The sequence below is a fragment of the Pelmatolapia mariae genome, linkage group LG8 (assembly GCF_036321145.2).
Source record: "Pelmatolapia mariae isolate MD_Pm_ZW linkage group LG8, Pm_UMD_F_2, whole genome shotgun sequence".
NCBI lineage: Eukaryota > Metazoa > Chordata > Actinopteri > Cichliformes > Cichlidae > Pelmatolapia > Pelmatolapia mariae.
The window spans coordinates 18,639,660-18,696,788 of NC_086234.1; the positions used below are offsets into that span (position 1 = coordinate 18,639,660).

General features: G+C 42.6%; 1 protein-coding gene across 2 annotated transcripts; it reads left to right on the forward strand.

The window, feature by feature from the left end:
* The first annotated feature begins 2,698 nt into the window (after nucleotides 1-2,698).
* ntn2 (netrin 2) lies at nucleotides 2,699-44,124 on the forward strand. 2 transcript variants are annotated; one of them, XM_063482054.1, is made up of 7 exons: nucleotides 2,699-2,794; nucleotides 15,825-17,080; nucleotides 29,400-29,588; nucleotides 33,951-34,100; nucleotides 36,481-36,534; nucleotides 41,374-41,448; nucleotides 41,544-44,124. In XM_063482054.1, the coding sequence occupies exons 2-7, from the start codon at nucleotides 16,030-16,032 to the stop codon at nucleotides 41,927-41,929; spliced, it is 1,905 nt and encodes a 634-aa protein (XP_063338124.1). In that variant the 5' UTR covers nucleotides 2,699-2,794; nucleotides 15,825-16,029; the 3' UTR covers nucleotides 41,930-44,124. The 2 variants fall into 2 exon arrangements, with proteins under 2 accessions (XP_063338124.1, XP_063338123.1); XM_063482053.1 differs by lacking the exon at nucleotides 2,699-2,794 and adding an exon at nucleotides 5,288-5,365.
* The last annotated feature ends 13,005 nt before the right edge of the window (nucleotides 44,125-57,129 follow it).

Here is a 57,129-nt window from a genome sequence, read left to right on the forward strand (position 1 = left end):
CTTTGAGTGAAAATTGGGTGCTATGTTATCTTGTTCAGCACTACGTTTTGGATAAGTTATTTCAGAGTGAAAACAGGACATCAACATCCTTGCAACTAGGAAAATTTGGTGGTTTTACTGTGTTTGCATTGGATATTCTCACATTTGGCAACCATTTACAAATAGATGCGATATTTTTGATTGCAGTTGTTTGAGTTGATGCATATTTTAGCAATAAGGGACTCATCTCAACTGGTTTTCAGCTGGTTGCATTGTGTATTCTAGTTATATTTCTATATTGCTATTTCATTTTGCATTTAAATTGACATCCTGTAGCATCTATGTCACTATTTATATAACTGAATCAAGTGTACAAGGTTATTGAGTATGTAGATGGCAACAGATTTGCAGTTTTTGCTTATTTATTGCAGATTCACTCCATTAACAAAAACAGATTGCGTCTAATTTGCAACCTGAGCTCATTCAATCAAGACTGACTGTGCGTTATCCCCATTTTATTTCCATCTTGATGCATGAAAGTCCATTTGAAGACAGCAACTGACTGCGAGTGGTTGCAGACCTGGATTCTACGGTGGCCCTGAGAGGTCAAATGCACTGCCTAATAGCACACATGTATCTATAGTATTATATGACTGATGTGATTAAAACACACGTTATCTTATGTCTGTTCCTGCTCATAGTTCAGATGAATCCTCAGCTTCTTTTAAGTGCGCCTGAGTGCAATTATTCACATGCTTTGGTTTCTGTTACATCACTTCGTCTCCCCAAAACACTTTTTTGTGTTTCATTTTTTTCCATTTCCATTGTGTTTCATTCAACTTTTGCTGTGCTTCGTGTGCTTTTGTGGCATTTTTTCTATTTGCTGGTGTTTTCTTAAGTTGCTGTGCATTAAACCTCTCAGAATCCCGTCTTAGAAACAACCATTTCAAAGGCAACTCGATCCGAAGTTCATGTGCACACGGTTGAGCTAATTTAGTCGTGCTGCACTCTCCAACCAATTTGTGTCTGTAGCCTTAAAGGTACTGACACAGTTTAAACATTCACATCCTGTTTTTGCTCAGAAAATTAGCATCCCATTTATTGTCACAGTAAAATACACATCCCAGTTATTAACCACTCCGGATAGCTAGAACTAATGTTAGCTGATAGCATCCTTCTTGTCCAAATATGATAATTTCTTTAAACATTCTTGTTTAAAAAACAAACAAAAAAAAAAAACAATTGTAGAAACCAAAATGCCAAACTGAGGGTTTCAAAATATCAGCAAAAAATTGAGTGGGTGACGTCACAGTGCCTTTGTGCATCTTTAAAACACAGTCTGTGGGTTCTACAGATATTGAAAGGTCAGTGACAGCTCATAAGTTCTGCATGTTAAAAAGTTTCTTACACCCACATTTTCTTCTATAGGCCAGCAGGGGTGAACTCCTCAGGTCCTTAGTAAACAGTTTCCTATGTCCTATATTTAAATTTAAAGTATTAATAAATACAACATTATGTTCATTTTTTAATATAAATTATCGTCTTCTTGTGTATCCAACAGAATGATAAAGCTTTGTGGGGCCTAACTTGCGACTGATAACTTATAGTATGAGCAAAGAGTTCCCCTTTGTGCTCATGACGTCTGCTTTTAAAAACTAACAGTGAAAACGCTCACCTCAAGGATTAAAAAATAAGACTTTGCAAATCAGTCAGTGTTAACAGAGTGACTTTATCTGTGATTAAGTGCCAACAGAAGATTTCATTACATTCTGGTGAGTTTCCTTGTGTAGCTATAGTGAAAAAAAGATGGGAAAATCAGTAAATGAAAGATAAATAATCCAAACAATTAAATAATATGGCAATGTGATCTCTTTAATTCAACACCTTATCTGAACCTATAACACAGCACAAAGAAATCCTGACATGAAATGATAGTATTTTTTCTTTGTGTATTTTACTTTATTTCAGCTGTGAGCTACAGACGGTTAAAAATGTGTCGTCACGCTGAAACCTGTTTGATTAGTCAAAAACGTTAATAATGATGTTCGGTACTGGGTTAGTTCATATATAATGCTGCTTACTTGGGTAACTGAAAGAAACAGCCCTAATCTTAACGGTAACACTTGTTTTCATGCTAAGGCATACATGTCTCCACGGTGGCCGCGCCAGCTGATCCAGTTATGTTACATCGTGGAAATGCTTTCTTGCTTACTGCCATACAAACAACCGCATCTTTTTTGTCTCAGAAAATCACGAGGCTGATAAAACGTCAATAAAGATGTACCTGGTGGAAATCCACTCAACTCACCAGCTTAATTAGTGACATGACTGGGTATCATGTTCACGATATCTTGCTCTGAGGTAATGCAGAGCCGCCACTAGAACCCCGTGATAAGGAAAATGTTCAGTACTATAGCGCCACCTAAGTGCGAGTTGCGTTTATGTACTTTGAGGCATGTGGCAGATTTTTTTTTTTAAAAAAAGGCACAGGTTATTAGTCTGACTGAGTATTACACGGTATTCGCCACAAGAGGGAGGCCCGTCTCCACTGAAAGCCAATTGGGGGTTTCCCCTCTGTATAAGGTAAGCATCTCTCCTTGCGCCCGACAGCAGGGGTGCCAAAAAATGAAGCGAGGAAACAGTCGGAGGCTGACATTTTCTCCAGGGTGTCCGCCACAGGGAACCTAGTGCCGAGAGCCCCCGGGCTTGGAACAGACAGACGGGGTTGTTTTGCAGACACAATCAGCAGACTGATCCAAGTGCAACAACTAAAGGACCGAGGAGAGCTCCCCGCTTGAATCCCATCTGACAGCAAGTGAGTGTGTTGCCTGTGGTTAGTCTTGCTTTCTTTCATTCTGTCTTTAACGCAGTCCAGCCTCTCCCACTTGTAACTGCAGAGATAATCTGCCTAGATCACTGGCTGGATGGTGGAGCTTCTTTATTTCACAGGAATGCGTCAAAATTGTCCCCTCTCTCAAATAAAACGCGTGAACATGGACTGTACTGTCCCCGTGTAAACAGAAACGCTAGCAGCAAAATGCCCCTGCTTGTTTTTTTCCCCCTTTTAACAAACCAAAGAGTTTGAGTATTTTGTGTTTCAGACAGTTTGTTGGATCAATTGATGAAGGCCTGCTGTGTTTGTGTCAGCTTCTCTCCATTTGCTGCCCTACTTTCTCAAACGTTTAGCACTAAACTCAAGTATTTTAATTCAAAACATTGGAAATATTTGAAGTGCCTGTATCGATGTTCAATCTGCAAATCTGAGAGATTTTAATAAGACTGGGATAGAAATACATCCGAAATATTAAGATTTACTACAAGATCCCATTTAGAAGCTTAACTCTTGGGGAGTTATTTGGAAAGGGAGTGGAGACAAACGACCTGAGATTAAGAACTAAATTGCTCTTATATAAATACATAATTAAAGTACTAACCGCTGAACAGAAGCAGTCAGATAAACCTTTGTATTTTAGGTTTTCTGAGTGGAAACAAATCGAAAAATCCCGATATTCTGTCTCCACTGCACGGCTCCCCTGTATGCTTGCCCTTGCTCGTCACTTACTTTCATCAGACTTCATTAATTTTAGCCCACTTTCTGAGCCGTTTTCCCCTTTGTGTTTAAATTCATTAACTGATTTGAGTAATTTCCTTTCCCCCCCCTCTCCGTGTCCCATTGTGTTCACTGATACTGTTAATTAGTATTGGCTGCAGGTGTGCTCCGTGGGCGTAACGCGCTCGCACGCGCACGCGCACAGGGTTGGGGGTTAATGCCTATTAATTTTAATTATCCGCGGCTTTGAATTCGTGTTTGAACGGTCTTTGTTTGAGATGAATTACTGGATGAAGGCAGCGCGGTTCCGGGCCCGGGTCGGGCCAAGCTGGGCCATGCCGTGCTGTGCTGTTCCCCCCAGAGGATGGTACAGTAAATAGCCTACAGGAGGAATGTTGATCAGCTTACAGCGGGCCAGGAGGTTCTCGGGATTTGATCGACCGCGATGCTAATGATCGGCCTATCCACCGGTAGGCAGGCTGCACCTGCAATAACACGGAGAGCAACACGCGAGCTGTCGCCTATAAATTACCTGGAATTATGAAGTGAACTGCGGCCCGTCCTCGCGGTTCTGCCGGGCTGGTTTTACACGTGTAACACGTTATCCTCTGTGCTTACACTAAATGAACTCTGCCCAGAAGTCCCCACACGGCCTATTTTATTTGGCCGTTTTGTGTTAAACGTCAGCGGCTCTAATTGCCGTTACCTACGTCTGAGATACCTGCTTTAATTCTCAAATCCCCGAAAATCCATTTGCTCCCCCAGTGCGCCTTTAGGCACGCGCTCCCCAGACGGGCTGTATAAAATTGCCAGCACTCATCACGACAGACCGCATGCTCTTTAAAGTCACATGAAGGCAGTTAATGAGTTAATGCGATGCTGTCATAGCCGAGGGCGCAGGTCCACATTTTCTCTGCCAGAACGAGCCTCTTTTTACACAAGCGCACAACAGGCAGTCCTGGTGTGTTTGATTCCATGTTACTATTATTAATAAAGGGGGAAAAAGTCGGTGCCTCGACGCAAATAAATCCCGCGTGTGCTGGACTGTTATTGGGATTAATAAGTCACAACATTCTGCATCTGCCTCTTGTTTGTTTGGCCCCCGCTAACCCCTGACTCTGTTTCAACAGGTTCAGCGTTGTGCGCTCATTACGACCTCCATATGGCTGCCTGTGAACACAGCCCAGCACGGAGCGTTTAGAGCAGGCAGCAGAGTAACTGTCGGTCCGTAAAGTGGCGGAGATGTATTTGTTGTAAAAGTGAGGCCGTGGAATGAAATCAAATGATATAAGTGGTAGTTTAGTCACACGTGTTTTTCTTCGCGCATATTTATTTCTTTTATTAATTGGGTGCCTCTTCAAATTACAGGAAAAATGAAACTTCAGTTATCCAAATACTGTGCGCTATTGGATATGCAGATCTCTCTCTCACGCTCTCTCTCGCTCGCTCTCTCTCTCCCTCGCCCTCTCTCTCTCTCTCTCTCGGGTGCGCTCTTGCTCTCTTGGTTTTGGGGGAAATCTGGGTTTGATTTTAACGGGGAGTAGCCTAACCCGGGCTCTCTTTACATATGGATGTACTGGACGCTCTTCAGTCGCTCTGAGCTTCGGACGCGGATGGGTTCGGTGGTCCGTCTCTCCTCCCGCCGATATCTTCTCACTTGTGCTTAACTATTTTTAAAAGGAGACGAACGTGAGAAAGTACGCGTCACTTTTCCCCCTCGTTTGGAGAGGACGGTTTTTGACGGAGCACGAAGCTTAATGCTAAGGTGGATCTCTCGCTTGTAGGACGTCTTTTAAAAGTACAAAGTCAGCGGCTCTGACGTCTTGTGACACTGGGGTAAGTTTATAATTTGCGGCTCACCGTGCCTGTTTGTTCCACACACCCGGCGTGTGCGCGTCTTTGCGGAGAGCAGATCTCAATTTTACGCACCGCTTATTTTCCTAGTAAGTGACTCACGGCGCTTGCTGTGACGGGCTGTCCAGACCTGCTATTTGTTTTAAACGCAGGCAATGACTGTTATTACCGCATTACAGACTGAGGTCGTGTAAGTTTCGGGTTGCTGAATCACCGGGACGCGCTGGATCAGAGCGGCGGACATCACGAACAGGTGTCAGCCTCCACGGTTTACACCTGGCCCACGTGTCGCCGCAAAGCAAAAACTACAATGTCAGCCCGTGCCGAGGTGCAAGAGGTGAGCTATATGAAAGCTAGCTTGCATGCAACAGCTTCCAGGTTCGGGCACTGGCGCGTAATCGGTGCATTGGCCGCTTCTAATATTACCCCCTTTTCCGTTCGACGCCACCACGTGCAACTTGGGGTTAAAAAAAGGGACATTTATGCATTAAAAATGTTTAAATTAAGACACAGTAGCTCGTTTGGAGAAATAACTTGTCTTTATTATTAAAGGTCAGGAAAATCTCTCTAAATCAGGGGTGGCAAACATAAGCCCCAGGGGCAAGAATCGGCCGCCCAAGACTCCAATCCGGCCCACTTGATGGTTTTGGAAAATGTGTAGGAAGACTTGAATATATGACTTTTAACCGTCTTTTTACAAGTTTTGTAGCCATTTTTTTTTTTTTTTTTTTTTTTTTTACTGATCCAGACCTTCCACATTACCATTCATACTACACCAAAGTAAATAAATAATAGATTTCTATCATTTTAAACATTACTGCTACACAGAATTTAAGCCCAAAGAGTCGTGCTGACAGATTTCATTCATTTACTACAGCAGCATTTCTTTATCATGTAGAAATGCTGTTGAAATTTGACTTTTTATATATATATTAAAATCTCTCTGGGTTTAAATGTGTAGTTAAGCTTCTGCACACTGACAGAAAGGGGAGTTTTACTGGTCCAGCCCACATAAGATCAAAGTAACGTGTATGTGGTCCGTGATGTAAAATTAATTTCATACCCGTGCTTCTAACTCTAAATAGCAACTGATGATAATACATTTTTGCACTTAAGTCCACTTCCTGTCAGGGTGTGATGGGAAACAATAGCCTTGACAATACTGATGAGGTTCACCCTCCCCGAGCTCATCCACTCCTCTGCTCTCAAGCAGCTACAAGCCTGGAAGCGAAAGCGAGAATCCCATACCGATGGCTTATCTTAACTGCTTCAATAGACTTAAAGTATGCCCCTATTGCGCTCTGAAACAGTGTCAGCCACTTGACCTACTTCTCACTCTCGCTGCAAACGCCTGGAATCGATGCACGATGAGGGCCTCTGAAACCTCGCCGCTCGCCAAGGTCAGAAAGAATGTGAAATGTCAAGTCGAAGCCAGAGGAAAGCAGGGGGAGTTGAATGCATCTGAAGCGAAGGGCTGTTCATCTGGAGTGCAGCCACCGCTTCCCTGTTTTCGCAAATTAATCATCATTATTTAATTGCATCACACCCTGCTTCCATCAGTGACAGAGCGAGGGAGGTAGAGCCAGGAGCAGCTGAAGGCACATGATGTGGAGGCTAATCCAGAGCAACATAGTGCAGATTTTTATTAACTCCTTAAAGTGCGGCTGGATGGAGATGGTTAAAGCTGCAGCAACATAAGCAGACTGTTTTCTTCTGCCTTGAAGAGCAGGATTCCTCTGGATCTTGGCTCCGTCCACCTGAGCGAGTAAAGTCAACACTTCCACTATATTTTTCCTTCTGTGGCTTCAGCAGTTTGACGAGAGCGGGAAAGTAATGCTATATCTGTTTCTCCTAGTCGCATACACTGCTCTGTTTTTGCTGTGTGTAACTTCATCCCCCTTGCTTGAGTCAAGCATTCGAATAAACGGTGCAGGCTGATTAATTAATAAGGTCTGCTCAACCACGAGCCTGTGGGAGAGGCTATCATTGAACTCACGATGCAGCTGTTTGTCAGGAGCTAAAATATCAAACTCTGGTAGCTACAGGGATAAAACACAAGATCCAAGAATTAGAGTTTGATTTCAATCCATGAAGAATTGATATATTCTGTTTCCAACCTTGCATTTATATGCAGCCCATGAGCTGAATATGGTGTGACAGAGTACCCACATTACATGCACTCACTCAGGCAGCATCTGTCTCCACTTCAGAGGTGAGAATGAAGTTGAAATACTATCTTGACTGCTGACTTAATTGCCTGTGTGATATCTCTCTGAGTGACAAATTAGGTGTTTGTACTTGCTTACCTTCTCTGTTAAAATACCCATCATTCATCAGCGTGATACCCAAGATGGCTCTCGCTGTGGGAAGAGGACCCAGAGGCAGAGATTCACATTTTATCCCACCACTTCCTGCACCATGCTAGGCCTGCGTTTGCTAGCTGCAGATTTCATCCAGATGCAGAGTGATGTGTATACATGCGTGTGTGTGTGTGTGTGTGTGTGTGTGTGAGGTCCACATGCGTATATCTGGCCCCACTTATTTCCTATCAGTATACTTATCTGACTTGGATACACACAGACACATCCGTAGTGATGGAAAAGTGTTAGTGCCTTTACACTCTGACCTCTGACCTGTGGGCAACCCCCCCACAGAAATCCCCCTGGGGTGTAGTAACATCGCCCTCAAGGGAGAATGAATAAAGATGGAGATGGAGAGGAAAGAACAGGAAGAGGTGAAGCAGGCTTGTCTGAGTCACAAGCTTTGGCATCCGATAAAGTGTCTTGTAAATACGACTTGTTTGTCAAGGAGTGTGTTTAATGAACGCAACCTTCGGAGTATTTCAAGGACTTAATAAAACGATTTGCACCCCCCTTGAAGTTCAAAGTAGGTCCGTGCTTTTGGCTGTGGTGGGGTAGAGGTTGCTCTTATGCAATGGAAAAAAAAAAGAGAGAAAAAGAGACCGTTTTTCCTGTTAGGGGGGCTTTTTGGGAAAACCGCGGCTCTGCCTACCGCAGCCAACCTTCAAAGGGTTTTAAAGGAGCGTTCACCTCTCTTCTCCTTAAATCCTTCCATGCCTCTGAACGAGTTACTTCCTCTCATACCCAGAAACGGCTCACCTGCCTCTCAAGCTGCGGTCTGGGTTGTGCTTATGTCCATGGGAAATGTTCCATAGGGCAGCCCTCCGGTCCAACCGCTTCCTGAAAACACCACACTTTGGGAAGTTCAGCATTTCTCACATGTCTGTATTATCGCTGTAATCCTGCTACTTGATAGCTTTCATCCACTGTTAAAGGAATTTGTTAGTCTGCCCGCCATCGCAGGTCCAAGGATATCATCCATCTTTCTCGCTCTCTTTCTCTCAAGTGCATCTTGACAGCACATGTAGGGGAAATATTTCTTGTATTTGAAAACAGATCACAGCGTGACATAGGTGGCTATAAATTTTTGGACGTCGGTCCTTGTACTCCAAACTCTTTTACCCTTCAGCTAAAATTCCAGAAGAAGAGTTTTTCCTCGTGGGAGCTTCATGGAGATTTTTTTTTTTTTTTCAAGAAAAATGGTTCCACATCCTGTAACACAACATACTTATGTTCAGAATTATCCATGATCCATTTGGCTGTGACTCAAATAGATTCAGAGTTTGTCACTGCTAACTCAGATACTTTATTTTGTAGTGTCATTTAAGGTTAACCTTTCTGTATGATTTAGTCTTAAAATCAGTTATTTTATCACAGATGTTTGGTTTGTGTCACTCACTAAATGTTTTTAAAAAAGAAGGTCAAAAATAAAAAAAAAGTATTTAAATGCATCATATTTTATTAGATTTTTTTAACTGTAGAGCTCATACTCGTCTTCACCCTACTTACTGTGTTTTCTTCTCGCTTTTTATGAGTGCAGTCACATTTAAAAGTGCAGCAGAAAACACATGAGTTGGATGTGTAGAGGCTCTAAGTTGGAAAAACAACTAAAACCAAAGGTCTTGTGTATTCATTTGATGTGTATTTTTGCCTGTTTCTGTTCTCACAGTTTAACCCTCTTTAATCCCGTGTAAATTGATGAGTAATGCCTAAAACTTTCTGCCTGCTCATGTCCTCTCCACTCCCTTACACTTCTCGTTTTCTCACTGAGAGCAGGCTCACCTCACTGAACCCTCTTTTTAACAGACAAAAATATACAACAAGGTGTCCTATCAGCATTTTTCTTGACTTTTTGCACTAAATACAAGGATCAGCAGCTCAGTACAGCTTCCCGTCCAGAGTCTGTGAGAGCCGTCTTAACTTGTCCGTCTGTCGTCTCTCCTCCTGTTTGGTTCTGGATCAGGTTCTGTTGATTTAAAGAACTGCTGTCAGACTCGGGGCCGGCGGTGTGGGCTGGGCCAAAGAAGCTGCTGCATTCCTCTGCTGGGCGTTCAGGGTTTCTCCCTGCGGTGTCTCTTTCTGTCAGATAGAAAGGTAGAGAATATTTTTTTTTCACTTGGATGTTTTATGATCCTCTGTGGATCTGCCTGCTGCGTCTCGAGCCACACAGACACTTTGAAACCACTTTGTGTTATCGTAGAAACAGCCGGTACTATCTCATGAACTCGAGTTTACAGGAGTTTGATATAGCAGTAAGGTGATTGTGAGTTGTTTTGAAGGTTGGAATTGGAGGATTTGTCACATTATACACACACACACACACACACACACACCCTCTGAGGAGACACTTTGAAAATTTGTTAGTGATCCCCGTGCTAATGATGCCCTCAGCTGTGAGAGTTTACCCCCATCCTTTCTTCAGCCCTCCCCCCTGCCTCTTCAGTGCCTAATGAATGCTAGTGAGGTACTCAGACTTTCCTTCACCCTCACGTACGTACACACAAACACACACACACACACACAAATGGTAGGATCTTCATGACCGTGGAGACGGACATCATTAAGTGGGATTCAGGCTGCTAATATCTGACCTCTGTTACCTGAAACCTGTCAGTCATGTTGATTGGTCTGGACAGGTTTGTTTACCTTTCAGGTGTGTGTGTGTGTGTGTGTGTGTGTGTGTGTGTGTTTGTCTGTGGGTGCAAAGTGGACAGGGATGTGATTCATGATTAATCTGAACTCTCATTTATGGCTGGTTCCATTTTCTCAAATATATAAATTTATGTTATTCTTTCATAAATGACCTCAATTAATAGTTTATAGGTGTGGCACAAAAGCTAAAATAAACCTTGTGAAACGTGACTACTTCCTGAAATCTGAAAGAGAACACTAGTAATTGATAAATGGATAAGATTCAGGGGATGGAGTAGATGTAGGGGATTCCTGACCTTGTTGCTTTCCTATCCGGAGGTGTAATATTCATACAGTGTATCTTTCCATGCTGATAATGAGAATGGAGGTGGCCCTGTTGTTAGCCTATTAAAAATCCCATCATGATTCCGGGCAGCCGGTAATAACCCCATTAGGGATTACTATACAGCAGGCTGGAGGGTTAGCAGGGTACCAATTTGGACCCCAGCTTGCTGTCATCTGAGACGGTCGTCGCAGAAGGCCTCCATTCAGTCCCACTTTGAGTGCAGCCAGCACACCGTCCCTGCAGAACAGCAGGAACGGCTCCCAGTTGGGATACAAAGTGGCTCAGCTGGTCCCTCTCCTATCCTCACCTCCCCTGGCGCCCTCCTTTTCACCCAAGCCAAATAAAGCCTCTCAGCCACTTCTGTTTTCCTAATCTGTGAACTCTGACAGAGGCACCCACGCTTGAAAGAGAGACAACTCAACATGGGATGATCTCCCGGTGACAGCGAGAAGCTGAAAAAACGTTCCCTGGAATGTCTCCGCTGAAACCACCAGACCACCCTGTCATCTTCCTGTTCTTCTCTTCCTCCCTTTCTCTCTCGTCTGTCTTCCTGGATTTCTGCTCCCTCTATTCGTCACCCACATCTCTTTAATCTAATTTCCTTTCCCATTGCCCCTCATCATCAGCCTTCCTTAATTGGGCTCTCACTGGTTTGATTTTTAAACCGCTGGATCTGTTCCGACTGCCAAATGGCCTGAGTAATTTTTATGGCGAGGAAAAACATGCTATGCAGGGGGAGAGCGAGGGCTTTCACTCTAAAAGCCCCATATTATTTTCATTCTTTTGTTTCCAAAGGAGGCCATATTACTAATAAGCAAATAATTTAACACTGCCACAGCCCAGGATTTGGGATCATAGCATGTTTGCACATTCAGGATTTTCCTTGCCATTAAGCCACAGAGGAATGTTGTTGTGGCAATTTGCCTAATATGCAGTTTGTATTTATCACCGCACTTCGACCAGCTAATCAATTTAAAATTACTTTTTTTTTTTTCTCTTCTCACTGAAATGATGCCGGTAGGTTTGCAAGCAGGCCAACTTTAATGTGAAATGCAAAAGCGTAGCTATTATTGGAGATCAACATGGGAAGCAATACATTACCCTCAGGTTAAATGTAACATCTTTACGCTCAAATGTAATTAATTAGTGAGCTTGGGCAACGTGGCAGCCAGATTTTCTAACACTTAAACAGAGCCAGGATAACTGCTACACTCACTGAGTGGTTTTAATCTTCTCATTTAACTCTTGGCAAGAATCATAATGTAAAAATATTGCATGCATGATTTTATTTTCTCCTACAACAATAAGAATATCTCTTTACTAGAACAATGTAAGCAAATCTGCAGGTTTTTTGTTTTTTTTTCTTTCTTTAAAAGCTGCAGCCTCTGCTCGCTAACCCAACATTTCTGTGTGGGATTCGTCGTCTTAATCAGAAAGACTGAGACACTGGACTGCAGCTGTTGCTACTTTAACCACATTTAATGAGAGGCTAAATCTTTCCCACTGAGGGGAAGTCGTAGCTTGTTAAACACACGGCCAAAGCTAAAGGCAGATAACTTTTTGCTGAAACAGATTCTTAGTATTTAAAAGGTCAACCTGCTACACCTCAGTGCTGATGTCATAGCAGAGATTAAAGATACCAAAAGGCTGATTTTAGTGGAAGTGAGATAAGTCTCTCGTGTTTAATAAATACTGATTTTTACCACAGTACTTCTGTTTCTGATTGTCTCCCAATTGTGCGCGCTGGCATCTGTTTCGGAGGACGGACTGAGTGGAATTAAACAGCCGTGTCACTGTACCGTCTCTGTTTAACCTACACGCTCGTCTGCCAGACGCGCCTGACAGCACCAGACCCTGGAAGAGTCTCCCGGCAGGCACATGGGCCGCACCATATTTAGTCATCCAAAGTCCAGACACAGACCCGTGCAGTCCTCTACCTTAATCTGTCTCCCCTCCATTGCGCCCTCTCTCAATTTTTATGTCCTTCCCTCAACTCCCTCCCTCCATCTCTGTCACTTTCCCTCTTTCTCCTACTGCTCCCATTCATCTCTGTCCTTGCTTGCCCTCCCTCCAGTCATTTCTGCTTTATCACTGTCGTGCCCCTCACTGCTTCTCTCCTTCCCGTGTCCCTTTTCTTTCTTACCTACCAGAACTCTTATGTATGATTATGCCATCTATTTTTCTCTCGTCTGCTGTCCACCCACCAACTCTTTCTAAACATGCCCATAAAATCTTCAATCCTGTGATAATTTCTAGACCTTTTTCCTATTTTGTTTCCACTCCTATTTCCTCTCTCCTTCAGCGGCTCCCCACAGTTTATTTTCCCAGATGAGCATGCTGCTGATGGAAGCCCGGCCTGGATGCTAATGAGTTGCTAATTCTATCGGCCGCCTCTCTGCGCCCTCCCCACTGGGTGTCAAGCCCACCAGCCTTACCATGACCGGTCTTTTGATTGAGTACTTTTGGTTGATGAACTCCCGTCTGCATAACCACTTTAACCTCCCTGACCACAGACACATGCAACCTATCTGTGTCCTTATCTATCCTGCCAAGACCAGTCATTAATGAGCAGACCCATCCTCTCAATCCACTGTGCATAGTGTAAGAGGAAATGTGTTGTTTTTATTCTTATGCTGAGGTCTTTAAGTTGCCTAGAAGATTGTTTCTGAATGTCTGCTTCAGAGCTCAGATGTGTTAGGATGTATTTCCCTATACTCATATATAGGGAAATTCCCACTATAGCACTTTATACTAAATCCTACAACTTATGCTGTCGTGTCCCAAAAGTTCTCTGTAATTTTTCTGAACTTTTTATTTGAAGTAGTGATGCATACATACAATAGGTACAGAAGGACAACAGAGTACGATTTGGTATGTTTAAAGAAAGAGACAAATACACTGTGTTTTGTAGTATAAGATCATAGTATATTTTAATTAAAAGTACCTTTAAGGTATTTTTGAAAGTGCATCTTTTTACATTGTAATTACGCATTAATGTGCTTAAGTTACTGTATTTAAAGGTGGTGATACTTTGTGTCATTCAAAAAGGGCATGTGTTTCAGACCTGAAAAGGTTTTTTTGTTTTGTTTTGTTTTTTGGTCTAGTAAACAAAAGTAAATAACATAAATTTACTTCATTTTTAACAACATAGATTAATTAACAGCAATGTAAACTTTTACGCATATGGTTAAATTCAATGCTAAACAAATATTAAAGACAAGTCTTCTTAAATCTTTAGTTATATTCTGAAAAGCAGAAAATAATGGACTGAATAACTAATGTTAAAACCAAATAGAACAAAAAGACGAGTTGGGGATTTTATTTGATTTAAATCAGGTCTTTAAAATGAAAGACTGATTTAGTTCCTGAAATGCCAATTAGTAAAAAAGTAAACACAACATGCATCTACTACAGTTTCCACCTCAAACTATGTAATTTCACTTTAAGATAGGGGCATTAGGATACTCTATAATACAGCCCACAACCCTTTATAATACTGTGTAGATACTGCATTTCCCTTCTGACATTGTATGTTTAAATAGAAAAACACCTGTATGATATTTTATCTCCTTTTTAAATACTCTAAATGTACCTGTTACTTTAAAATTATTAACAGCATACTTTTCTTTAAGAGTGAAAACTGTATCCAGTGTTCTCCTGCATGTATCCATAACACACACATACTGAAAATAAAAAACCTAAATCTAAAGAAATTACCTGCTTAATGTTGCTAAAATTAACACCACACAGGTTACACTCTGTAATGCATGACAGAGGTTGCTATCGATATTCATCACATTAATTTTTCTAATGCTCTGAACCTTGCTTGAGAATCAGCTGAATGGACATGTTTAAGCACAGAATAGGCGTCCTATTTATTAGGACACTCGAGTGTTTTTTTTTTTTTTTGGTTGTTTGTTTTGTTTTTTTGAGGATTTCTATGGACCACATACACAAAAAATTACTTTTTTTTTTTTGATTGGCCACAGATGCAGCTTTTTGTTCTACGAAGATGAAGAACGATTCTGTAGTATAAGAAAGAGTGTGCGGGTAGAAGGAGGTGGATGTGATGCATTGTAATTGAATTTAAACGGTTGGGGTACCTTCCCAACCCCTCCACTGTCACTTTTAAAGTGAGGCTCTTCTAGACTTGACATCCAGGGAAGTAAAAAAGGGATTAAGGAAAAAGAAACCTCAGGCCATATACATCTCTTTCTATTGTCTGCTTTCTTTGCTCTGGGGCTTTTTCTTCTTGTGCCCCTCGATCTTTCTCGGGGACCAAGAGGCCTCTCGTCTAGCTCTGAGCTTATGAAAGATGCCAACCAGGTACCTGTCTTGACCCATAGATTTAGAAAGGCCTGAAAAGTGTCTCACAGACTCAGTTCTTTTAAAGTGGAGATTATTTCTCAAATACCCATCACTTTTGGTGAATTTTCTGGTTCAGTGAATAAACACAACGTTGCCTTCTTTGCGGTCAGCACTGTGTCACAATAGTGTTGCAACAGTTGATTCCTGTAAAATTCCTCAAAAATTAGCAAGTAACTACAGCCTGGTCTTCGTATGTAGAATCCACCCCCCGTCTTTTTTTTTTTTTTTTTTTTTCCTTCTAGCACCAGCGCTTGCAGCAGTGCTTTGACCAGGGTCACACACGGTTCACTGCTCTGCCGCACCACCAGGGATTATGGGGTGACTTCTGCCATGCTGCTCAAGCATGACCAGAAAGCTTGGCCAGTTTTGACCTGAATAGCGTAGGACTCGAGTAGTGAATGAGAGGCCGGCATTGAAATTCAGGATGCAGCTACTTGCAGCCACTTATGTCTCTCTTTAAATGGTCACATTCTTTCTCTTGGGCCCCTCATCTGTCTGATCCTTTGACAGGCTTTCAGTCAATGAAAACATTCACTTGTGGCCGTACAACGTAAAAGATTTTATTTAATTTCCTTTATAAGGAGAAGTATAATTTGGTTTTAAAGATACACAACATTGGGGTTTTTTGTTTGCTTGTTTTTTATGCAGTACATCAATGCCACTTTCCATTTTCTATCCTGTTATGGTAAAATATGTCGATGACATTGACCCTTGTGTTTATTTCTCTCTCTTACAGGAAAGGCTCTGGTCAGCCTGAAGTGAAGGGTCACTGAGCTCAGACACTCTTCTTCCACTGACTCACAAATTACACACTCACGGGGGGGGGAGTCACACACTGACACATCAGTGCAACGACGCAGACACTCAGTTTACACACTTGGGCAAACACACATACCCTCATCCTTGCACATAGACATCCAAACACAGGCCCCTTGAGCAGGATGAGGGAACCTTGGAGGTACCTGCTGGGCCTGTGCCTCCTGGCATGCTCAACCTTCACCCACAGTGCCGCTAATCCCTTCGCAGGACAGCAGACTCCTCCAGACCCCTGCTATGATGACACCGGTGCAGCACGCCGGTGTATCCCTGAGTTTATCAATGCTGCCTTCGGCAAGGAGGTGATGGTTTCCAGCGTGTGTGGCCGACCTCCCTCCCGTTCCTGTAGCGTGGTGGAGCGGGGCGACGAGCGGCCTTCTGTACGCACGTGCCAAATCTGTGATGCAGCCGACCCTCGCCGTGCCCACCCGGCTTCCTACCTCACTGACCTCAACTCGGCCCACAACCTCACCTGCTGGCAGTCGGAGAATCTGAACACCTCGCCGTACAATGTGACTCTCACCCTTTCGCTGGGTAAAAAATTTGAGATTACCTACGTCAGCCTGCAGTTTTGTTCACCACGACCCGAGTCCCTGGCCATATACAAAAGCATGGACTATGGCAAAAGCTGGATGCCCTACCAGTTCTACTCCTCGCAGTGCCGCCGCATGTACAACCGACCCAACAAAGCAACCATCACCAAGCAGAATGAGCAGGAAGCTCTTTGCACAGATGGTCACACTGACCTTTATCCGCTGTCTGGAGGGCTTATAGCTTTCAGCACTCTGGATGGACGGCCTTCTGGTAAAGATTTTGACAATAGCCCAGTTCTTCAGGACTGGGTCACCGTCACTGATATCCGTGTGGTCTTTAGCCGGCCGCAGATGCCCCGGGAGTTGGTACTAGGGGCCGGAGGCAACACTGGAGGGAGGGATGATGACCCCATGGCAGTGACGTCAACACTCCCAACTTATTTCTATGCAGTGGGAGACTTCCAGGTGGGCGGGAGGTGTAAGTGCAACGGCCATGCCTCACGCTGTCTGAAAGACAAGGAAGGTAAACTGGTGTGTGACTGCAAACACAACACGGAGGGACCTGAATGTGACCGCTGCAAGCCCTTTCACTATGACCGACCTTGGCAGAGGGCCAATGCTCGCGAGGCCAATGAATGTCTGCGTAAGTCTCTCTTCTTATCTGTCATCCATTATGTGCTTTTAACCATGTTTTAGTTTGTCTGCTCTAGATATCTCGCGGATATAATCTGGATATTGCATGGTATCATTACTTCAGGTTGCAGACAATCATAAAAAAGTCTGAATTTGAACAACACTGTGGCGCAAAAATCAATGCAACAGTGGCTGCATCTAAAGTTTTGATTGCGTGTCTTAGCTGAGCAGATGAAAATTAGGAAATGCCTGAAAATGTCAATGTTTGTTTATTTTGTTGCGTCTTTTCACGGCATAGTTATTTTCAGGACGCGAGCTGAATTGAGAGGGCACCAAAAATGATTTTATACAGAAGCAACACAGAGAAAGAGCGAGCTGTAGAAAAGGATAAATATGACTCGGAAGACCCGTGTTTGACTGTCATATGAGTAATTAATAATGTTGCCAGAACATTATGTTGTTTATACAGGTGAAGAGTTGTGCACTGACAACTTTGGCAATGTCTCTCAAAACACAAGCCCATACGTTCCTTTCATTTCTCATCAGCCTCTTGCATTTACTGTTCCAGTAGAGAAAAACAGGGCTACTGCACTCAACTACATCCTGAACTTGTCTATTTAAAAAAAGAAAAAAATGTTTTGCACAAGCACGTCTAAACAGTGGATGACAACAGCTCGACTCATTGGCACACGGCTACGGCTAAGACATCCAAGAATGTTATTTGGCAGCGTTTGCCGTCACCTCACGACACACTCAGTAAAAGTCATCCAGACATGCTCTGAAAGCATGCCAAGAAAAATCATGGCAATTTCTGTGGCAATTTTTGTAATGTAAGTGGATTACCTTTGTATAGGATTAGGCCTTTCTATGACACCAATTTTATGGCTGTACAAAGGTCTTGCTTACATGTCACATTAGTGATGTTTTTATCAGGATTCATCCTCTAATGTGTGGCTGTTTCTGTGGTGGTTACACATATATTTTTTTACAGCATTCTTCTGTTGGTGTGAATAGACTTATATTGAACTCAATTCAGGTCAATTTTGCTTGTCATAAAAATGTGTTAGCATAGGAAAATAAAACCATATTAGAAACCACTGTCCCTGCTTTAACCTTTATGAAACAGGAGCAGAACATTGAAAAACACAGTATATTTTTCTAACATGTTGTAATTGCCCTGTGAGCTGGCCTGAGTTCATATTTAGCATTGAACAGAGCCAGATCTGTTTAAAGGGGACAGAGAGTGACAGAGCCAGAGAAGCGAGGCCGTTCTAGCCTTAGACTGGACTTAGAACTGACACGGGAGATTTCAACCTTTTGGCTTTTCCTCCTCGACGCCCTCGCTTTCTCAGCTCACAGATGCAGGCACACATACACCTAACCCCTTTCTGTAACAATATCCTGTCAATCCCTGAGTGATTTCACCCTCGTACTTTTGCGCACGCCCTCTTTCAAATGTCCCGTAGCCGTTTGTGAAGTGTTACGCCCGCTTTCCGTAGATCTCATCTCTGTGGGATTGATATGTCACTTTTACCCAGAAGTTCTGGCCTAAACAGCCCAGCTCCACCGGCCAACTACGATGACCTAATCCCGGTGTTGATACAGGGCAGTTAAAGGTCTTTGCTAGTCGCACGCTATACCTGATCACACATCCTGATCTGCCAACAAACCAGTCCCAGTTGTCCCTAATTTCACGTTCCACAAGCTTTTTTTTTTTTTTTTTTTTTTTTTTCACATCCTATTCCACTGGAACCACTTCCAAAATATTCTTAAAGTAGCAGGAGAGCCCTTTAAAGAGGCTCCTCAGTCAGTGTATAAATAAAGCCCCTTAAGAAAAAAAAATGCTGCCGTGCCTTGTCGATTTCTCTGCTTGCTTTTCTTTTTGAGACGTTATACAAACTGATGGGGGGGGGGGCTACAGGGTGAGCCCTGAGGCATGCTGCTGTGGCAGTGAGGTGTAGGTATTTAGACTGAGAAACTGTAAGAGTGGTAAGTTACATAGCGGAGGAGTCCCTTAGGTGTCATAAGAGGTCCTGGGGTTGTTTGGGTTTGGAGGGAGAGTCTGAAAGGTCACGATCCTCTGTGCAGGGGTGACGGAGTTAAGCTGATTGGGAGGTGGTTTGTGGGTAATGAGGAATTCAGAGTGGGCAGATTTAGAGCCACATCAAAAGTTGTTTTGCACCCTGCCACTGAAGCCAAGTCGGCTCTTGAGAAATTATGTGCCTCTCGGCTGATTTTTACCCTTTCAAGTTCCTTTAAAACGTTGTGCAAGGTTTTGGTCTTATCAGTCTTGACTTAAATCTTAACATGCACAACATGAACATCGCCTCTAACAGAAGTTGGGTTTTGCTAAATGTTCGACATGCCCCGCACCAGGATTTCTGTCTGTGCTCTTGGCAAACTCTCATAGCGTCTCCAGACACAAGCCATGCGCACACACGCCCATCTGCCGCCTCCCTCTCTATGAATCCTGCCTCGAGACATTGGTTTACAAATCCCTGCTGTAGTAGTCGGAGAGGGCAGCCTCGTAAAGGATTGTGTCTGTTTGTATTGAGGGAGACATGATGGAAAAATCTGTGATTTATCTGCTCGGTGTCCGAGCCACAGGAGAGAATAAGGAAACAGATGGATAAGAGCTATTTGGTTAGTGGTTGTGATGGAGTGTGGGCTTTTCTGCTGGCGTGGCCAGTCTCATAATGTAAATACTTTATGTTAACTTAAAAATATGAGACACTAGATCATGCCATAAATTGAATCTGCCAAAGTCGCACCGTAAGATGAAGAGCCCTCTTGTGGAGTCAACGACAATGTGGCATCCTGAGTAGATGATAATTTATGGTCTCGTAGCTCTCTGCTCTTGGCTGTGTCCACAGCCGTCTCGGCCCTGTTTGGCTGCAACAACAAGCTGCTCTATTCTCCAGCCCTTCCTCTCCCTCATTTGTACTCAACCTGCAGGAAGTCCAGAGCACTGCTGGGACGCTACGAGCTCGGGGCCAGACACCATCCATTCCCCAGTGGCCCACCGAGCCAGATCTGCTTCCAGTGTTGAGCCAGGCGCGCTGGTATGCATTAAACAGGGAAGTCATTTAAAGACTGATTGAACTGCTGTTTCGACTGATTTGCCAGAAATGCAGGTGAGCTGCGGTTAGCAGCGAAAGCTGAGTGTTTCTGCTCTGCTGACGTCTTTGGGCGTGGTGTTGAATGTTTTGAGTAGGAAATTTGACACACTGGGTCCACAGAGGGAATGAATGATATGGTATTCTTCTTTTTTTCTGCACAAGAGGGTTTAATTTTGAAATTAAACAACCAATCAGTCAAAGACCTTTTCACTGTAGACTCTCGTTATACCTCAGGCCATGTCATCACCTGAAGGAAATCCCACAAATTAGTTATTACCTCTGAAAAAAGTTATTAGCTGTTATATAATACGTAGATGCTATTAGATCATGTCTGCTTCACTAATGAAACAGTGGTCTTATTAAATTGTGACTTTTACAGCGGAAGAGGAAGGAGAAGCAGAACGGACAGATTTTTGCGAGTCTTGTCGCAAACCCTCTCAAGCTTTTCGGGGGGCTTGTGGCTTTTTGTGGGCTCAGCTTATGTTTTTTGGAAACTATTAGCTGGAATTAGGGGGACATTGACAGATGGGTTTCTTAGGGAGAGCAGTGTGATCCAGCAGCGGTGTCAAAGCAAGAGGCCGGCCAGCAACACATGCTCAGAACCATTACTCTGATGAAGCTTTCAGAGCTGGAAACTCTGAAAGACCACAGAAGCGCAAATTCGCTGCTTTTTTTTCCTCTTTTTTTATATCTCTTTTTCCACCTCTTCATTTCTCTCACTGACAAGGGGCAGATGGTTATTCAATCCTTATTAGAATTTCAAAATAGGCCTCCATCCTTTCACAGCACCCCTCCTCCTCCTCGTCCGCCTTCACCTCCGCCAAGGCCAAGCAGAGGTCAGGCCCGCGTTCCAGTCATGGAGCAGATTCACTTTTTAGAAACTTACTTGTTAGAAATGACCTCATTCTTAAACATCCCACACATGAAAGCATGGCACAGTATGTGTGAAGATGCATCAACGCATGATTTCACAGATGAGCAACGTTTGTGTGCTTTTATTTTGAAATGAAAAGCTAACATCACCAGAGCACTTGGTACCCTAAAATGGTACAACATGGTCAGCTGAACTTTTTTAAAAAAAATTATTATTCTTTAAATCTGACTATAGAGGCCATTATGAAATGAATCTTAGTAAGATGCTAAATATAGATGGCTAAGGATGTATGTTCGTTCCATTTTCCTAATTTCACTAAGTGACCTCCGCTGCCTTTGCCATGGAGGCAAACGGGGAAACGACACTTCAGTTACTTTTGTTTGTATGTGTGCTTGTTGATGGGGCGTGGGGGTTGGTGAGCAAAGGAAAGTGATTTTTTATTTTTATTTTTTTAAAGAAACCTCCTGTGCTTTCAAATAATTACACAGCCGCAGAATGTTGTTTTTAAAATCATGCCTCTGGGGTAGTTAGCGTGAGACACGAGAGTTATGGTATGGCGAGGCCAACAAACATAACATTAGGCCTCTGAATTTTGTTTTGGTGGGGTGCGCGCGCTTTAAGAATTTGAAGCAGGCGCGGCAGGACAGCAGGATTTGGTCACTTTGACTGTAAGCTTTGCTCTTTGCTTTTATTCCCTCTGTCAGTATTGCAGCTTTGGTTCGTGGCCAACCCGCAAGGGACTGATGCATTTCTCATTCGGCAAAGCCACCCATAAAGGCTTCCTGGCAAGAATGAAGCGTGGTTAAACAAACGTTCAGGACAGCAAAGTGTCAAATAACAGCGCTTAATGTCAGCCGGGTTAAAATGCTGGATGCTCTGCGGCTGCCCGAGGCCAAGGGAGTGCACGTTAGTGTGCGTACGAATCTCCTCGCGTCTGTGCATGTGTGAGAGCCACATGTAATCTGGAAGTGTGATGTAGCATTTCATCCCGGTGCCAAAGCAAACTGGTGGAGCTGCAGTGTGTGTGCCCACCCTGCTTTCCCAGGCCCACATCAACTCTCTCCCACAGATGGTAGCAATCACCTCCTGAGGTGCCCTTCACCTCCAGCGCTGTCTTTGCTCTCTGTCCTCGTTGTAGCACGCTCTTCAGTATTCCCTCTTCTGCCTGGATAAACTCACGCCTGCTGTTTTGTATTTCATCTATTTCACCTCACTGATATCAGCCTCCTCCTTCTTCTATCGCTGAATTCGTCATTTCGTAATGTTTTTCCTCTTCATATGTTGTTGCAAGTGTTTGTGTTCTCTTGCCTGGAAAAAGAAGAAGAAAGAAGTAGTATTTTGGCTGCCAGCCGGTATTGCTGGTGGCAACAAGTTTCAGAGGGTATTAAAAGAAAATATGTTTTAGTTTGAGCTCCCTTTTAACAGGTTTTCATTCATGTCTATACCTGACTCAGACGGTGGGGAAAAAGACTGATCTAAGCAATCAGTCGCTGGCATCGTTTGCATTTTGTGTACTGCATTTGAAGTGAAGTCAAAAGAAGACTGCATCCATCTCCACTGAGGAAGTTCAGCCCATGAATATATCTTACAGACCGGATCTGTAAGTCAGCCTACCTCTGCTTCTCACTGCTGATTTAAACATCACTTTTACGACTCCAAAGCCGCTTCAAATGTTCAGCTATTATTGGGGTTTGAGCCACGGTTCTCCACCATTTCTGCTGTCATCTCTGGCCAAGGTGGTGAATTTTCACAGTATGTTCCATCTGTCACTTTCTATTTCTAACCCAAACAGGGCATCTCGTGCAATGCCCAGAGGCTACATCATGCATGTGTGTGCCAAGAGTCAAGGCAAAAAGTAAAAACTGCTGCACTTTACCTTGGTTCTTACTGATTCTCCATGATGATTTGATTGCACAACATCCTCTGCTGCTTCTCCTGATTGCATCTTATTGACTGTGACAAGGAAAAAAACAGCAAGTAAGAGACGGAAAGCAAAGGCAGCGGCAGGACAGAGATAACGATGTAGGGATGTGAAGTGGACCAGTGAGGGGGAACAGAGCTAAGGACTCAACTCTCCACTGACACCAGGCCCCCAACCTGGCAACCCTCCAGACTAATCTTGTTAAAATCTCTCCCTGCCTGATGCCATCAAGAGAGAGAAAGTGGAGATGCAGGAAAAAGGTGGACGAGAGCGAGGGCCAAGGCAGGAAACGAGCAAAGGAGAGACGAGCGACCAGCATTTGAGATGGGGTCTTATGAAAGTAAAAAGAGAGGAGGAGGGGTGGCAGAGGTATTAAGGGGACTCTTAAGTTCAAAAGGGCTCCTGAGAGCTTGCTCTTAAGCCGGCAGCGTGAGGCTAACCACAGAACCCATCAGAGGGAGGGGAAGTGTGAGACGTGGTATCATATCTGAAATTGAAAGATGTCTGTGTGTGTGTGTGGGGGGGGGGGGAAACAAATAGAGTTAATGTGGCTTTGTTACAGAGGCAGAAGCTCTTGCATACTGTACCGAGTGTGTAATGCACTCAGCCGGGTTTCCTGTTAGTCCTCAGCTCTGACTCTTTAAGTCATTGTCTCAGCTTGATGTCCACAGCTCATTAGAGTCTACAGATCCAGCAGAGCTTACATCTGCTTATGACTTTTATTTTTTTTACCCTCAGTCCATATTATTTTTTGGGCAGTTATTACCTCTTGAGGCACTTATCACTGGTGTGTGTGTGTGTGTGTGTGTGTGTGTGTGTGTGTGTGTGTGTGTGTGTGTCCACACTGTACACTGGCTTGGCTATAATAAGGAGCTAATTAACCGGGTGTTCCCCTTGGTGCCCTGAGCAGGTGGCTGGAGCAGCCAGGTGGAACTCGGCCCAAACACATACGCATTGGCATACACACATACACACATGATGGCAGCAGCCCATATAGCAGAGCCTGTTTGGCCAGGCGAAGAGAGCACCCAAGGGGGGCTGCTGCAAGCAAGTCTGGACTGTGGCATGGGCCAAGAGGGGAAAGGTGGTTGGTGTGAGCGCACTCCAATTTTCAAGGACCAATTTTAGCCATGGGATTTGTGTTTCGCACAGGCATCCAAAATCAATTGGCTGTGCTCACTGTATATGTACAGTTTGGCTTTTGTTCGGCCTCAAGGAAAATTGAGGTTAGATTTATCCCGGACATATGGAGTGGATGCAAGAGGGGTGGTGCACTCAAACACGCTCGCATTTTTTTTTGTTGTTGTTGTTGTTGAGCAGAGTCTTTAATGGCCAATTTGTCATTTGTACTTGACGAGTCAACACGCGAACCTCTTCGGAGCACATTTCCTTGTAGAGGCATCTCAACACAATAACCGAAATCAAGTGGTGTGGTGTGTGTTTAATTTTTTTCCTCTCGATCTCGAAATATTTCCTCTTGTTTTGAAAAACACAGATCACCTAAGATGACGAACTGTGTAGGGGGAAGGTACCGGGTCGAAACAAGAACCGCAGATGAAAATTTTGCACTTGGCACCGTTCGGTTTGATGACAGTGTGGTGAAACAATTCATTGCTCTAAAATTTTCCAAAGGGTTCTCCTCCTCCCTCCCTCCCTTTATTTTGGTCTCCGCATCCCTCCGTTTGCCAAGCCTGTAGCCTGTGTTTGTTATTTGATTTCCACGACAACACGAGAAACCAGCTTTACGCATCCTCGAATTGGACACTGACCCACGGAGGAAAATCGTTCACTTTGGGGGGCGATCACAGACTCTTTGCTGACTTTGCCGCCACCCACAGAAGTCCTCCCCCATACTGAAATTACTGCCCCCCCCCTCTTCCTCCTTTAGATAAAAATTAGTCTTTATGCACAGCACTACGGAAGCTTTGATGTGTTAATGAATTGAAAAATGGTCTTCAACAGAGTTCAGTTATCCCCGCTGAGCCTAATTTGGTTGAGAGGGTGTGCAGTGGTGGTGATGGTAGGGGGTGGCATTTTGGTGGGAGGTGTGTGTGTGTATGTGTGTGTGTGTGTGTGTGTGTGTGTGTGTGTGTGTGTGTGTGTGTGTGTGTGTGTGTGTGTGTGTGTGTGTGCATAGGCACTTCAAAACAAACCCATAAACATTCCAGGATCTTTGGGGCAGCTGTAGCTCTGAGTTAACAGCACGCAGGGTGTGAAGTGCAGGAAAAAACCACATGCAGGTAGCATAGAAACAACTACTTGATTTTATTTTTTTTAGAGCTGATTTTCTGGGATTTGTTCATTTTTCTCCTGCACTTTTTTTTTCTGCATCCATCCCCATTTGCGTCGTTCTTTTACTGTCAGATACTAAACTTTTTCCAATTCTTTCTTCCTGTGACAAAATGTCTGGATGTCGTTAAATCCTTTGCAGCTACACGTGCTAAATCATTTAAAGGTTAAATTCTGGAGCTTTCTTTTACATTCTCCACACTTAAGCGTGTCCGAGCTCAGTCCGGTCTTTGTTGGCCGATCTTATTGCACAGCTGTAAATCTAGAGGATGCCATAAGAGGTCCGCCGGTACTTCAGCTGGGCAGAAAACGTGATCCATCGCTTTCATGTTCTGCTACAAGGTGTTAATGGTCACAAGTGCTCGCAGCTGTGTGTGTGTCTGAGATGCTTGATCACAATCACAGACCCCTACCTCCATGCCCCCACCCGCTTTCCACCCCTGCAGCCCCAGCCACTCAATGTGACGTGTGTGTTCTTTGTCACATTTCCCTTAGAAGAAGTTGGACAGGCTGTTTAGATCTTCACATGCGCACACACACGCGCACACACACACACACACATGCAGGGAGTCTCTCACCAGTCGATGTATATTGTTTTTCCCACTCAAACCTGGGACCAACCATCTCTCCATCTAAGAGCAGACTAAGGGTTAAAGGCTTTGAACTCATTTTTCAAACTTTGTTCAGGATTAAATTGCCCCGCTCCCCTAACACTGCCTTCATATTCCATTTTGGATAATTCTCCAGGGTCAAGAATTAATTCTGATCTTGGACTCTCCAGAGTATGAAAGCACAACAAATAAATCCAGCAGGGTCTCTACACAAACAGCGCTGCCTTGATATGAATTTAAACATAAAACAGTATTTTCATTAACTCGAGGATTCCATACAAATTGGGCAACATAATAACCAGATGGAATTGGGAAACAGTCTGGGAATGTGCTCCCCTTTTTCTTCCAGGGCCGGCAAGTGGGTGGGTGGGGGGGAACTGGGCCTCTTTCCCAACCAGGTGCCAGGCTTTCCTTTGAGTGTGGACAGTGATATGTATTGCTCACTGCATGCGGGGTACTTATTGCTTAACATTTGCACTTGAGGGATTCTCCTCCAGTGAAATTGTCCTTTAAGTGATCGCAAAAAACTCAGATCATTGAACTTAATAGAACTGGAGAACTGACCTTGGCTAGAGCAGAGAAATGAAAATCATCTGTAAATTATTGGGAAATATGTCTTAAAGGTCACACATTATACCATTATCAGTATAAGTTCATCTAAGTCTCATATCTCCCAAGAATGTGCATGTCAAGTGTCAGCTTAATATACAAAATAAATTTCTCATCCTGCAATGGTTGTACAAACACGGTCTTTGCTGTGTTTTATAAAGTTTCCCTTAAATAAAATAAGCTGCCACTGCCAAGGCCCCTATCTGGAACAGCGCTGTGCCTTCTCCTGCCATTGCAATAGATATCTCAGAACAGGAAAAGTAAAGCAAAAGAACTTTGGTTACCCGCCATAAGCCCAGATCCTGTAAGTATAGACTTACCCACTGTCTTGTAACAAAACTCCAGAATTCAGCTACACGTCTGAACCAGAACTGGACCCAGAGCAAGGAAAGAGTCTTACAGAATGAAATACTGCACTAAATTTTCACATAATAGAGTTACCATTTCTGAAATCGCTTGCATTATGGCTATTTATTTTCCACTTATGTACAATTGGGCTAACTGACTGTAACAAGCTAACTGAGTTTAGCCCGCACTACAGGACATGAAGAGACATGAAAATACCCACTTGTTGTGTAGCAGTCTCAGTATTAAAGGCATTTTTTGCTGGCCTTTTGTATTCTAACACAACGCTGGTAAGTAGGCGTATATACTCAGGTCGTGCAAACAGTAGCCAGATTAGCTGTGCAACATGCTAACACTGAGTGTTTTCCGATCAGGCAAGAGCGGGTAAAATGTACTGCATTCATTCAACACTAAACATTAGTTTGATTGTAGTATTTTTCAGATGTATAGCTAAGAGCTTTACAGAGCCACAGGCTCAAACCAAAAAATAAAGCAGTAAAGGGTCATGGAGTGGAGTGGGGGGGCTTGGTTGAAGATGAGGACTGTGTAGTTGTGACATAACGTTATGGAAGGCCCTTATACGTCGTTTTTAAGGTAGTTTCTGAACACAGTTTGCGTAAATCTCTATTTTTCTAAATCATTTATAGCCCACCTTTACATATTTGTAATGAAATGGGTACTGAGATCTCATTTTCTACGAAATTAGAACTTTTAAACTTATTTTGTTACATGTTCTACAACTGGTTTCTTATTTTGTCAGTAGTAAACTTAATTACTGAAAAGATTTATATAATTGATAAGAAAAAAATTGATATTTCCCAAATCTTTGGAACAGCATTGCTGTTTTAAAGGAGTGACAGAGTCATTTAAAAGATGATCAATTATTAATTGGTCTTTATATAAACACTAAAAACGTATAAAAGCGCGGGTTTAATACATAGAACATAAAAGTGACGTTGGACAAAATTTTATTCAGTAGTAGTGATGATGATGATTTGTACACACTGTCTGTGAAAAGCTCTTACAAACTTTTATTTACTTACTCAACATATGTAACACAAAGGTGTAAAGGTACCATGTTGTGGTTACAGGTGTTACAGGTGTGTTATGTACCATTTTTATGCTCTTTAATTCATACACAGCCGTAGTACCTCAGTAGCTCGGCTTTTTGCCTAGCAACTTCAGAGTGGTGACGTGTCCTCATGAAGTCACTGCACCTGGGCAAGAAATAGCTCTACAAACAAACAAGATATAATGTGTTAATTAGTGAGGGCTGGCAGATTTAGTTACCTCTGGTCAGAGCCAGGCTAGGTGTTTGGCGCTCGTAAGAGGCTGTTTTCGCTAGCTTCATGTTTATCCATCTGGCATGAGGATGGTGTCAAACTTGTAGCCCTGCAAATATGATCATGTATACACGGAGTGAGTGGGTAAGACAGAAAATATACATTTCACATGTTTCTGTAACTGGCCCCTCTGCGCCTTACCCTCACCCAGTGTGTTTTAACTTAGTCTCTGCTGCTACATCCTTTTTGTTTTATTCTAAACATTTATTGTGTAGTGAAATCTATTTCCTTGAAGCCTCTCCAGTTTGACTAAAGTTAATGAATATCACTTTCTGTTGTGATCCTCTAATACTTCTGCTTTGCCACAACTGTTGACATTTTCACTCAAACAGCTCTGCTGTTGTTTACCGCTTTTCAAATGTATCTGCAGATAACTTTGAGCTAAAGCTAAGCTCAGCGACAGTTGACTTTGAAGCCATGGCCAAGTCTTCAGGTTCCAGGTCTGACTTTGATTTAACCAGCAGAAGTTCTGGATCAAAGTCTTACACAAGCAAGAAGTGTGGGTTTCTCATTAGGCCTCTCAAATGCAAAACCCCCACGTTTAGATAATGAAAAGAGTTTATCAATAATGTCAGAGTTGGTGAACGCAGTTTTATGCTGAGGAATCAATGGAAAAGACTTGTGAGAAAAAGAGACATTAAGGAACCAGTTGGATTTCAAGGGTAACTGGGAGAGCTATAACCACCCATCACATGTCCCATATATCCTGCTCGCCTCATTTAGAAGACAGCTAGCTCGAGCCCATTCCTATATCTGAATCGGTCTCGCTTTTAATAGATCTAAGAAAGTCTTTACTCATCAGTGATTCATGAAATTAATGTCTCTCTTTCCAGTGATTAATAACTAATGGGCTGAGAGAAGCCGAATTCATTAATTATGAAATGGAGAAAATGAGCTCTGCAAATATCACTTTTGATTGATGAGTTCTGGAATAGCAGCCAAGCCCACAGACGCAGCGTAGATTATAAACCACTCATTATTATTATTATTATTATTATTACACTGCCTTACTGGAAAATCTTTCCCAGCTCTCTTGTGATATACATACCCCACCAGTAAGGATGTATTTTACTGCTGAGCCTGCTCCATGTGAACATTTCAGCCTGCTAAATTTATGTTTGAACCCTAAGATAAATACTGACAAGTTATTGTAAACTTTTGCATCTATCCTCCTCACCCTTGCTGATACCATAACGGCTTTGCTCTTTCCCTCCGCAGCGTGCAACTGCAACCTCCATGCCCGCCGGTGTCGATTCAACATGGAGTTGTACAAGTTGTCAGGGAGGAAAAGTGGCGGGGTGTGCATGAATTGCCGCCATAATACCGCAGGACGCCACTGCCACTACTGCAAGGAGGGCTTCTACAGGGACATGGCCAGACCAATCACCCACAGGCGAGCCTGCAAAGGTGAGAATCTTACAAGAAGTAACAGTAGTGTTTATGAAGAACTTTATTACTAATTTTCCAGCGTGGCTTTCAAGATACTCTGCTTTTTTGGGGGTCTGTGCTATTTGCTGCATGAGCTCATTCCTCCTCTATACTTCTATTAGGCTTCAGTCAAGCATACTGCAGAACTGTAGCACTCATTCATTTATCCTTGATTATGATCAGAGCTCTTCATCTGCTGTCAGAAATATAACACACAAGTGGTTTCCTGGGAAAGAATTACCGACCACAAGTCACGAGCAAGGATCGCTTTGCGTTACGTCAGTCATTAATAGAGTAGAAAATATTTGTTTATAGATATATGTGATTATATGAAAATGTCCCAGATTATTCTTTAAATGTAGTTTAGCTTTTTCTTTGGCGCTACTCGGTGCTAAATGTTTACAAAATGTTCAAACAAACACTGATTGAGCCAGTCTATGTGTTTGAGAAAGGGGAGAAGTAGTAATATTTTATGAGTGGAAACATATGTTGTCATGGCAACTCTTACTATATATGTATATATTTAAAAAAAAATCAGCATGTGTGATTTGCCATACCATAGCAGAGAGAAATGATTTGATATTATGCCCGGAGTCTTTCTGGCCACCCCACCAAATGTTTCCCCCCTTGCCCACACACCACATAATATTTTCATGTAACCAATGCATTTCTCATGGAAAATTGATTTCATTATTTCACATTTGCAGTGATATTTTTCAGCCCCATATTATGCTGGAAATATTGCAAAAATAACACTTGTTTCCTGTATTTGATGCTCGAGAAAATACTCAAATAAATAAAAGAGTGCTTTTTAGCCGTATAATCCAGATGAAGGTTTAAAAAAAAAATCACTTCCAGAACATAAAAAACGGCACTAGTGAAAGCTGCCAACACTCATAGCCATGAAGATCTCCTGGCTGAAATTTCACAGTGGGAATCTCTCACTGGCTTCTCGTCAGTTTTCCTTCTGCAGCCTGTAATATAACACCGAGAGGTTAGAAATGGCATGATATCAGGCCGCAGTTGCCCATGGTAGTTGCAATGAGATGTTGAACCATTCATCATGTAATGGCCAAAAAAATTAGAAAAAAAACCCCTCCACAGCAACTTGGTCACATACCTTAAAACTTAAGTCATTTGACCTGTTAATGCACTGAAACAATAACAGAAAGGGATCTGCTGCACCCCTGACAACAGATCCGCTCTGAGATGTGCGTCCCTATGTGCAAATAGTTCTCTCATCTTTCATTTCCTGCAGTACCTGGAAGCATAATGCTTTCACACACATGCAGGCCCCTTGACACTACAGTTTGTCCCCGATCCAAGTCAAGTGATCAGGTTATAAACAGTTTAACACCCTCCTTTGCAAAAGCTCCAGATGTGACAGAATCCAAGCTTACATTTAAAAAGCTGAGCGGGCCAGCTCCATGATTGATCCACAGCCTTCTAGGAGATGTCATTTCCTTTGCTCTCTTTTTCTTCATCTCTGTCTTGCCAGATGGTTTACAACCAGCACCTCTGATTGCACCCTGACTTATGACTTCTCTCACTCTGCCTTTCTACAAACCCATTAAACCTTTGTCTTCCTCTTATTCTCATACCAGCATCCATGATTTTCTTTCCAGCCCTTTGCTTTCCATGTCCTTTCTGCCTGTGACCCAGTCGCGACAGAGGTCACGGGTGTGGTATTGTTGAAGGGGGTGCGTGTCATGTCGTCATGTCTGAAATGGAGTTACTGCAATAAAATACAGGTGTCTTCAGAGGAGGAGGCGGGAATAGAGGGAGGCTGGTGGGCGGTACAGAATCTAGAAGGGGTTGTGTCTGTTGCTGATCAAACTTGTCCAGGTCTAGTTGTCTGTTCACAGTGTGAGGCGTATTTGAAGGAATCTAAACACAAAACCAGGATTCCTGAAGTAACGTGGGTATTTTAAGTCCGCAAATCTGAAAGCTACTTTCCATGACAGCAGACAAAGGCTGTCTTCCATCTGTCCTCACCCCCAACTGCTCGCAGCGGATGGCTGCCCAGCCGTGAGCGTGGTTGTTCTGGAAGTTTCTTCTAGTTAAAAGGGAGTTTTTCCTTCCCATGGTCGCCAAGTGCTTGCTCATAGGGGATCATCTGATCGGTTGGGGTTTAAGTATTAAATGCCTTGATGTGATTGTTTTTGTGATTTGGCGCTACATAAATAAAACTGAAGTGAACAAAGTGCAGTCACCACAAGTTGAGTAACACAGACACTTAAAATCACTTGAATCGCTTAAAACAAGCAGACGCCTGAGAAAGGGACTGCAAATCCCAAATGCAGCGCCTGTCACATCTGCAGTCACATGGGCTTGAAAAGCCATCAACATCTGAGGACATTTTTACAGCTTTCTAACTGGCTCTAGCCTCTGCACATAAAACCTCAGAAAAACAGTTTGAGGAAGGAAGGCTGGGGGTTAGACTGACACGACCAAACCCCCGTCTCCATCCTGCCTGCCCCTGACAGCTCGTTCAGATCTGGCCGTTACTGGTTATTTACTGAACAATGTGAACACTGACAGTAACCTCTGAACTCCAAACAGTCCGAGTCTCAATTAGAAGGGAAGCAAGGGGGTCGCTGTGCATCATTCGCAGTTTGTTTATACTGACCAGCCCTGTGAATGTTAAGTGATCAGTGCAGAGACAATAGCTTGTAAAACTTCTTGCCTTTGTCACGTGTCTCTGCAGGAACAACTTGGGATTATGACATGGGTCATCTCACGTGTGCTTTTCCTTTTGTCTGAAAGCGTTTTTCATTACTTGAAAAACGGTAAAAGTCGACGGACAAATGCACTACATCATTTGAGTTTTATTAAGAATGCAAACTTCAGGAAAATCCCAAATAGTTCCTAGCCAGAAGCAGAAGAAACTCTGGCTGTAAATGAAGGTGGAGGTTGCTGGCACAGCATAAAAAGGCGTCTGGTGACCCCCGGCACCCGAATTAGTCCTGCATCACACCCTGCCACATGCTTAGCGTTCTTGTCCTTAGTTCAGTCGCACTTTACCAAGTGCCTTCAAAGCTCAAGTTTCCCATTGGAGTCTGCGTGACTCAAATAATGGGGATTTTGCACTCATGATGAAGCATCAGATTTACGTCTCGGCTTCAAACAGTGTGCAGCCACTTTGACACCTGTAGACTTCGTTGGCCTTGCCAGAAAAGGCAGACACGATTCTAAAGATCTGAGCTGAGCTAATCTCCCCACACCCTGCCGTCATGCAGACACTCTTGGGTCAGTTTCAGCCATTTAAACGCTCGCTTTGCCGATCCAACAGGTGGTAGGGTCCTCTCCTTTGTTGTAGCAACTTTAAAAAAAATCGCCGGGCGCAAATAAACACATTAACAGTTTCGTCAGGTGGTGGGAAGAAACCGTGGCATGTTAGCAGCTGCCTTTCCCTGGCAAGCTCTGTAGAAGTCTGTTGGATTACAGGGTTTTTCCCTTGTATGAAATATTGGTCCTTCTTGCCTTTTCTTGATAAGCCTGGACAATTACAACTATTGTGTTACAGCTGAGGCCCTTGCAAGTTTGCTTTTGTCATTTTTTTTTGTTAGTCTGAGAGTATTTTTCCAAACTGTCAGACTGAAAACAAAGAGTTTTCCTACTGGGTTTCATGGTTTATTGTGTTTTTGCTCTCACACTTCCTGTGTTCTTGTAAGCTTTTGTCAAATGGCTTCAACCAACACTCTAGGCCTCATATAATTAACTGCTCTTCATACTTCCCAAAAAACTAATGAGTTAAAGTGGCTTAAATAAATCACCTAGAAAAGCAAACCTCAAAAGTCTTGCCAAAGTGAGGTGACCGGAGCATTGCTTGTTGGTGTTGGCATTTGGTGAGCATCCATGGAACTTTTGGGAAGTGATGAAACAGCAGAGCGTGTGTTACCAGGCAGGCAGGCACTAGACTGCACGCAGCATTTAGGAAAGAGGAAACGAGCATTTGGTCTGCATCTCCTGCTGAAACTGATGCACTACATGCATCGTTCACCCAAACTAATAGCTTTCTGTGCTTATAGTTGTCCTGTAATGTCCTCCACACAAATATCTTATTTCTCATGAGTTTTCTGGATATGCATGCAGTTTTTCACAATGCAGTAGTTTGAGAATCCTAGGTTTAAAGGCTAAAGACATGTGGGCCCCCAAACATTCAGTATTAATGCAGGCAATCAATCATTAATCAATAATATTTATTGAATGTCGGAGGAGTTTTGTCTTGTCATTTTGCATTTTGCAGCAGGTTTGATGAACTGGTATCTCTTATCTCTTTTATCTGCCCCACCACCCTCCATCCCTCTTTGACATCTTCCCCCAACCCCCCCACCCCAGCTTGTGACTGCCACCCTGTGGGCGCAGCAGGCAAGACATGCAACCAGACCACAGGCCAGTGCCCCTGCAAGGACGGTGTCACGGGCATCACCTGCAACCGCTGCGCCAAGGGCTACCAGCAGAGCCGCTCGCCTGTGGCCCCCTGCATCAGTGAGTAACTCAGACACACATCCACATGCAGCTACCAGTTACTGCATGCGACACTGATCAAATCGTCACGGTTATTTTTATCAGCTTTCCTGTGACTATTAAAATCTGACAAAAGGCATGATCCATAGCTAAAGGCAGCACATACCCAAACCATGAAGAATACAGAACATAAGTGAAAGCATACTTTTATGTAGTCTTTCTGGCTATCTGACAGACATAACGCAACCCTGTGTGTGTGTGTGTGTGTGTGCCATATTTGGATATATTTGTGAGGACCAAAAATTGGAATGCTACTATACTTGTGGGGACAACAGTCAGTTATGGGGACAAAATGCCTGTCCCCACAAGTTTGAAGGCATTTTAGGTTTAGGCTAAGGGTTATAGTTAAGGCATTAATTTTTGATGGGTAGGGTAAGCGGCTAGGGAAAACATTTTGTCAATTAGATGTCCTCACTAAGATATGAAAATGCGTGTGTGTGTGTGTGTGTGTGTGTGTGTGTGTGTGTGTGTGTGTGTGTGTGTGTGTGTGTGTGTGTGGTACATGTGTTGACTTGCATGGCCACTGAAACTGCAATGACATTTCATGGAGAAGAGCCCAAAACGTGAGCCAGGCAAGCACCCCAGCATAAAGTTGGGTTAAATTGAAATGCGATCCATGCTAAAGGAACAAAGAAGCATAGTGTTGTTAACGCTTGTGCTGTTATTCTACTTTCTCTTAACTATGTACCATATGTGTTTGTGTGTGTGTGTGCTCTAGTAGCTGTGTTTAGGTTTTTGATTTCCTGTAACAAGCGAATGTGAGTCCACGCAAGTTACAAATTTTGCCTGTGGGCCCAGCATGTGTCTGTGCCACATTGCAAACAATCAAAAGATAGCCTCCACCAAATCAAGTCATGCCGCGCCGCCCAGTGCCGTATCCAGCTCTGCCACACGGTGCCACACGGTGCCATGTTGTTCCTCTTGCATGCAGCTCCGGAGCAGATGGCGGATAGGCAAGAAGGAGAAGACGACCGTGGTCATGGATGGCAGACTACACTCGTTTAAGTGCCATTAGGTGAACTATCTATCGAGAACAAGAGGAATAGTGGGTGTGGGCATGCTTAAGCTATACACATTATGACAACCCTGTCTGCCATTATAGCCTGATGTCAGCATATTACCCCTGGAGGATACTATATCCCAAGACAGAAGACAAATCCATTAAGAAGCCAATTAGTATGATGGCAGCAACCCACATCTGAATGATCCTATCATCATCTGTCTATCTTCACAAGATGTGGCCATCGGGGCAAAGGGCCTCAAAGTGGCTTCTAGCAGCTGCGCCTGCCTTCACAAAGCTCCTTGCCCTTGTTTGTTTTTGTTGGCAGGGTGTCCATAATTTTAGAGAGACAACTGCTGCTTTTGCCTCAAAACAGCTTTCCAAGAAACCCCCCTCTACCTCCTGCCAACACACTCTCACACACTCGGTCCAACCCCTGAACCTCCAAATCCAATCAAAAGCAGATCCTCTGGGTGGATGCTAAGCCGGCGTTCCAGTAATTCTGTTTACGGTAAAAGGAGAGGGGCCTGTTGTTAGCATTAGCATTTGTATTGGAAAGATGCATACGATTAAAGGAGAAGTCCTGGAGGAATTCCATGAGGCACTTTTTTTTATTGTAGCCAGCGGGCACAACAAGGGAGGGCTGCATCTGTCTCAAGATGATCCAACCAAAATTGCCCCTTTGCCATCCGTCCATCTGTCTATACATGCTTGCATGGAGATTACACAGCAGTGTTAACCCCACATCTGTTAGAGGAGGATGAAACTAATCTAGTGTAGCCACCTTGCCATTGTGTGCCTACTTTCAGTGCGCTGACTCCTCCAAACTGGTTTATGGTGTGATTTTTGTGAAGCATCAACTAAAATTGGACTTTGATTATTTCTTCCAGTTATTCTGAAGATCTCCTTAAAAAAATGACACTGAAACCGCTGCATTAGTCTATGGCATCTATGGTTTATTTGAACCGGTCTTCCCTCTCACCACCAATAAGTATTCCTGTCAGTCTGTTAGCGTTTATCTAGCACGTCTGTCTGCAAAGTCCTGTGTATTTTCATAAGTTTGACATATAGTACACCACAAACCTACTGTGTGACAACCCTGATTCTTCTTCTTTTTTTTTTCCAGTGACCTCAAAGAGCACTTTTTACTTCTTCTCAGTACTATTTCCCATCCCACCCCCATATTTGGGATCACATTTAATGAATTTGGACACACTTTGTTTCTTTGACCACACGTGCTCTCATTGTAGGCCGGCAGCCAGATCATTTCAGACATACTTGAAAGGTGTGGACTTAGAATTAATCGTTGAAATAACTTTGTGTTTCTTGTGCGTGTTTCAGAAATCCCTGTGGTCAACCCCACAGCTGTCGTGAGCAGCACAGAGGAACCAGCAGGTTAGTATATACTCCTTGTACCTTGAGCACCCCTACTTTATGAGAGGAACAAAAACATAATATTTAATATTTCTGGACACGTATTTTAAGGCGTGGAATAAATATTAATAGAGGGCGGGTCTGCTCATTTGAAGTTCTCAGCAAAGGAAACGAGTGCACTGGGGACGGCAAAATTTTACATTGTCTTAAAAACCTGTGTCCTTGGCATAGTTTCCCCAACCGCTAGCCTCAAGTTAGTGGAGACACGCTGTGCTCAGACTTTAAGTGCAGCTTTAAGCCAAGGGCAGCAGATAGGCAGCTGAGACGATTAGTTACAGTTTAGTTGGGAGATATAGTGGAAGGGGAACGTTGCGAGGCATGAAAAGAGTGTTGGCAAGTAACTGGGGGAAATTTGTTCAGTCACTCCCTCTAACACTCTAGGCTTCAGTCAATTACCCTGTCCGCATTTTTCATTCTACAACTGTTTGATTTAAATGGTGGTGTTGATTTGGAAACGTTGATTCATTAGTGGATTTATAACATATATCATCACTGAAGCGGCAGACTGTGCACCCCTCCCAAATTTGCTACCACTGCTATTCTTTTTAAAGCAATAATGGTTTTCTTGTTTTTATGTCCTTTCTCTTCTAAAAATAATATGTATTTTCAGAACCCTCACAATAAATTTTCAAACTTTATCTTTCGACTTAACTTTCGAGGTTGCATACTATAAATTTTGAGGACTCGATTCATAGAGTTCAGGATGTTTATAATGGCTCTTACCGTGGTCCACATAAAAGGCCAAAATTGGTTGTACACTCCAAATAAAAACCTCCAGATATGTCTAATAGTGTGAAATGAAAAACATTCTTCTGGTGAAGAGTTTAACGAGAACTCGTGAAAATTCTAAGGTAAATGTTGTTAACTAGCTACTAGCAAAAAGCCTGGACAAAACAATAGGGGAAAGAAATGGTTTATTACAACAGATTAATCATGGTGGGTTAATTATTGAAACTCAGAGCAGATAATTGCATAAAATAGATCCAATTGGGATCAAACTTTACCTAAAATGATTTCAATTAGGTGAAGTGAATTCTAGCCAAAAGAAAATCTTTCATTTCATTTTTTTTTTTTTTACCATGACTATGTTTACAAGTGAGTGTAGTTAAAGTAAACATAAAATCAGGTCTTAAAATTATGCAAATACAACCTCAGATGAACAACACATGATTATACTGTGTTATTATTTTTAAAAATACTAACGCAAAATGCAGAATTGTGTGTGAAAGTACACCCTCAGTGTGAGCATCTCTATAAAGGCTGAAGTTCGGACAGTTTGCATGTCTGGAGTATTCAATTGTGTATTAGCACAACATTAAAGAAGAAATGCATTAGAAATCATCTCAGAGAAGCAACTGATGCTGCTCACCAATCTGCAAAGTTGGAACTAGTAATTTGAAATCCATCATTGTAGAGTGAGAAAGATTATTCCACTGGTGAAAAACATTCAAAACCGTTCGCAGGAGTGGATGTCCCAGTAAATTCACCCCAAGGTCAAAACCGTACAATGTTCAGAGAAACTTCAAAACACAAAGGCTACACCTCAGACTGCACGTGTCTCAGCATGGTCAATGTTAAGTTCATGATAATACGATTAGAAAAAGACTGGACAAGTATGGATTGTTTGGAAGTGTTTCCAGGAGGAAACTTCTTCTCTTTCAAAAGAACATGGCAGCACAACTCAAGTTTGCAAAATTGCATCTGAGCAAATCACAAGACTTCTGGAAAAAAATTCCTTTGGAAACATTGGAACTGACAGAGGGTGTACTTTCTTTTTACTGTGACTGTAAGTCCTGAATTTAATTTTCCTTAGACTCGCAGCTTCTTCACTCATTTACAACTTGTTCTGTCTAACCTTTTACCGCCATCGCTTGGGTCTTTTTAACCCAAAGAAGCAAAGTCCAGCCCTTTCTTGTTTACTACTTTCCTGGGAAAATGTTACAGGGTCTAAGAACACAAGAGTCATTGATTGTCAATTCACCTCAGCTTCTACCAAACACACCAGAGCATTTCCCCCATCTTTCTCCTTCCTAAACTACCACAGAAAGAGCTTCACCATCAGAAACCTAAGGCCCCCAAAATCTTTTTGTGTAAGGGGCGTTGGATGCAATTTGTCCTTGTCATGGCACAGTGAAAGGGGCTCAAGGGAAAGAGGGCATCAAGAGCCTTGGAGCCAATTGTGCATGTTTTCAGCGGGCTGGCCTTCTGGGTCATTGGGCAATTCACCGAGAGCTTTTCCAGGTGATCACCCAGCAGTAAGTGGTGCTTCATGGGAAAGCGCATACTGTCACCCCAGCCAGAGTTTCAAGAGCAGGTTAGCCACTGTATACAAAAACAGAGACCTACATACACAAAACAGCTGCGATCTAATGAAATCCATGCTCATCTCATGCACATGCATGCCTGTCACAGTTGCATGCATACTTACATGAATACCACATACTCAGTACTAATGAGAAAGCCCTTAAGAAGGCTGTGGTATTCTGCATCATTTATTTAAAGTAAAACGTACACACATGCACTACACACCTTTGCACTCATCCACACCTCCACTCATTGCAGAATATTGAAAGTCATCTTCTTTCTCCTTTTGTTTCCCTTTCTGTCCTCTCTCTGGCTAATAAAATCTCCAGCACTCTGATATACAGCCAAGCTTTCTGGACGTTTTAATGAGCTCCTCGGTCCCCCGTTTCTTCCTCCTCCTCAGTTCTTCCACAAAAAAATGAACAATACAACACCCTTTTACTCATACAACATTCCCAAAAGGGTCATTTTTCTCTTTTTTTGTTTTTAAACTTGGACATTTTGTGTCCAGCGATTTTTATTTGGTTTTCTTTGGAAAGCAAAAACGGCTAAATGGTTATTCCTCTTGAAGGGAACGAGAGACCGCACCGCAGATACCAGTCCACTTACCAGCGTGTGGTTTGTTGGTGGTCAACTTTTCACGTCCCTTCATTAGAAGTGACTAAAACTGTGTTGGAAAAACAATTCTCCTGGAATTCTTTTGCAATTTCAGTTCACCATTTTCAATTTTTTTTTAAACTAATTTTGTATCCTTCTCATAGATTTTTATTTTTATGCTGTGGATCCAAAATTCAATGAGTCACAGAATCCAGCGGCCTGTGTCAACCACAGATGAGTCTTACTAACAAACAACAGCATTTTTCTTTCTGCAGCTCCAGTGGCAGAAATTGAGTTAAAAGCACAGTGAATGCTTTAAATTTTAAAAGGGATTCTTATCATTGTTTTAGTGCACTTCATCTGTTTAAGCCTATTTAATAATGCTTATCTTCTCAGCTTCGCTTTCCTTTTGCTCTCTGTTCTTGCAAAACATGTTTTCCGATCTCAGAGAATACCGACATGGCAAAACAAATATTTCAGGATTACAAGAAAATAAACCACGCAATGTAATTACATGCATATGCTTTCAAATCTTTGAAGGGTTCTATAACACAACTGAGAGTTTCTTTCCGACCTTTCTGGTCCATTGAAACTGCTGTACACAGCTATTCCTCAACATAAAATTACAAACAAATTCAATATATATATATTTTTAATTTGACTCAGGTTGCAGGTAAGCTGTGAGTCATATAATAGAAGGAAAGGTGGCTGCTCAGGTTCCAAATGCTGAAATCCAGCGCCAAAGTGTTTCCAGCGCCACATGCCTGCTCTTTGGCCAAAATCTGCATGAGGGAAAAGCTGGATTGAAAAAGATGCTGGAGGACACATAACAACTAAACCAAACCGTGGCTGGCCTTAAAGTCGGTCAGAAAAAGATCAGAGAATGGTCATCCAGCCAAGAAATCAATTTTAACTGTCATATTCATAAACGTAAAAACCACATCATTTGCAACCCCACCTACTAATGGTCAGCAGAGGTCATCGGTCCAGTGTGTGGTCTTAGTTGTCACTCTGGCAGCCAAGGCCTATCCACATTCATCCAACCATGACCTGCTTCCACCACGCTCTGCCTTTTCTCAAGGCCCCGGAGAACATGTCAAACTGAACACTTTTACTCCTCTGGTATGTTTCACTTGCCTCCCAGCACTGGCTGTTGCAGGGATTTGGATGTGTGATTTGTCAGAAGCTGTTTTTTAGCGCACAAAAACCACACCAAGCCCAACTATTATTTAGCGCTGCTCCAGTTTTCCTTTCAGCCTTTGGCAACATCAGTCAGTTTGTAAAGGCAAGTGTAAGTTTACTCAGTTATTATAGAAAAAAAATACACATGTATTTAAAAAGTAGATCATGCTTTGATGTGTATTTTTTGTATTTATAGAAAAATTAGAAATATATTAATGGGACGGGGAGTCAAAGTTGGCCTTTCTATATAGAAATCAGCACATATCACAGATGTTATGTTTATATTTGCTTGATCACTGCATTTTATATTTTAAAGTGATGTGACACTAATTATGCATTACAACGTGTTAGTAAGACTGAGCAAATACGAAAGATTCATGTGCTCCTTTGGTACCTTTTTCACCAATACTGTGACTGTGCCTAGTCTACAAATGCTTAAACACATTTCCACCACAAAAAAGAAGACTGATGACTTGTGTCAAAAAACTGGCCCAAAGGGAGGGTTCACAATGATATACCATTATATTCTTCCCAAGGAAATCACACCGACTTCTGTTAGTAACACTATGCAACATTTGGTTCCCAAATCTGTCAAAATGAGGGATGGTTTTCAGTGCACCAAGAGAGAACTGGCCCCAGCCACATATTGGTGGAAAACAAGCACTGGAGTCACTGCCTGCATTTCAGGTGTGAACTTGGTTGTCCTTATTTTTGCAGATTGTGAGTCCTACTGTAAACCAGTGAAAGGCAACTTGAAGATCAACATGAAGAAATACTGCAAGAAGGATTATGGTAAGAGAGCAGAATTCCTTTCCATATCATTAATTAAAAAGCGTAAAGAGTTTTGAGTGTTCACCTGAGTGTGTTTCTTGCAAATGTGTTCCCAGCTGTCCAAGTGAACGTGCTGGACATGGAGACAGTGGGTGACTGGGCCAAGTTCTCCATTAGCGTGGTGGCTGTGTACAAGAGCCGGGGCGAACCCTTAAAGCGAGGTGACAACATCTTGTGGGTACACATGAAGGACCTTGCCTGCAAGTGTCCCAAAATCCAGATGAGCAAACGATTTTTGGTGATGGGTGGCGCCGAAGGTGGAACGGGCCCAGGAGCAGGTCCAGGAGTCGGGCCCGGAGGTGGAGCCAGCAGTCCGGGGGCGGAGCGCATAGGCTTGGTGGCTGATAAGAACAGTCTGGTGATCCAGTGGAGAGACGTTTGGACGAGACGTCTGAGGAAGTTCCAGCGCAAGGAGAAGAAGGGGAAGTGTAGCAAAGCATGATTGGGAGAAGCAGCGTCCATCCCTACCTCTCCCTCCACAGCACTCAATCACAAATCCTGACTCTTGACTTCTCTTATCCCCGGCCACTCGAGTCCTTTCTTCTCCTCCATTGTGGGAACGCTGCACATTACAAAGACTGCATGTACCCTGCCTGTTTTAAGGACCACGTTTTGTGTATATTGTATAATTATTTTCATTTTTATTTTTCAAGTTTTTTTCATTGTAAGGCCACTTGTCTATTTGTCCGATTGGTTTGCCTTAAAAAGGGACCATTAAAAAGGGTGTGAAGTGTAGACAAAAGCAGGCGCCATTTCCCCCTCTCGACGACGGCAACTGAACTGTCCAACCCCCTGCTAAAAAATACAACCCCCTGACCTCCACCTGTCAAAACTGCCTGTCATTTTAAGGTATTTCCATGCAAGACTACCAATGCTCACCCCTAACTGTTCTCTGAGGATTTTATTATAGAGTGTATATCACTTCACAGACTGATATCAGCAACAAGACAAGCTACAGATCTCCAGCTTGGCCACCTCACACTGATGACCTTCAGTATTTTCCTGTCAAAACGGGCTTACTTTCTCAAGGTCTTTGCAGTATCTTCTTTGGACTATAGGACTCCTATGTCCTACGAGGAACCAAGGGCTCCCTTTGCAGGGACATTTTCCACAGCAAACCTCAGTCACACCACCACTGCTGCTGCCGCCACCACCACCACACAGCCCTCACAGAATAAACTGCTCATGTAGGCTCTTATATGTTCAAGTACGCAATGCCACTGCTCATACTAGAGTTTGTATATCTTGTGTGGCTACTTTGCTATCTCAGTCATCCACATCCTTATTTGAGATGTATCCCTTTGTTGCATTGGGCACGAGTGAGTCACATCGCAGGCCTCTTCACCACTAGTCCCTCTCATGAGTGGTTTATAAAGTCACCATCATGACTCATGGCCTGTCACTTTGTGGAAGATGAAGCGGTGCGGACTGAATTTCAGAACAATACCAACTTTTCCATTGAGACTTTTGCGCTTCGTGGATATTCTCTTTGCTGGGTACAGCTCTTCCAGACATTGCTGTGTGGCCAGTGTCACTTATGTCTTTAAAAATGGCCGAACATTTCATTGCATTGACTGATGAAGACTGGCAGGCTTTTGTTTGCCACAACAAGAGATTGAAACAAGAGTTCCTTTTTCATGCAGTAAAAACACAAAAACAAGTCGGATAAAAGAAAAGACGTAGCTGTGTTGTTGGGTTTTTTCATTTTTGTTTTTCATTCCTTTCTTAGTATTTCGACAAAATGAATGAGCCTGGAACATTTTTAGTGCTCACTGATTGTATTATGACATGAGAGGATCATATTTCAGTCCTCATGTGCTTTGTTAAGTTTGCATGTTTGTGGGGGTTTTTTCTTTTTCTTTTTTTTTTTTCTGCTGGTCCATCAAATCCTTACAGGGAGCAGAGAGAGGTAAACCAATATGAGCATGAAGATCCAAAGGAAAACTTCCCAGGTCATCTTCCACCACTTGCCCACCCCAAATGCATAACCCTGTCATGCCTTGCCAAATAAGAGTAGTCAGTTTTTAAATTCAATTAAGAGACTATGAAAGTCAGGACCAACGAATTAACCGCAGAGAGACCCATCTGGTTGCTCTCAAGCTTTTTATCTGCCTTTTGCAGTTATTTCATTTTGTAAAGGACTTTACAATTTATTTAAATAGAGTACAATATAAACACACAGTTTAGTTGAGGGGCACATCAAGCTCACATAGCAGTGAGTGTTCCTACAGGCATCTCATGCTAGCTTGTGGTTACGCTCCTTTGGCTTTGGCGGCATGTTTGGTTTGTCATTCCTCCAAAAGTGTCTCTCCTCTGCTCTCGTCTGTGTGTCAGCCACAAACTCCCTCCCTCCACCCCTTTCCCCCAACCCCCCCGAATTCTCCTTTTAACCCATTTTGCATGTTGTGTATTTAGTGTTTTAGATAAGTGAAAGCACAGAAAGAGGCTTCCAGACTCCTCTGTGGTGTATAGTACTGCACTGTAGTTCTTGTTTTCTGAGAATGTAAATCAATCTGCAAAGAAAAGACACACAGCTAAATGGTCTGATTGTGTTTATAAAGTGTTATTAGAACTGAGGACGTCTGATGGCATGATATTTGATGCTGTTATGAACTCTGAACATGACTAGATGTTGTTCAAACGATTGTGGCTCTTCATGCTTTTCTCTCTCATCAAGACATTTTTTTTTGTTTTTTATAATACAATGCAAAAACAAGTTGTAACCAAAATGAATTCTAAGCCACCACGACTTCTGATGTGTGACAAAAAAAAAAAAAAGCAGACGTTTAAATTTTCTATGGCACTATGCTGAGGGCACAAATCCCACTGATGGAATTTCTCAAAAATGCAGAAGCTGTCCTTTATTTATGTGTCGGCTGTCCTCTGTGACCTGTCAGACAGGTGGTGTTACAGTAGCACCCGTGTCCGCATCCTGGTATGTAAGTCTGGCATTACGATGAATTGTCAAAATATTTGCCTCAGCTCCTTGAGCACCCAACACCCTCGTGAAGGAATTCCACAAAATTCTTTCTCTTCTAGTTTTCACGTGATATGTCACACTATAGGAACGCTTCCAAAAGAGGCTTTTTCCGATGCCTGTTGATCATTTTTGCCAGTTCAGTTTAACCAAAATGCTGGATAGTTCTTAAACTATACACATGTAAAACTATCCTGCCAGCAAATCTTTAGAGTGTGGCACTGCATGGGAACACATTTACCCTAAGGGCCCTGTTGTACCAGCCAAGCAGATAAAAGTGTACAATCGTGTCAGGTTTTACTGCTCACATGGTGACAGATCAGACGGGCATGTTGTAAGATGACTTGGTGGAGAAAAAAGTATAGATGGAGGTGATTTCCCTTATATCAGTGCTGATGTAGAGGGGTTTTTTCGGAGTAGCGATACCTATTGTTCCGAGGAGTACTGTAGCAGCTTCCTGCACCATAAATGTTTAGGACTATGATGATGACGTTGCCTGTGGTGTGCAAAAAGACCGGCGTGAAAGGTATACTGAGGCATCCTGTCATGCAGCTACTGCGGCCAGATCACACCAATCCACCACAGCAACTGATCTTGTCAATAGCAACTCATGAAACTGCTATTGGAAATAAGTTTCACTATAATGATGTTAAACAAAATGTTACTGGTATGTCACTTCTGCCATAAAACGTCTGAAACCAGCAGCTGATGGATCACCATGTGTTAGCTAGCTAGTTTTAGCTAAAGCGCCCTTGCCTTTGTTTTATTGGTTGAGAGCTTTTTTACCTTCACATCTAAAAGAGCAGCATCATTGACAAATTCAAATCAAGATTAAGCATGTTTGTGCTTTTGCACTGCAGTGTAAAGTGAAGGAATCTCCACTAAATGCACTATATGGACAAAAGTAGTACACCTTACACCTACAAGAGCTGCTTGGGTACCAAAATCCATGTCATGAAGCTCCTGGCACACAGCTTCTGTGCTGATGTTAATGCTAAACAAGGTTTGCAAATCTGCAGTTATTGAGTCACTGGTGCACCTCAGCAGTTGCTCTGTAACCTCTCATGGCCTTCCACTTTGTCACTATTTCTAAACACGCCCATGTTTGCAATAATACCACTGAGAGCTTATCGTAGAATATCTGGAAGAGGAAAAAATTATACATGTGATGGATTTCAGTGAGCTCTTTAGAACTGATCCTTCACAAATGCTTGTAAAAGCAGACTGCGTTGCTAGGTGCTTCATTTTATACACCTATGGCAATGGGTTTGAAAACACCTGAATTCATTAAAAGGTGTGGTCCAAAATCTTTTGTCCATGTACAGTTCAAGTAAAACATCAGCAGAATGGAGCGTGATCACATCTTTGTGTTAATCCTTTAAAAGGGTGATCTAAACATTCATGGATTGTAAAAGATGAAATATTTACACGGTTCTCCTGCAGTTCTGTGGAGTGTCTGGTATGTAAGCTGGAAAAAAATACAGTTTTCCCTGCAGGCCTCTGCACAGGTCACATAATCGAAAACTACGAATCAGCTTTTCCTTTTCTTAAGTGCCCACCCTGAACATCGAAATCAAAATAGGTTAAAATTGGCCAGATTTTGTTTGAGTGGGGGGTTAGGGGGTGGAAGTGTAGCGCTTGTGAAAGCTATTTTGTGAGCCTCATAGAGAGAGCCATCCTGTTGTTTTATATTAACAAGCCCAGCAGCTTGGCAGTGGAACTGAGACCGTAACTGCTTCACTTTGCTTCCCCCCGTTTTTTTTTTTTTTTCCACAGCGTTTATAGCATTCACAGGTGTGTGAGTTTGTGTGTTTAATTAACCTTCCTGAGCAAACAAGTGACACGCACAACTTGCAGAGAGGTGAGAGGAAACTTATTTGAAGTTTAGCGTTTTTGGGTGGGGGTAGGGTTCTGAAACGGTCCATGATGAAGAATTATATCACACACATTTTCTTGGTCAACTTCCCATTGTTTGTTTTTTGACTATTATTTTTTTCTTTCTTTCTTTTTGTGCACATGCGTCATTTTCATCCACACATTTGGCTTGTCCTGATGCATTTTTTTTTTAAATATTGTAAATATGTACTGAACTGCCTCTGCCGTTTATGTTGTCTTTTGTAAAGCATCACTTAGCCTGGGATGACTCACATTTATGGATGTACAAACCAGATGATTATGGATGTTATATGGATGTAGAAACCAGGAACATATGCTTTCGTGATCACGACCAGAAGACGTGGTTCAGATATTACACAGAATGTATTCCTTTCGGTTTTATGTTGTTTCCAGACAACAACCACCCAATTGTAAATGACTTTGAGGTGAATGGAGTAAAAACGTGACTGACTGGACCCTCTGCTTTTCCCATAGAGGTACAGATGGAAACTGACACACAAAGCCCACCATGTCCTGTTACATTAATGTCCTGGGAATAATGGTTCACTCACACAAAAATTGTCCACCTACCTTTTTGGGGGGAACAAAGGGATCCTGCCCTCAGTCTAGCACTGCTTTTCACTTCTGTTATATCGAAGTCTTCCTTGTACATTTTCCTCTGAGGCAATGAACCACTGACTTTTTAATCTAAATGGTAAAAAATAAATTATTAGGTAATGAACTGTGCGTTGTGTTGATCATCTGTCTCTTTAATAGCGGCTATTAGCCTTAGCTGCAGAAATTATATAAAATTGATCATGTGTGTTTTCTCCATTGCTCAAACACGGTTGGCACTGCTCTGGTATGTTTCCACTCACGGGGGCTAGATGGGGGTTTGAAGAAGAGAATATTGGGTAGAGCGGCTCCCCTCCTCTATGAACGCTGCAAGAGCTAAAGCTCTGTAAATAAACAATGAGGCGCGCACACACAGTACATACACACAATTTAATGCGTTCCTCACCTTGGAGGAAACCCAACTCCAGAGAAGGGCTCAAAGCAGGAATCTCCTTACTCTCTTTCTCTTTTTTCCCCCCCCTTCGCTCACCTACAGTGTCCGCTCTTCCTCATCTCCCCACCCACTAACCAAACAGGCCAGCTCCATCCATTCTCCTGAAGGTAAATTACAGGAAAGCAGTCATTTATCATCACTCTCCCCAGGCATGGCCACTGAGGCTCTGAGAATAGAGGTTTCACAGACTGGACACACACACACTGAAACATATCTTGAATCTCTGAATCAAGCATCTCTCTCCTGGACTCTCTCCTTCTATCAAGTTGCTGTTTATATTGAGTTCAGTTAACTATACACCAAAGCAAAACTGTCTACAACCAGAACAAAACTGAAAATCCTTAGTCCTGTAGGACATTCAGTCATTAAAGATGATCAGCATTTACATGAGCAAAATATTGCCTCAGTTCTTCTCTTCTTCTTACAAATAACAAAGATGTTAAGATGTTGTTTTACCAGGCACAAAGCTTTCTCCTTTTTTTGTAATCTCTGTGACAGCCAATAACGGAGTCCCGGACCCCAAACCCACTTTGATGTCACCCTTTATTTTGTAAAGTTCATTTGAAGCCTCAGCTTTAGCTTTTTGGCTACCATTAACTATTAACATATTTGGATGGGAGGGTGGAGTCCTAAGCTATCAATAAGTCCCAGTTACCTTGGTTAGCGAGGTTTATCCATAGACTATACTAGTGAATCACAAAGATAGAGGAATTCTGTCACATACAGCTTTTCAGACTTCAAATGTGGTTTCCTTTTGCTTTCTTCAGTTAGAAACAACATTGAAAATTTGAAATTTGAGTCTTCATAACAACATTTTACAAACTGCTGGTTGCTACATCGATTTTTAGTGATTAATCTTTGAGTGGTCGAAACTTTTAAGGCCTCAGTCACACAGGCTTAGAGACCAGCTGGTGGGAATAATGTGTGTTCCTTTACTGGTTGGTGAGAATCGCTGGGTGAACATCAGTCGGAAAGAGGGTGCAGCAAAGGTCCTTGTTTTTGCTTTGGTCACTAGCAGATTGCTGCAATTGCCTGTAGTTTCCATAGAAGATGACAACATGATAACACTTGGAAATTACTAGTTAAGTGGCTAAAAGCTGTGACTCACAGAGGCAGCCAACATGTTTCAAAGGGTGGAAGTTTGACTTTGAAGGCAAACATTCTCCGTTAATGTTTTGTGTTGCGCTTTTAACAGTTTCACTACAGCTCGGAGAGCAACGGTTGAGTGTTTGCAATACACTGACTTGTCAGTAATCATGGGGAACCATGAAAATCTGTTAGCAATCAAAGAAAATGCTGGTATGTTTTTGGTGCAACGTTGCATACCTCTTTGTAACCAATTTCAGGTTGCGACTGCCAGCAGTCTCCAGCAATACACCTCACTAATCAGCCTGCGTGGCCGGGGATTTGGCAACTGATTTCACAGCAACTGCCACCAACCTCGAGCAACCGTTTGGCGACCAGCTGGGAAATGCACATTTTTCCCTTACCACTGGTGGTTGCCAAACCTCATTGAAAGGTTTAGGGTTTTCAAGGTTTACCCATAAAGATGATCATGGCGATGTTGGTTTATAAAGTCCTGTTATGAAGACTCAAATCTAATCAGAAATCGCCACTTGGACGAAAGATTATGGGGTGCTAATTTATTAGCTATTGCTTGGTTAGCAAGGTGTATCCAGTGTAAGTGTGTCACACATGGGATAACTGCTACCACAAATATGGGACTAGGTTCAGCTGACTGGTCAGAATTAGATGATAACGGCAGCCCTCATTCAGAATGGCCAAACTCCTAATAATGTATAAGCTTCTAATACAATTCAAACAAGTCAGTTAATCACAAAATCCTTCCCAGTACAGCTTCTTTTATTGAAGAGACCAAAACCACTTCTTTTTCTTGTGGGGACTGATTTTTGGAGTCAGCTTCAAGTACCCACTTGAGCAACTCCACTTTTTGGTGTTGACTTTAGTTTTCAGGCCTGCAAGTGGCACTTGATCGAAAAAGCCCCTTAACAAGCTTCTTCTACACTATGTTTTCTAAAGTAATGCAGCCCACCTACTGTTTGTCTCTATAAAGGTTTATCAAAAACATCTACATTACTTTCCCTCATCACCTGCACTGATCTCACGCTGCGTTCATCTCTGTCAGCTAATTTTGTTTCCTTCACCTTGATGAATGCATCCGTAATGGAAAACCTTGATCTAAAGAGCTAAGGGGCTCCCTCATAGGGTTCATTGCGAATTACTGCTATAATGAAAGTTACATCAATTATAGCCAGTGTAAATCATTGTCACATTTAAGCTTTGTTTGCTAGTGTTTATAGAATAAACTGACTTACGGGAGTTTTGTGAATAATGTGCTGCTTAGATGAAAAGAGAAACTAAAGTAAAGCCAAATATTGTCCAGTTTGTCCCCTCCCTATTCTACTGACACACACACAACCACAGGAACACACACACACACCCATCAGCAGACGAAGGGGGCTTACCAATTGTGCTTTCATAAGCTGCCAAAGCGGCTTCATTGGATTTAAATGGAGCCTCATTACCACTGTGCTTCAAAGCTCAACAACGGCATTTTCCAGCATGGGGTCTCTGTATGTGTCTGCAGGTCTCTTTCCTAAGACTTTTCTTTTCCCCTCGTGTTCTTCTTTTATTTTCACCACAATTTACCATCCTAATGGTCTAACGGGACTTATTTCTCTTTTTCACACCGCCCTCCCCCAGCCCCTGTCTCTTTTCCATCATCTATATATCTGTGAACACTCGTGTGTGTGTGTGTGTGTGTGTGTGTGTGTGTGTGTGTGTGGGTCAGCAAGTACTAACCCCCCGAAAACCGCAACAAAAATGTGGCGAGAAATCTGTGTGGACTGAGATCATAAATATTCAGTGGTGAAGGTCTGATCTCTTTCTCTCTCCTCTCTGCTGTGTGTCTTTTTTTTTCCTTTTCTGAGTGAAACCAGCTGTCGTCTGAAGAGACGCCGCTCTCTCTGGATCTGACAACATGCGTGACAATGACCACACCTCTGCTCGCACATCTGTCATCCTTCGGTCTCTTCGTATTTCCAACTTTCCGTTTTTCCATTTTGCCTTCATCTTTCCAAGTGAAACATCGTCTTCTCGCTTTCAAAACGTTCAACCTTTCTAGGCTGCAAATGGGCTAATCACATCTCTTTTGCTGGCCAGCGATTTTCCAGACACAAACAGACAGCGTCGGGAATTGTAGGGGACTGCCGCCGCACAAAACTGGAATTCAGTGCTCTCTTTTTTCCCATTTTATTGCAGAAACAAGCTTTATTGGGCTAGTGAGTGATTGAAAATGAGTGAGGAATAGGGGGGTAATTTAAAACCAGTGTGGTCCCTGATAGGAGCATTGTGGACCACAAGCCTGTTCCTAATCCGCCCCTCAGCTTTGTGTTTGATTGGGTACTGTTGAAAATGGGGATGAGTCTGCCTCTTCAAAGCCTGTAACATAAGAGGAATGTGTGTGTGAGTCAATGTGTGTGTGTGTCTGTATTAAGGTGATCACAAAAAGCGGATTGTGTGCAGATGGACAAATAGAAATTACACTGGTAAATTTTGCATAAGCCCTTTATGAGCTGTTTCACTTATTACTGAGCATTTTAAAGCCATTGCTTAAGCAATTACAGTCCTGGCTTCAGCACTTCAGTAATTATTAAACTTTCATGCCTGTGCCAAATTATTCATGTATTTAAAAAAGAAAAACAACAATAACCAGACACTCAATATTGTGCTTGGCTAAGAATGCCGTGTCTGATTGCAATGGGATACTTCAGCATCGGGATCAGGCCTTGGGTGAACATTTAGGTTTGGGAAAAGGGCTGAATACAAAAATTAGGGCGCGCCTGGGAATCTGAGGAAATACCAAAGAGAAAATATAGCTTTTTTATTAGTGTTTCTGAAGTTATGGTGACTGTAACGATAAGTCTTGGCCTTAATATGAGCTGGCCATGCTAGAATCTCAATTATTACTTGCCCTGTGGGCTAAATCGGGGGTTTCCAAAGTGGACAAACACTTAACTCCCAAATATGTGAGAATATGAGGAAAAAAATATGTGTGTAGCGGCACCCACTTTTTAGAGGGATAATCTATTCGGGATAAATCGAATTCAGAGAGTGTTGTCCATTCATATTTTAGAAGTGATGACAGAAAATGTGCCATTTGAGGAGTATCCTTATGCCTTATTGGCTTTGTGATGCATGCAAACGTCACGGCCAAAGATTTGATGAAATATGCAAAAATTCAGGGGTGAACTGGAGGAGAAGTTGCATTTTAGATGAATATGACTCATTTTTTTGGAGTACATACAGTATAAACAGCTCCTGGGTGGTGGTGGAGGAATGATCATGACAATAATCACAAAGAAACAAAACAAAACAAAAAATCGGATTTGAGACACCACCATGGATCAGAGGTAGGTCCCAGGTTCAATAGTTTTTCCAAAGTTGCCAATCTTTCTCTCTTCATTCCTCGCTTCCAAGTCTTCCATTACTCACTTATAAATTTAGGAAGAACGCTCCTCTTTCCTCCAGGCTCAAGCCCTTTTAAGCTCTACACCTCAGGCTATACTGTAACATACTGTGTCAGGCTGGGCCGATCCACTTCAGGCCCCATCTGTTGGCATTTAGCACCAGCTTCCCCGCCTCTGCACAGATCTCCGGTCGACATTAACTGCCCTAATTTGTCTGCCAAAGCCCACTCTGATTGCTACCATGTGACGTTATGCGAAAGGTGAGGGATTCCTACTTATCTGTGAGGACAGGCAGAGAGCAGTGCAAGGGGGGGATGGGTGAAAACAAGAGGGGGGTAAGCAGGGTTAGGAGGAAAAAAGTTAAGTAAAGAAAGTGATCAGGGAAGGCATACTATGTGAAAAAAGTGGGAATAAGATTGATTGTCAACCAGTGTTGATTAAATAGTTGTGAGATGTCCCAGATGGGACATCACTGGGACCCTTGCTGTCATTCTCTACAGTCTGCAACCCAACATGATCAAAAATGTAAAAGACAAGTTTTGAAGTTTTTCCACGTGGGATTTGTGTTGTAACAGTTGGACAAGCAGGGATTTGTGAGAAGAACATGAAGGCATGCCATGCCTTGTATAGCTTAACCCCTTCATTCAAATGATGATTTTATATATAGAATCATTTGCTTAAAACTGCCCTAAATATAAATTCCACATGCACTTCCAGAGACTGTAAAGCACATCCAGAAAGTATTCACAGTGCTTCACTTGTTCCACATTTTGTCATACAACAACAACAACAACAACAACAACAGCAAAGCTTGAAATTCTAGCATAGCCTGCTTAGCTTTTGCTCAATACTTTGTTAAAGCATCTTTGGCAGCAATTACAGCCTCAAGTCATAAGCATGGTGGCAGCTGCATCATGTTGTGGGTTTGAGGGGCAGATATATCCAAGACAACAACAACAACCCTGAGCATGCAGCCAAAATAACAAAGGAGTGACTTCAGGACCACTCTGTAAATGTCCTTGAGTGGCCCAGCCAGAGCCCAGAGTTTAACCCAATTGAACAGCTGTGAAAATGGCTACGCACCGACCCTCCCCATCCAACCTGATGAGAGGTTCTGTAAAGAAGAAGGAGAAATTGATGTGCCAAGCTTGTAGCATCATACTCAAAAAGACTTGAGGCTGCAATTGCTGCTGAGGTGCTTCAATATTAAGCAAAGGCTGTGAATATTTATTTACATGTCATATTTTGAATTTTTTATTTTTATTTTTTATAAATTTGCACAAATTTCGAGCATACTTTTAATCACTTTGTCAATTTTGTCATTTTTTGTCATAATTTTGAGTTGAAAAATGAATTTAATCCATTTTGTAATAAGGCGCTAATTTATTAGCTATTGCTTGGTTAGCAAGGGGAATCCATGGACTCAATGAGTGTGTCACACATGGGATAACTGCTACCACAAATGTTGTACTAGGTCCAGCTGACTGGTCAGAATTAGATGATGATGGCAGCCCTCATTCAGAAAGGCCACACTCCTAATAATCCACACACTTCTAATACAATTCAAACAAGTACATTAATAACAAGTCGCCCCCTACTGGCCATTAGAAGGAATGCCAGTGTTAGTGAATATCCACATGCATGTGTACTTCTTAGAACAGGATTTTTGGTGATTTTCATTTTCAGAAATTTCTCAGTCCACATGAAATCAATTAATTAATATTCTGCCAATAAAAAATAAAGTACAACTTAGTTACAGGAATATTTAAGGAAACTGTCTGAATCTTTCTCACTCCTCGTGCAAAGTACTTTCAGCTTTTAAGCAGGGTCCTGACCTGCACTATTTCCTCTTTTAGAGGGTAAGTAGATGAAGTGGATGTTCATTCAGCCACAGATTAGCCTGGTAGCATCACTTTTCTCTAGTTCACTGGACATTATGTAAGCTGCAGTCAAATATTTCAGGGAGGAAGGTTGCCCTGGTTGGTCTGCATGTCAGAGATTGATATATAACTCTTCAAACCTGTTCATATGTTGTTGTCTGAAAAGCTGACTAAACAGGAATCAGCTAAATAATTTAAGTGCAGCGTTGCCTGTTGCAGTTAATTCTTCTCTTTCTGCTACAGTTAATATGCAGGTGTGTAACTCTGTGGGGTTATTTGGCAAAAGCTGTTGCACTGTTATACTGTCCAGTGGGCCAGGGATCCTTTTTTCTCATATTTTTACTGTATGCTTTATGGCCTGTGTATCTGTGCATATGGTTTTACTTTAATTCTTTTGCAGTCATGCCTGCTAACTGTGTGCGGTAGTGTTTGAGCACCATGACAGTTATCAGGCAGCGCAAGGCTGTTAATGTGCCCACCATCAGGTGTGATTATTTTATTTTCCATTTGTTGCAGGTGTCTGTATCGTTGACTTACTGGGAAATAATATTATGGTTAGAGTTTCAAGTTGCACAGAAAAAAAGAAAAGAAAAAAATTGAGGAGCTTCAAGGTAAACCCACATAAACTATCCTTTAAGAAAAAAAGCTGCTTTCAGCTGCTCCCTTATTCACAAGGGGCCACCACAGCGGGTAGCTTCGCAAGTTTGATTTCTCAGACTTTCTATGCCGGATGCCTTTCCTGATGCAACCCCAAAGAAAAGAAAGGTAAACTAAGGCAGACACATGGCTTTTCCTCCTTTCTTTGTGCCTCCTTTCACCTCAGACCTACTGCCTTTAACCTGAAAATTTATCTCAGCAAGCCATGTTGAAGGCAGCCCATCTAACACTCCTTTTAGGTGGGTCATTTTGTGTTCATGGTTCAACTCTCTGTCCCTTATTCTGTATAAACCCTGCTATGTGTTTAGAGACTAAATACAGCAAAAGGCTGGAAAAAAAAACAATGACCCGATCACGCTTTTGTCTTCATGTCTCTTCCACAGTGTCTCCCTCCCTTGTCCTTTCTCCCTCCCCTCACCCCCAACCTGTCGTGGTAGATGGCTGCTCCTCCCTGAGCCTGGTTCTACCTAAGGTTTCTTCCTGTTTAAAGGGAGTTTTTCCTTTCCACTGTCACCAAGTACCTGCTCGTACAGGGTGCCCCAACTGTTGGGATTTTCTTTCTATTATTGCAGGCTCTTTACCTTACAATATAGAACATCCCGAGTCAGCTGTTATTGTGATTTGGTGCTATACTGAGTCTATTTTCAATGTATTTGTATTTTTTTGGATCTCAGTGTTTCACTATCTTTGTATTATCTTCCTGGCTTCCACTTCCTGTTATTTTGGTCATTTCTTTTACCTCTGCGTACTTCTATACTGTCTGTCTTTTTCTCCCCTTTTTTGTGGTACTTTATCCTTCTCCCCTTGAATCAAGTGTATTGTAAATACTTGATTCCTCTGCTCACATCATGGTCCCTCCCAACAAAGAGGGCACCACATGAGACAAGGAGGAGACACGACATGATCTCAGATGTGTTTTATTTTTAGGGCCAATTTCAATTAAATTCACACCATGGCACAGTGGGAGTAGAGATATACCTGTTTGTAATCACACAATCAAGGGCTGAAGATTTGATCATTTCTCTATACAAAATGGCATGAATAAAGAGGACTAGTTGTTTAAAGAGTACACCTGTGTCTATCTCCTCTGTTGTCCAGGTACATTTTTGAACCTGAGACATCCTTGAACATGATATACACAGCCAGGAGGACGGACTAGAGAGCACAAATAAGAGAAATTAGGAAAAAGCCTTCTGGTTTGCCTGTTCCCATCAGCCCCCTCTCTGTATACAGTCTTGTCTTTCCCTTTGCCAGTTCATCTGTTGTCCTCTGTGTGTGTCAGCCCCGTGTTCCTTAAGCTTCTACCTCTTCAGTTCTGGGTTTCTGCTTTTAAATGTTCCTCTATGTCCTGTGTTTGGGTCAAATCACAGAAATGATCAAAAAATATGAGCTAAAAACTGAAATGCTTTACAAAAATCACCACCACCATCACCACCCCCTTATCACTAGTGACAATAAGCGGATGCTACAACATTAAAGCATCTGGTACTATAGAGCAAGTTCACCATACGCAGGCTGTCTTTCTGAGTCACTCTTATTAAAGGGTTGGCGCTTGCAGCATCTGACCAATACACCGAGATTACTATTTTAGACCTACTACATTAACAAGGTTTAGTCTATTTGAAACCAGTGTTAATAAGACAAAAGAGAATCTGATGGAGCATTTTCAAATTCATATTTAAAAGAGAGCTTTAATTTTTATTTTGAATCTTAATCTGGAGCTCTGAGCTCTACGGCATAAGTCACCATGGCAATATACCTGGTAAAACGTGGTCTGCCTTCATAGCACTAATAACCCAAGGTTAAACCCAAAGCTAACTGGATAAGACAAAGTCCTGGCTCATAGTACTAGCCTCTGGTGGGATATGCCATCTGCTGTGTTAGCAGAATGAGAGTTCACCTGGAAGACTCTACCCAGAGACCCATCCAAGCTAATGACAACTCTTGACCTGTACCCAATCAAAATCTGCCATGCATATGTGCCTTTAAATACATTGATGTAATAAGAAAAATGAATTGATCCGTGGTGCTTTTGCTATTCCTTTTCAACAGTCCTGCCAGTAAATCACTCACTTGCCCAATAAAGTAGCACCACTTACTGGTTTGGTAACAATAAAAAAAAGTGTCAAACTGCAGAGATCAGCATCAATCTGTCTTAAATTATCCTTCCAAATAATACTTAATATTTTTCATTTATAGATACACAAACTCTAATTATTAAGAAGTTCTCAGATCTGAAAGAGCAGAGGTGCACTCGTCCTCCCCCATCCACTAGAGGAGGAAGTTCTGGACAACCAGACGCTTGTGTTTGCCAGGCAAAGCAGGAATCGGGCTCTCGGTTCAACAACACAGGCACCTGTAAAAATATGGGCAGCACACCACGTATCAAACCAAATAAAGTCACACCGGCGTAAAGTATGGGCATACTCTGATGAAAGATGCCATTCGGCAGGCACACTCACGGGCCAATAAAACACCTTGCTAGCACGATGCTGGAGCTTGGGGCTAGATCTGGTTTTCAAGGCATAGAGGGTTAAGATGTGTGGTCGCTCTTGTATTCACATTCTGGTTAAAGCAACTGATCATAAAAAAAGTTGGCTGTTAAACTGTATGAAGTGTTCTGGACTGCAAAAATAAAAGTATACAGTGACATAAGGTGTTGTAAAACACAAACAGCCATACAATGAAGGCTTG

What these genes read in the sequence shown, in the direction of transcription:
- ntn2 (XM_063482054.1), top strand. Translation starts at nt 16,030, where the DNA reads ATGAGGGAACCTTGGAGGTACCTGCTGGGCCTGTGCCTCCTGGCATGC. An exon ending in GCCTGTGGCCCCCTGCATCA is followed by an intron (nt 34,101 to 36,480) that starts GTGAGTAACTCA and finishes TGCGTGTTTCAG; the next exon opens with AAATCCCTGTGGTCAACCCC. An exon ending in ATACTGCAAGAAGGATTATG is followed by an intron (nt 41,449 to 41,543) that starts GTAAGAGAGCAG and finishes ATGTGTTCCCAG; the next exon opens with CTGTCCAAGTGAACGTGCTG.